This window comes from Arachis hypogaea, chromosome 20, assembly GCF_003086295.3.
Source record: "Arachis hypogaea cultivar Tifrunner chromosome 20, arahy.Tifrunner.gnm2.J5K5, whole genome shotgun sequence".
NCBI classification, from domain to species: Eukaryota; Viridiplantae; Streptophyta; class Magnoliopsida; order Fabales; family Fabaceae; genus Arachis; species Arachis hypogaea.
The window spans coordinates 94,012,040-94,084,128 of record NC_092055.1 but is presented as its reverse complement, the minus strand read 5'-3'; the positions used below and the strand labels follow the sequence as shown (position 1 = coordinate 94,084,128).

The 72,089-nt window shown below is 36.8% G+C and overlaps 2 non-coding genes across 2 annotated transcripts; one reads left to right on the top strand and one right to left on the bottom strand.

Annotated features, from left to right (window-relative positions):
• Positions 1-26,582: 26,582 nt before the first annotated feature.
• Positions 26,583-26,691, bottom strand: LOC112787268 (small nucleolar RNA R71). Its single transcript, XR_003194690.1, has one exon. It is a non-coding gene; the product is annotated as a small nucleolar RNA R71 (small nucleolar RNA).
• Positions 26,692-68,272: 41,581 nt separating this feature from the next.
• Positions 68,273-68,380, top strand: LOC112787686 (small nucleolar RNA R71). Its single transcript, XR_003195085.1, has one exon. It is a non-coding gene; the product is annotated as a small nucleolar RNA R71 (small nucleolar RNA).
• Positions 68,381-72,089: the final 3,709 nt, after the last annotated feature.

Genomic DNA, 72,089 nt, shown 5'->3' with positions numbered 1-72,089 from the left:
TATCTCTTGGGTTTCTAATATAAGATTAGAACCTTCGTGGTATAGGCTAGAATTATTGGCGGCCATTCCTGAGATCCGGAAAGTCTAAACCTTGTCTGTGGTATTCTGAGTAGGATCTGGGAAGGGATGACTGTGACGAGCTTCAAACTCGCGAGTGTTGGGCGTAGTGACAGACGCAAAAGGATCAATGGATCCTATTCCAACATGATCGAGAACCAACAGATGATTAGCCGTGCGGTGACAGCGCATTTGGACCATTTTCACTGAGAGAACGGGAGGTAGCCATTGACAACGGTGAAACCCAACATAAAGCTTGCCATGGAAGGAAGTATGAATGATTGGATGAAGACAATAGGAAAGCAAAAGTTCAGGAGGAACAAAGCATCTTCATACGCTTATCTGAAATTCTCACCAATGAATTACATAAGTATCTCTATCTTATTTTATGTTTTATTCATATTTTAATTATCTTAAACTCCATAACCATTTGAATCCGCCTGACTGAGATTTACAAGATGACCATAGCTTGCTTCAAGCCGACAATCTCCGTGGGATCGACCCTTACTCACGTAAGGTTTATTACTTGGACGACCCAGTGCACTTGCTGGTTAGTTGTGCAGATTATGACAATAAGTTGAGATTATAATTGTGCGTACCAAGTTGTTGGCGCTATTGAAGATCACAATTTCGTGCACCAAGTTTATGGCGCCGTTGCCGGAGATTGTTCGAGTTTGGACAACTAACGGTTTATCTTGTTGCTTAGATTAGGTAACTTTATTTTATTATTCAGAATTTTTAAGAACTAATTCTAAAGTTTCAGATGATGCTTTTATCATCACAAAAGCCGATTGATTCTCATCAATTTGGCTGTTGTATGTAATGTCCTGCTGAAGCTTGGCTAGCCATGTCTAATCTTTTTAGACTGAAGCTTTAAACTAATATTGCATGTTTCCTGGAATTCTTATTAAGAATTTTGAAATCTTTATTTTCTTTTCCAAATAATTTTCGAAAAATTACAAAAAAAAATTTATAAAATCATAAAAACCAAAAATATTTTGTGTTTCTTGTTTAAGTCTAGTGTCTATTTTTAAGTTTGGTGTCAATTGCATGTTCTTCTTTTTCTTGCATTTTTCAAAATTTTATGCATTATGATCTTCAAGTTGTTCTTGATGATTTTCTTTGTTCTGATCTTTGAATTCTCCTGTTTGGTGTCTTTTGTTGTTTTTTATATGCATTTGCAAAATTGTTATTGTCCCTAGTATACAAACTTCTAAGTTTGGTGTCTTGCATGCATAATTTGTTTTGATCTTGATTTTTCATGTTTAGTTCATTCTGTTGTTTTTCTTTCTCATCATTAAAAATTCAAAAAAAAAATCAAAAGTATATCTTTTCAAGTCAATAATACAGAGAATTGAAGATTCAGAACATACAGTAGAGGAATTACAGAGAAAAAACTGGGCGTTCAAAACGCCCAGTAAGGAAGGAAAACTGGCATTTAAACGCCAACCAGGGTACCTGGCTAGGCGTTAAACGCCCAAAAGGGTAGTATTTTGGGCGTTAAACGCCAGAATGAATACCATTCTGGGCGTTTAATGCTAGGATGCACAAGAGGGAAGATTTTGTTTTCAATTCAAATCTTTTTCAAATTTTCATAATTTTGTAAAATCAAATCTTTTTCAAATCATATCTTTTCAATCATATCTTTTCAAAATCAAATCCTTTCTTTTTTTTTTTACTATTTTCGAAAATCCTTGCTAACAATTAGTGATTTGATTCAAAGATTTCTTCCTTGTTAAGAAAGGTTCAATAATTGAATTTTAGAATCATATCTTTTAAATTTCTTGTTAGCCAAGGCATTAATTTTAAAAATCAAATCTTTTTAATTGTTTGTCAATCATATCTTTTTAAAACCATATCTTCTCAATAATATCTTCTCAATCACATTTTTTCAAAATAATTTTCAATCATATCGTTCTTTTATTTCTGATTTCAAAATCTTTTTCAAAATCACTTAACTACTTTCTCAATTTTAATTTTCGAAAATCATCAATCAATTTTTTTCAAATATTTTTTTAATTATTTCAAAATATTTCAAAATTTAATTTCGAAAATTCTTTTCCCCCTTCTCACCTTCTCCTATTTAAGGGACTAGCACTCTTCCTCAATGTGCAATTCGGACTCCCTCTCTTTATAAAGTTCGAATTCTCTCATCTCTACCTCCTCCTTCTATTTGTATTTTCCTCTGACACCTCAAGAAATCTCTATACTGTGACATAGAGGATTCCATACTTTCTTCTCCTCTCTTTCATATGAGCAGGAGCAAGGACAAAGGCATTCTTGTTGAAGCTGATCCTGAACCTAAAAGGACCTTGAAGAGAAAGCTAAGAGAAGCTAAAGCACAACTCTCTGGAGAGGACCTAACAGAAATTTTCAAACAAGAAGAAGCCATGGCAGCCGAAAACAAAAACAATGCCAACAATGCAAGGAAGGTGATTGGTAACTTTACTGCACCTACTCCCGACTTCTATGGGAGAAGCATCTCTATCCCTGCCATTGGAGCAAACAACTTTGAGCTGAAGCCTCAATTAGTTTCTCTAATGCAACAGAATTACAAGTTTCATGGACTTTCATTGGAAAATCCTCATCAGTTCTTAGCTGAATTCTTGCAAATTTGTGACACTGTTAAGACCAATGGGGTTGACCCTGAGGTCTACAGACTTATGCTCTTTCCTTTTGCTGTAAGAGACAGAGCTAGGATATGGTTGGATTCACAACCTAAGGAAAGCCTGAACTCTTGGAAAAAGCTGGTCAGTGCTTTTCTGGCCAAATTCTTTCCACCTCAAAAATTGAGCAAGCTAAGAGTGGAGGTCCAGATCTTCAGACAGAAGCAAGGTGAATCCCTCTATGAAGCTTGGGAAAGATACAAGCAATTGATCAAAAGGTGTCTTTCTGACATGCTTTCTGAATGGAGCATCATAGGTGTCTTCTATGATGGTATGTCTAAACTATCCAAGATATCATTGGACAGCTCTGCTGGAGGATCTCTTCATCTTAAGAAGACGCCTGCAGAAGCTCAGGAACTCATTGAGATGGTTGCAAATAACTAATTCATGTACACGTCTGAAAGGAACCCTGTGAATAATGGGACAAATCAGAAGAAAAGAGTTCTTGAGATTGATACTCTGAATCCCATATTGGCTCAGAATAAAATATTGACTCAGCAAGTCAATATGATTTCTCAGAGTCTGTCTGGCATGCAAGCAGCAACAGGCAGTACCAAAGAAGCTTCATCCGAAGAAGAAGCTTATGATCCTGAGAACCCAGCAATGGAAGAGGTGAATTACATGGGAGAACCCTATGGAAACACCTATAATCCTTCATGGAGAAATCATCCAAATCTCTCATGGAAGGACCAACAGAGGCCCCAACAAGGCTTCAACAATAGTAATGGTGGAAGAAATAGGTTTAGCAATAGCAAGCCTTTTCCATCATCTTCTCAGCAACAGACAGAGAATTCTAAGCAGAGCCAATCTGACTTAGCAAGCACAATCTCTGATCTAACTAAAACCACTCAAAGTTTCATGACTGAAACAAGGTCCTCCATTAGAAATTTAGAGGCACAAGTGGGTCAGCTGAGTAAGAGGATTACTTAACTCCCTCCTAGAACTCTCCCAAGCAATACAGAAGAGAACCCAAAGAGAGAATGCAAGGGCATAAACACGTCCCACATGGCCGAATGCATAGAGGAGGGAAAGGCAGTTATTTCCACTAAGGAATACCTCAATGGACGTCCACTGGCCTCCAAGAAGTTCCCTAATGAAGAACCATGGGAATCTGAGGCTCACACTGAGACCATAGAGATTCTATTGAATTTACTTCTGCCATTCATGAGCTCTGATGAGTATTCTTCCTCTAAAAAGGATGAAGATGTTACTGAAGAGCAAGTTGCTAAGTACCTTGGAGCAATCATGAAGCTAAATGCCAAGTTATTTGGTAATGAGACTTGGGAGGATGAACCCTGATAAACCCATATTTTATTATATATTTTGTGCTTAGTTTGAGTGATTTATTTAATCCTTCACCCACTTATTCATGTTAATTGCATGGTTTTACTTTCCCTTCCTTATTATGTGATGTATGTGAAAAACATGTTTCCTATGCTTTTAAATTAATTATTTTAATCACCTTTAATTCCATTCGATGCCGTGATTAGTGTGTTGAGTAGTTTCAGATCTTCTAAGGCAGGAATGACTCAAAAGATGGAAAAGAAACATACAAAAATGGAAGGAAAGTGCAAAACGGAGTTCTGAAGAAACTGGCATCCACGCGATCGCATGGACGACGCGATCGCGTGCCAAGCACGAATCAACAACGACGCGGCCGCATGACTGACGCGACCGCGCGGCTTAAGCAGAACGCATATGACGCGGTCGCATGACTGACGCGACCGCGTGGCAAGAAAAAGCTCCGAATGACGCGACCACGTGATCCACGCGGACGCGTGACAGAGGCCACACACCAGAAATTGCAGAAAATGCTCATTGCGAATTCTGAAGCCCTTTGTGGCCCAAATCCAAGTCCAGAAGGCATAGACCAGAGGTTATAAAGTGAGGAAATGCATCCATTCAGAGGGAGACTCCACTTTAGTTTAGTTTTCATGATTTAGATTTAGTTTAGAGAGAGATTCTCTCTCTCTCTTTAGGATTAGGATTTAGATTTAGGATTTTTATTCACTTTCAGGATTATCTCTTTTGATCAGGTTCAATATTCCTTTTATTTACTTTTGCAAGCTACTTTATGAATCCTTTCATGTTACAGATTACTCTTTTATTAATGTCAATTGAGGTATTTTAGTTTAATATTGATTTCCTTTATTTATGCTATTGTTGCTTTTACTCTGAAGACATCCTTATTCCAAGTAGATTTACTTTTCTCCTTTTGGTCTTGGTTAAGAAATCAGTAACTCAGGAGTTATCAAACTCAAACGTGATTGATAATTGTTATCTTTGTTAATTGAATTGAACTTCTATAATCCCAATCTTTTCTTAGGAAATAAATAGGATTCGAAGATCAAACCAATTAACCCCTTGACCTTCCTTTATCTTAGTAAAGGTTAACAAAGTGGAATTAAGATTCAACCATCATCATCATTGATAAGGATAGCTAGGATAGGACCTCTAATTTCTCATACCTTGCCAAAAGTTTGCTTTACAGTTATTTATTTATTCTAATTGTCATTTAATTTACTTGTCATCAAATTACTCGTTCCTCATTCTTGAAACCCCAAATTTACAATCTCCATAACCAATAATAAGAACATACTTCCCTGCAGTTTCTTGAGAAGACGACCTGAGTTTAAATACTCGGTTATCAATTTTAAAAGGGGTTTGTTACTTGTGACAACCAAAACGTTTGCACGAAAGGGATTTTTGTTGGTTTAGAGACTATATCTACAACGCGACTGTTTTTATGACATTCTTTACTGGCAAAAATCTCGCTCGTCAAAATGGCGCCGTTGCCGGGGAACTGCTAATGTGTGCCTTATTATTGGTTATTATAAATATTTTTCTTTTGCTTGTTCATTTATTTTTGTTTTTCCTTTTTATTTTTATTTGCTACCATGAATTCTCACCCCTCTCGCTTTGAGTTTGGTTCTAACTTTGTTGAAGGAAATAGAAGTTGCAGCAGGAATATGTATCAAGGTCAGACCAATCAAGGATGGATGGAGCCAAGAGGATCTAATCAACCCTTTAGGCAACAACACCCTCCAAGATATCATGGACAACGACCATTCTACAATGCATACCCAGCTGAAAGATATGGTGGACAACCTTGTGACTACCAACAAGTCCCACCCCGTGCCTATAGACCATCCTCTCAACATAACCTCAAACCACCACACTCACAAGCTTCTTTTCGCCATTCACCACCGTATAATTCTTCCTTACCCTAGTTCCAATCCAATCACCCCCAAGCACCACCACTTTCCTATGTATCATGTCCAAATCCACCACCCTGAGAATCAGAGGTTCGCCTCAAGGCAACAGTAAATAAACTTCAAGCAACTATTCGACAACTGGAGCAAGCAGTAATTCAATTAGTTTCTAGACGTGCGAACATTCAAGGACCAACCACAGCCCCATGTGGACAATCTAATGAAGAGCGTAGCATGAAGGAGACACTAGAGACTCCAGTGGACAAGACAGAGCATGAATTCGTACTAGAACAAGTAGAAGAAGCTGTCATTGTACAAGAAGAAGAGTTGGTTGAAGATCTAGGAGACGCTGAACCTCCATGAGAATTCAGAGAGAACTCCGTCAAGGACGTTATAGTTGATGCTAAGGAGGATATTGCACAATCCCCAAGGCAAGTCGTTTATGAAGAACTAGACGGAATAACCTAGGACACAAATTCCCTTGATGATGATAGTCACAAGTCAAGCTCTCTTAGTAATGAACTTGCATCTGCAAGTGAGTTCTCTGAGATCGACGAATCTTTCCCAAATGAATACGAAGATGATGCAGAGGTAGATTTTTCTCAACCTCCAATCTAAGACTCAAGTGATGAGGAAGACATAGAAGACTTTGACCAGGGTGATGATGCATTTGAAGATCCTTGCAAGGAAGTAGCGGAACTCACAGAAGATTATCAGGGAGTAGAACTTACAGAACCCCTGGAAACACCTATCCCAAGGCCATTACCACCTAATACAAGCTTCAAGTGGGTACAATCCTTAACTTTTAACTTTACTTTTTCACTTGAATATGGTTTGCTTGAAACAGATGGCCAGCTTAAAGCTCTCTGTGGCTTTAAGAATAAGAGGGAAATGGCTCGTGCTCAGAGCTGGTGCACAAGGTTCAATAAGGTTCCACGCTTCAACTCGAAGTGCACGGATTGGCATCAAAATCAATTGGATGGATCTCGGAAAACGTTTGATTACCATGGTGAGAATTTACTTTTTAAACCACCCGGATGGAAACATGGAGATCAAAACAGAGGCAGGTTTAAAAACAAGGCTTGGGATCCTGGAATCTATTCTGACATTCGTCACCCCGGGAGCCTGAAGATCTGTTTGAAGCTGCTCAGAAGCTTTACATGCCTAGTTTGGGACCCCGAAGGCTATTGGCATTCCAAGCACTGGTGGAGATTTCTGGATGAATTTAAACACAAGCCACCATAACAGGAAGCCCTTCCAATGTCCAACTTAAGGACTTTAACTAAAAGTGCTAGGTGGGAGACAACCCACCATGGTATGATCGTTTCTCTTTAATTTTTATTTAGTTTTATTTGTTTTCAAGTTTTGTTTTCTTTTATTGAACCTGGAATTTTGCATATCACTCATATTAGTCATTGCATTCTGCATTTTTCATGTATATATATATAAAAAAAAGGGTGCGCGACACCACCGCATCATCCATGCGATCGCGTCAAATGGCGAACTACACTTCCCACGCGACCGCGTCATCCACGCAGCCGCGTGACCTGGAGATCGGCGTAAAGATCCAACGTCCAGAAAGTTGGGCTGGAATCGTGAGGCCATTGTGCGTCTAGCACAAAATGGCCCACGCGATCGCATGCCCCATGCGATCGCGTCACTTGCACACAATCAATCCCACGCGACCGCGTGAGCGACGCGACCGCGTCGCATGGATTGCACGAACACCCCCTAGGAGACAGAGAGTTGCGCTGGAACGACGCTGGATTCGTGCGTTTAGCACAAATCCCAGTGACGCGATCGCATGCCCCATGCGATCGCGTCATTTACTCTTTTTGCCCTCCGCGCGATCACGTCATCCACGCGATCGCGTCAACCACCCATTTCGCACCAGCCACGCGACCGCGCCCTACGCGGCCGCATGGATTCGAATTATAACCCCCCCTGGTCACGCGAAACCCTATTCTCGCGCCCCCCCTGAACCCACCCCCTTCCTTCTCTCCCCCAACCCTCAACCACCACCACCCAGCCACCACCGCGCCACCACCCAGACGCCGCCGCCACCTACCCAGACGCCGCCGCCACCTACCCACCTCCCTCCTCCCCCCTTCTTTCTTCCTCTTTCTTCTTTTTCCTCCTCCTCCGCCACTGCTCCTCCCCGTCACCACTCACCGCCACCAACCGTCCCAACCGCGCAGCCACCGCCACCACCCGTAACCCCCAACCCTCTCCCCTATTTCCCCCATTACCCTCCCCAAAGCCCCTACCCCCTAACAGCAGCAACTGCCGTGCCCACCGCCGCCAGCCACTGCGTCGGACATCACCGCCATCACCCCAGCCACCTCTGTACCCCAACCTCCTTCTTTCGCCTTCCAGGTTTCGCAACACGCAATCCCTTTTATCCGTTCGTAGTTTATTCTTTTTTTTTTTTCGTTTATGTTCATGTTAGGATAGTCAGATATGCATGTTGTAGTGGATTTTAGGTTGTTAGGTAGCCTAGGATGTGGTTAGTGGATTTAGGTCTGTTTATTTGCACTGTTCTTGTTTCTGTTTTATCAAATTTGCAAATCTGTTGTTGCTGTGATCTTGTTCATATGCTGTATTTCTTGTTTATTGCTGCTCTTTACACTGAATTTTCCTGTTTATATTCATTATATGTAACTGCAGCTTGATTTTTTTAATTCATATGAACTGTTTGATTGCTGTTTATTTTCCGGGAAAATCCATTTTTAGCCGGAATGCTGCCCAAATTTTTATAAATCTTTTTTACTTTCATTCATGTTTTGGTTTTGGAATTTTGAACTCTATTCTCTACTACCTTAACCAAACCATTCCATGAATGCCAGGGCATGCATTCTTATCCTCTTTGATTTCCTAGTTCCTAAACTACAATTTTGATGTTTGATTCCTATTTTTGCTTTCTTTATCTCTATTTGAATCATCATCATACTGTTTTATTTGTTTGAATATGAGTTTCCTATAGCTCCTACCTGTGATTACTTGTTACTTGGACTATTTTCATTATGCCTCTTACCTTAACACATTTTTCACTAACTTACTAATTTTAACTCTAACCAACCTAACCTTTTCAAAACTTCTTTTTCACTTTCTTTTGGCATTCTAACCAAGGCATGATGTTAATTTTTCTATTTAACTTGCATTCAATTACATTTTGGATTGTGATTTCTTCTTATCCAACTTTTCACTCCTATAAAATCCTAAATGCACATTTTACTTCACTCATATTCATTATCCTATTGCTCTTTTGCCACTTTGTGTTTTCTTTGATTATTTGCCTATTTGCTTTTCTATTTTTATTATATCCTGGTTTTCTGTTTTTTAGGATGTCAGATTCCCAGAGTAGGGGCAAAGGCAAGGCCACTACTGCCAAAAGGAAACGAGGCGAAGCCTCCGCATCTATCATCGACCTCATGCATGATGCCTCCTTGCGGGAGAAAGCCTTTACCCCGCAGGAGAAGGCCGACCAGTTACTTCCCACCACTGACCCAGTAAAGTTTGCAAATCGATACTGTGAGCTGAAATATCCGGTGTTTGCAAACTCCAGGAACCTATACCTAGAGCGGACTTTGAAGATCCCAGAAGAACTCCAGCAATACACCGCTGATTAGATCAAACAAAGAGGCTGGTTCTTTCTGGAGAGACCTCTGACTGAGGTTAATGCATCTTGGGTTAGGGAATTCTACTGCAACTACTTCAAAACTTCCCTAGATGCAGTTAACCTCAGAGGGAAGCAGATTCTGGTTACTGAGGAGGCAATAGAAAAGGTTCTGAAACTTCTACAGGCTGATCAGACAGATGGCTATCAGAAAGCTGAGGAGGACATGCGCTATATGCGATTTGACTGGGATGCAGTCAAGGCCCGGATTGCCCTTGACCCGACAGTTCCTTGGATCATGGGTTAGAACACCACCATGCCGAAAGGGATCAAGCGGATCTACCTGAACGATGAGGCTCGACTATGGCATCAGATATTCAGCAACTACATTATGCCGAGTACTCACGAGACTGAGATACCAGCCGCTATGATCACCCTCCTTTGGTGTGTGATGGAGGGCAAGGACCTGTACCTGCCACGCTTTATCCGGCACTACATGGCCAGGGTCCACGTCCGCGGCACTCTTCCCTTTCCCTATCTGGTTACACAGCTGGGCCGTCGAGCTGACGTGCCATGGGAGAATGCTGATGAGAGGCCACCTGCTGCAGAGTGTAAAAAGCTTATCCCGCACAGCAAGAACTTCCTGGCCTTGGACTACAGACCTCCATTCCTGACTTCCACTGCTGCTGATACAGCTACACCATCTGCCAGCCCCTCTTCCTCCATTGCTGCACCATCCACCCCTGCCACCACCACTACACCTCCACCTGCCACAGAGCCTGTCTATCATCTGGTGCACCGCTTGTTTCGACAACTTGACCAGATGGAGCGTCGCAACAAGCGACGCTATGAGCACCTGAAGTTGATGATACGATCCGGCGACATCCCCTCTGAGCCTGACACACCATCCGAGGCATCTGAGGAGGAGGCGGATGCGCCCGAGGCAGAGACCCATCCCCAGGAAGACACCGAGCAGGCGGCCCCACAGACAGAGGTTCCACATCAGATTGAGGCTGCAGACCCTGAGATCCCCATTCAGACAACCCCTCCTCTACAGCAGCCAGACCCCTAGCCAGCCACCACAGAGACACCAGCTACCATCCCTTCCAGTGATGACACCCCTTCACACCCTGCTTGAGTGAGCATCAGGAACGATGTTTCATTTTAAGTGTGGGGAGGTCGCCATCTCTGGCGTATTATTTTGGTGAACCACTACAGACTCTTTTTCTTTTATTTTGGATATTTTTCTGTATTTTTCTCTTTATTTTTATTTTTATTTTCTGAGTATTTATACATTGCTACTGTTTATGTATTTTTACTCTATTTCTGCATTTTGCATTTTTAGTTCATATTTTAGCCACTTAGTTGCAATTCTAACTTATTAGTTATAGAAAATTGTGGATTGATTAGTATAGTTTACCCTTTTTAGCATAAGATAGCTTAGTTAAAATTGAAAAGAAAAAGGAAGTAAACTAGAGACTTTAACAGAATCAAAACAACCCACACCTTGTATATATAGCATTGCATCATGTAGTTAAGTTAACAACATTTCATCAAGGAGAAACACTAAAACTTTAAATCCATTCAATATAAGTTTTACATTGAGAATAATGAGAATTTTTAACTAAACCTGCATGACATACATAAGTGATAAATGATTTTTGAGCTAGAGAACACATAGCCTGTGAGTTTTTGAGCTTAATTGTATGGTTACATTTAAACCATAATTTTTATTCCTGTGTGTTCTGCCCTTCTTTTATATTCTGATGTTCTTTACTTTGTTTTAATCTATATGTCCAATTATAGAATATAGAATATAGAATATAGATACATACCAAAAGAATGATTGAGGCCATTATTTGAATTTAGCTCACTTATCCCAAAATAATCTACCTTTTACATCACCCTTGTTAGCCCCCTTGAGCCTTTAAATTCCCTTTTTATTCTATTAGCCACACTACTAGCCTTAAGTAGAAAAACAAAATAAAATCCCAAGTTGAATCCTTGGTTAGCTTAAGATAGAAAATTATGAACAGTTTAAATGTGGGAAACCTATTAGGAACATGGATGATAAAAACAAAAGGTAGAAAAGTTGAAAAGAATAAAGCAACTCAAAATAAGAAATTTTGGGAAGCATGCTCATGAAAAAAAAATCAAATTTAAATTACCATGTGCATTTCAAAAAAAAAATTATTTATGTGAATAAGGGGATACAAAAGAATTTCCCAAATACAAAAATAAAAGCAATGCACATGGGATAAAAGTAAAAATTGAAACATGAGTATGTAACATCAAAAGTGGAAAAATATGGGAAAATAGGTAGAGTAATTTTGTTTTACTAAGAATGTATGTTAGGTGAGATCTTAGTCTAATTAAAGATTCACTTATTAGCTCACTTAGCCTTATACATATATCCTCACCTTTACCTTGGCCCCATTACAACCTTAATTAAAGACCTCATGATTTTTGGTATGACTGTATTCTATAATTGTTGATTGGTTAGATAAAAACAAAGTTATAGAAAGGAAGAATAAAAAGAGGAATAGAGTGATTAACCCAATAAACACTGAGTGACTAGAGAGTAAACACAAATCCAGTGAGGGTTCAATAGCTCATTAACATTTATCTCTGTTTGAATTATCTAATTGTCTTGCAAGTTCATAAAATGCTTTTTCTCCCATCTCAATTGTAAAAGAGTTTATTGATTAAGGCTTGGCTATATATACATATATGACTCCTTGAGAATGTGAATTAATTTGACTACCTGTAAGCTTTATATATGAGTGAATAAATTAGAATTGCATGATGCATTTAGGTGATTGCATTTAGATTAAATTGCATTGCATGACATTCCATCACTTTAACCTTACTTATTACCTTGGATTTAGCATGAGGACATGCTATTGTTTAAGTGTGGGGAGGTTGATAAACCCATATTTTATGATATATTTTGTGCTTAGTTTGAGTGATTTATTCAATCCTTCACCCACTTATTCATGTTAATTGCATGGTTTTACTTTTCCTTCCTTATTATGTGATGTATGTGAAAAACATGTTTTCTATGCTTTTAAATTAATTATTTTAATCACCTTTAATTCCATTTGATGCCGTGATTAGTGTGTTGAGTAGTTTCAGATCTTCTAAGGTAGGAATGACTCAAAGGATGGAAAGGAAACATACAAAAATGGAAGGAAAGTGCAAAACAGAGTTCTGAAGAAACTGGCATCCACGCGATCGCATGGACGACGCGATCGCATGCCAAGCACGAATCAACAGCGACGCGGCCACATGACTGACGCGGTCGCATGACTGACGCGACCGCATGGCAAGAAAAAGCTCCGAATGACGCGACCGCGTGACCCACGCGGACGTGTGACAGAGGCCACGCACCAGAAATTGTAAAAAACGCTCATTGCGAATTCTGAAGCCCTTTTTGGCCCAAATCCAAGTCCAGAAGGCATAGACCAGAGGTTATGAAGTGAGGGAATGCATCCATTCAGAGGGAGACTCCACTTTAGTTTAGTTTTCATGATTTAGATTTAGTTTAGAGAGAGATTCTCTCTCTCTCTCTTTAGGATTAGGATTTAGATTTAGGATTTTTATTCACTTTTAGGATTATCTCTTTTGATCAGGTTCAATATTCCTTTTATTTACTTTTGCAAGCTACTTTATGAATCATTTCATGTTACAGATTACTCTTTTATTAATGTCAATTGAGGTATTTCAGTTTAATATTGATTTTCTTTATTTATGCTATTGTTGCTTTTACTCTGAAGACATCCTTATTCCAAGTAGATTTACTTTTCTCCTTTTGGTCTTGGTTAAGAAATCAGTAACTCAGGAGTTATCAAACTCAAACGTGATTGATAATTGTTATCTTTGTTAATTGAATTGAACTTCTATAATCCCAATCTTTTCTTAGGAAATAAATAGGATTCGAAGATCAAACCAATTAACCCCTTGACCTTCCTTTATCTTAGTAAAGGTTAACAAAGTGGAATTAAGATTCAACCATCATCATCATTGATAAGGATAGCTAAGATAGGACCTCTAATTTCTCATACCTTGCCAAAAGTTTGCTTTATAGTTATTTATTTATTCTAATTGCCATTTAATTTACTTGTCATCAAATTACTCGTTCCTCATTCTTGAAATCCCAAATTTACAATCTCCATAACCAATAATAAGAACATACTTCCCTACAGTTCCTTGAGAAGACGACCCGAGTTTAAATACTCGGTTATCAATTTTAAAAGGTGTTTGTTACTTGTGACAACCAAAACGTTTACACGAAAGGGATTTTTGTTGGTTTAGAGACTATATCTACAACGCGACTGTTTTTATGATATTCTTTACTGGCAAAAATCTCGCTCGTCAAACCCCCCTTGCTCACCAAAGAACTGGATGACTTGACTAGGCAGAGATTACCTCAAAAGAGACAGGATCCTGGAAAGTTCTCAATACCTTGTACCATAGGCACCATGACCTTTGAGAAGGCTCTGTGTGACCTGGGGTCAAGTATAAACCTCATGCCACTCTCTGTAATGGAGAAGCTAGGGATCCTTGAGGTACAAGCTGCAAGAATCTCACTAGAGATGGCAGACAATTCAAGGAAGCAGGCTTATGGACTTGTAGAGGATGTCTTGTTAAAGGTTGAAGGCCACTACATCCCTGCTGATTTTATAATCCTAGACACTGGGAAGTGTATGGATGAATCCATCATCCTTGGCAGACCCTTCCTAGCCACAGAAAAAGCTGTGATTGATGTTGACAGAGGAGAATTGGTCCTTCAAGTGAATGAGTACTCCCTTGTGTTTAAAGCTCAAGGATCTCCCTCTGTAACTATGGAGAGGAAGCATGAAAAGCTTCTCTCAATGCAGAGTCAAATAGAGCCCCCACATTCAAACTCTAAGTTTGGTGTTGGGAGGCCATCATCATGCTCTGAGTATCTGTGAGGCTCCATGAGAGCCCACTGTCAAGCTATTGACATTAAAGAAGCGCTTGTTGGGAGGCAACCCAATTTTATTATATCTATTTATTTTCTATTGTTATTTTATGTTTTCTGTAGGTTGATGATCATGTAAAATTACAAAAATAACTGAAAAAGCAAAAACAGAATGAAAAATAGTATTAAAAATAGCACACCCTGGAGGAGAAGCTTGCTGGTGTTTAAATGCCAGTAAGGGTAGCAGAATGGGCGTTAAACGCCCAGTCCAAAAAGGGGCACAGAACTGGCGTTTAACGCTAGAAAGGGGCACAGAACTAGTGTTTAATGCCAGAAATGGGCACAGAGCTGGCGTTTAAACGCCAGAAAGGGGAGAAAAGCTGGCGTTAAACGCCAGAAATGGGCAGAAACCTGGCGTTTAACGCCAGGATTGGCAATCAAGGGGGCGTTTACATGCCAACATGATGCAGGAATGAGAAATCCTTGACACCTCAGGATCTGTGGACCGCACAGGATCCCCACCTACCTCATCTCTCTCTCTCTCTTCTTCACACCTTCCCCAAATACCCTTCACCAATCACCTCAATACCTCTTCTCCAAAAACCCCTCACGTATCAAATCCTACCCTCTTCTCCATAATCTCTTCCCCAATCCACATCCATCCATCATAAAACCCCACATACCTCACCATTCAAATTCAAACCACTTTCCCTCCCAAACCCACCCATACATGGCCGAACCCTACCCCTCTCTCTACTCCTATATATACCCATCTTCACTCCTTCATTTTCACACAATGTAAACACTCCTTCTCTCCCTTGGCCGAACCACTAAACCCCCATCCATCTCCTCTATTTCTTTTTTCTTCTACTCTCTTCTTTCTTCTTTTGTTCGAGGACGAGCAAACCTTCTAAGTTTGGTGTGATAAAAGTGTTGCTTTTTGTTTTTCCATAACCATTTATGGCACCAAAAGCCAGAGAAACCTCTAGAAAGAGGAAAGGAAAGGAAAAAGCTTCCACCTCCGAGTCATGGGAGATGGAGAGATTCATCTCAAAGATCCATCAAGACCACTTCTATGAAGTTGTGGCCAAGAAGAAGGTGATCCCCGAGGTCCCTTTCAAACTCAAAAATGGTGAATATCCAGAGATCCGACATGAGATTCGAAGAAGAGGTTGCGAATTTCTCACCAACCCCATTTAACAAGTCGGAATCTTAATGGTTCAAGAGTTTTATGCCAATGCATGGATCACCAAGAACCATGATCAAAGTTTGAACCCGAACCCAAAGTATTGGCTTACAATGGTCCGGGGGAAATGCTTAGATTTTAGTCTGAAAAATGTAAGGTTGGCATTCAACTTGCCCATGATGCAAGGAGATGCACGCCCCTACACTAGAAGGGTCAACTTTGATCAAAGGTTGGACCAAGTTCTCATAGATATTTGTGAAGAAGGAGCTCAATGGAAGAGAGATTCAAGAGGGAAGCCGGTTCAACTAAGAAGGCATGACCTCAAGCCCGTGGCTAGGGGATGGTTGGAGTTCATCCAATGCTCAATCATTCCTACTAGCAACCAGTCTGAAGTTACTATAGACTGGGCTATCATGATCCATAGCATCATGATTAGAGAGGAAGTAGAAGTTATTGAGGTTATATCCCTAGAACTCTACAAGGTGGCGGACAAGTCCTCTACTTTGGCAAGGTTAGCCTTCCCGCATATCATTTGTCACCTCTGTAATTCAGATGGAATTGACATAGAGGAAGACATCCTCATTGATGAGGACAAGCCCATCACTAAGAAAAGGATAGAGCAAACAAGAGAGCCCACTCATAGACAAGAGCATGAGGAAATTTCTCATCATGAAATCCATGAGATGCCTCAAGGGATGCATTTTCCTCCACAAAACTATTGGGAGCAAATCAACACATCCCTAGGAGAATTAAGTTCCAACATGGGACAACTAATGGTGGAGCACCAAGAGCATTCCATCCTCCTCCATGAAATTAGATAAGACCAAAGAGTCATGAGGGAGGAGCAACAAAGGCAAGGAAGAGACATTGAGGAGCTCAAGGACTCCATAAGATCTTCAAGAGGAAGAACAAGCCACCATCACTAAGGTGGACCCGTTCTTTAATTTCCTTGTTCTTATTTTTCTGTTTTTCGAAAATTATGCTTTATGTTTTATTTATGTTTGTGTCTCATTACATGATCACTCGTGTCTAAATGTCTATGCCTTAAAGCTATGAATGTCCTATGAATTCATCACCTTTCTTAAATAAAAAGTGTTTTTAATTGCAAAAAGAAAAAGAAGTACATGAATTTTGAATTTTAAAATAGATTAATTATTTTGATGTGGTGGCAATACTTTTTTTTTATGAATGAATGCTTGAACAGTGCATATTTTTGAATTTGTTGTTCATGAATGTTAAAATTGTTGGCTCTTGAAAGAATGATAAAAAAAGGAGAAATGCTATTGATAATCTGAAAATTCATAAAATTGATTCTTGAAGAAAGAAAAAACAGTGAAAAGCATGTATAAAAAAATATATGCGAAAAAAAGAGGCAAAAAATAAAGAAAAAAAAAAGAGAAAAAAAAAAGAGAATGAAAAAGCAAGCAGAAAAAGCCAATAGACCTTTAAACCAAAAGGCAAGGGTAAAATAAAAAGGATCCAAGGCTTTGAGCATCAGTGGATAGGAGGGCCCACAGGAATAAAATTCTGGCCTAAGCGGCTAAACCAAGCTGTCCCTAACCATGTGCTTGTGGCGTGAAGGTGTCAAGTGAAAAGCTTAAAACTGAGCGGTTAAAGTCGTGGTCCAAAATAATAAGAGTGTGCTTAAGAGCTCTGGACACCTCTAATTCGGGACTCTAACAAAGCTGAGTCACAATCTGAAAAGGTTCACCCAGTTATGTGTCTGTGGCATTTATGTATCCGGTGGTAATACTGGAAAACAAAATGCTTAGGGTCACGGCCAAGACTCATAAAGTAACTGTGTTCAAGAGTCAATATACTGAACTAGGAGAATCAATAATACCATCTAAATTCTGAGTTCCTATAGATGCCAATCATTCTAAACTTCAAAGGATAAAGTGAGATGCCAAAACTGTTCAGAAGCAAAAAGCTAATAGCCCCGCTCATCTGATTAAGACTGATCTTCATAGATATTTTTGGAATTCATTGTATATTCTCTTCTTTTTATCCTATTTGATTTTCAGTTGCTTGGGGACAAGCAACAATTTAAGTTTGGTGTTGTGATGAGCGGATAATTTATACGCTTTTTGGCACTGTTTTTAGGTAGTTTTTAGTATGTTTTAGTTAGTTTTTATTATATTTTTATTATTTTTTAAATAAAAATCATATTTCTATACTTTACTATGAGTTTGTGTATTTTTCTGTGATTTCAGGTATTTTCTGGCTGAAATTGAGGGACCTGAGCAAAAATCTGATTCAGAGGCTGAAAAAGGACTGCAGATGCTGTTGGATTCTGACCTCCCTGCACTCGAAGTGAATTTTCTGGAGCTACAGAAGCCAAATTGGTGCGCTCTTAATTGAGTTGAAAAGTAGACATCCTGGGCTTTCCAGCAATAAATAATAGTCCATACTTTGCCCAAGATTTGATGGCTCAAACCGGCGTTCCAAATCAGCATAAAAATTCTGGCGTCAAAACGGCAGAACTGGCATAAAGCTGGAGTTAAATGCCCAAACTGGCACAAAAGCTGGCGTTTAACTCCAAGAAAAGTCTCTACATGTGAAAGCTTCAATGCTCAGCCCAAGTACACACCAAGTGAGCCCAGAAGAAGATTTCTGCATTAATTACCTATTTCTGTAAACCCTAGGCTACTAGTTTTCTATAAATAGGACCTTTTGCTATTGTATTTTCATCCTTTAATCATCTTTTAATCATTTTTTGATGATTGAACCCTCTTTGAGAGGCTGGCCATTCGGCCATGTTTGGACCTTTTGTTCTTATGTATTTTCAACGGTGGAGTTTCTACACCCCATAGATTAAGGTGTAGAGCTCTGCTGTTCCTCACAAATTAATGCAAAGTACTATTGTTTTTCTATTCAACTCAAGCCTATTTCTTCTCCAAGATATTCATTCGCACTCAAGAACATGATGAATGTGATGATTATGTGACACTCATCACCATTCTCACCTATGAACGCGTGCCTGACAACCACTTCCGTTCTACATGCAAACAAGCTTGTATGTGTATCGCTTGGGTTTCTAATCTAAGATTAGAACCTTCGTGGTATAGGCTAGAATTATTGGCGGCCATTCCTGAGATCTAGAAAGTCTAAACCTTGTCTGTGGTATTCCGATTAGGATCTAGAAAGTGTTGGGCGTAGTGACAGACGCAAAAGGATCAATGGATCTTATTCCAACATGATCGAGAACCGACAGATGATTAGCCGTGTGGTGACAGTGCATTTGGACCATTTTCACTGAGAGGACGGGAGGTAGCCATTGACAACGGTGAAACCCAACATAAAGCTTGCCATGGAAGGGAGTATGAATGATTGGATGAAGACAATAGGAAAGCAGAAGTTCAGGAGGAACAAAGCATCTTCATACGCTTATCTGAAATTCTCACCAATGAATTACATAAGTATCTCTATCTTATTTTATGTTTTATTCATATTTTAATTATCTTAAACTCCATAACCATTTGAATCCGCCTGACTGAGATTTACAAGATGACCATAGCTTGCTTCAAGCCGACAATCTCCATGGATCAACCCTTACTCACGTAAGGTTTATTACTTGGACGACCCAGTGTACTTGCTGGTTAGTTGTGCGGAGTTGTGACAAAGAGTTGAGATTACAATTGTGCGTACCAAGTTGTTGGCGCCATTGAAGATCACAATTTCGTGCACCAGGGTTGATTGAAAATCTCTTGGTCAGAGTAGGAAAATTAATATTTCCAGCAGATTTTGTAATCTTGGACTTAGGTGAAGAGGGGAATGACTCTATTATATTGGGAAGACCTTTCCTGGCCACAGCAAGGGCCATCATTGATGTGGAACAAGGAGAAATGACTTTGAGGGTAAATGATGAGAAGATTACTCTAAATGTCTTTCAGGAAATACAGCATACTGTTGAAGAGAAAAGCTGCATGAGGGTTGAAGAAGAAGACTTGCTTTGGAAAGAAAAATTCCATGAAGCACTCATCAACTCACCTGTGAGGCAAGAGATGGACAGTGGAGAAGAAAAAAAGAGAAAGGAAGATGTAAAGAATGAGAAGAGAAGGCAGGAAGAAAGTGAGGAGTTGATCATAAGGAAGACAGACCCTGATACAAAGCCTGCTGTAAAGACAGAAGAGCCACCAAAGAAACGAAAGAAGAGTAAGAAAAGGATTCCAAAAGGGTGGAGAAACAAAAGAATCCCAACTGAAGGGTTCTCTAAAGGAGACAAAGTGCAACTAATATACCAACAGTTGGAGACAGACCCACAAACTGATGATTATTACACTATTAATAAGATACTCTCGTTGGAGCATATAGAGATTGATCAAAAAGGAACAGGAAGAAGGCTCACAGTGAGAGGGGACAAGCTGAGTGATGAGCAGATAATTTATACCCTTTTTGGCATTGTTTTTACATAGTTTTTAATATGTTTTAATTACTTTTTATTATATTTTTATTATTTTTATGAAAAAATTACATTTTTGGACTTTACTATGAGTTTGTGTACTTTTCTGTAATTTCAGGTATTTTCTGGCTAAAATTGAGGGACCTGAGCAAAAGTCTTATTCAGAGGCTGAGAAAGGACTGCAGATGTTGTTGGATTCTGAACCTCCTACACTCAAAGTGGATTTTACGGAGCTACAAAATCCCAATTAGCGCTCTCTCAATTGCGTTGGAAAGTAGAAATCTTGGGCTTTCCAGCAATATATAATAGTCCATACTTTGCCTGAGATTTGATGGCCCAAACTGGCGTTCAAACGCTAGCTAGAGACCCTTTTCTGGCGTAAAATGCCAGAACTGGCACCAAAACTGGAGTTAAACGCCCAAACTGGCATCCAAGCTGGCGTTTAACTCTAGAAATGGGTTATGCACATGTAAAGCTCAATGCTCAGCCCAAGCACACACCAAGTGGGCCCCAAAAGTGGATTTCTGCACTATCTGCACTTAGTTACTTATTTTCTGTAATCCCTAGTAACTAGTTTAGTATAAATAGCACTTTTTACTATTATATTCGCATATTTTTTAGATCTCTGGATGTTTAGTCCTTAGACTTGGATCATCTTATGTTATATTGGGAGGCTGGCCACACAGCCATGCCTAGACCTTTTTCTCTTATGTATTTTCTACGGTGGAGTTTCTACACCTGATAGATTAAGGTGCGGAGCTCTACTGTTCTTCATGAATTAATGTAAGTACTATTGTTTCTCTTTCAATTCACCCTTACTTTTTCTCCAAGATATACTCTCGTACTTAATTCAGTTAAGTCAGAATGAAGGGGTGACCCGTGACAATCACCCATTATCTTCGTTACTCGCTTAGCCAAGATCCACGTGCCTGACAACCACAAGCGGTCTACATGATGTTCAACGTAGTCATTGGACGACAGCCGGAGTATATTCTCTTGGGTCTCTAATCTACGAACCGAGTCCGTGAGGTTAGAACCTTCGTGGTAGAAGCTATAACCAACTGGCAGCATTCCTGAGATCTGGAAAGTCTAAATCTTGTATGTGGTATTCCGAGTAGGATCTGGGAAGGGATGACAGTGACAAGTTTCAAACTCGCGAATGTTGGGTGCAGTGACAGTGTGCAAAAGGATAGAGAGATCATATTCCGACGCTAGTGAGAACCGACAGATGATTAGTCGTGCGGTAGCTGTACCTGGTATTTTTCATCCGAGACGAGAAATCCGACAATTGATTAGCCATGCAGAAATGGTACCTGGTATTTTTCATCCGAGAGGATCATACAGCTTGCCATGGAAGGGAGCACGCATGGTTGGATGAAGACAATAGGAAAGCAGAGGTTCAGAAGCAACAAAGCATCTCCACACGCTTATCTGAAATTCCCACCAATGAATTATATAAGTACCTTTATTTTAATTTACGTTTTATTTATCTTTTAATTATCAAAACCTCATAACCAATTGAATCCGCCTGACTAAGATTTACAGGATGACCATAGCTTGCTTCAAGCTGACAATCTCCGTGGGATCGACCCTTACTCACGTAAGGTATTACTTGGACGACCCAGTGCACTTGCTGGTTAGTTGTACCGGAGTTGTGAAAAGTGTGATCACAATTTCGTGCACCAAGTTTTTGGCGCTGTTGCCAGAGATTGTTTGAGTTTGGACAACTGACGGTTCATCTTGTTGCTTAGATTAGGTAATTTTATTTTATGTTTAATCTTTTTATTTTTATTTTCAAAAAAAAAAGAAAAAAAATTTCTTTATAGTTTTTGAAAAATTCAAAAATTTTTAAGAATGAATTATAGAGCTTCATGAGATATGTTAAAGCCTGGCTGATTGTTAAGCCATGTCTAATCTTTTGGACTGAGGTTTCTACTTTTCATTGTAGAAAGGACATGTCTGTATTTGTTATGCTAAAGCTTGGCTGGCCATTTGGCCATGCTAATTCTTTTGGACCGAAACTTTAGACTAACATTGCACGAATTCTGGAATTCTTATTAAAAATTTTGAATTTCTTTATTTTCTTTTTCCAAAATAATTCCGAAAAATATACAAAAAAATTAAGAAAATCATAAAACCAAAAAATTTTTGTGTTTCTTGTTTGAGTCTTGTGTCAAATTTTAAGTTTGGTGTCAATTGCATGTTTTTAATTTTTTCTTAAAACTTTCGAAAATTCATGCATTGTGTTCTTCTTTGATCTTCAAGTTGTTCTTGATGATTTTCCTTGTTTGATCTTTAACTTTTATTGTTTTGTGTCTTTTCTTGTTTTTCATATGCATTTTCGAATTATTAGTGTCTAAACATTAAAAAGTAGGGGTGTTCATGGTTTGGTTAATCCAAAAAACCAAACCAGTTTTTTGGTTAACTAAAAATATAGTATTGGTTAATTAACCAAATTGGTTTTATATAATGAAACCAGTTATTAACCGGTTAGTGAATTTCAAAACCGGTTTTTAACCGGTTATTAAAATAAAAACCGATTTTTAAAAAAATAACCAGTTTTTATATAAAAAACCAGTTTTTGTATCAAAAAACCGGTTTGTCTTATACTAAAAAATTGGTTTTTATACCATAAAATTGGTTTTTACATGTAAAAATAAATTTTTACACAAAAATTAATATTTTTACATACAAAAACCCAAAATTTTAAACCTTTTTTTAATTGAATTATTTTAATCTAATTTTTTTCTTTCTAAATGATACGAGTAACATTTGTAAATAATGAAGTCCCTTCCATTGCTTTCGTTCCTTTTTCTTTCTTATCTCTTTTCAATATTTTCTATAAATAATTTTTTCTCTTTCTCTCTCTCTCTCTCTCCTCTTCTCTTTCTTTTCTCTCTCTCTCTCCCATTTTCTCTCTCCTTCTCTCTTTCTCTTTTATCTCTCCCCCTCCTCTCTATCTATCTCTCTCTCCCCTTCCCCCTCTTTCTCCCCCTCCCCTTTCGTTCTCTCTATCCTTCTCTCCCTTTCTCTCCCCATGCTCTCTCTCTCCCCCTCCCTCTTTTTCTCTCCCCTCCTCTCCCTCTCTCCTTCTCTCTCCCCTCTTCTCTTTTCTCTCTCTCCTTCTCTTTTTCTGTCTCTCTCACCTTCTCTCTCCTCATCCTCTCTCTCTCTCCCCTCTCTCTTTCTCTCTCTTTGTCCTCTTTCTCTCTCTGCTTCTCTCTCTCTTATCCTTCTTCTCTCTTCTTATCTCTCTCCTTTTTTTCTTTCTCTTCCTCTATCTTCGCCTCTTCTCTCTCTTCTCTCTCGCTTTAGAGAGAAGAGGAGAAAAGAGATAGAAGAGGGATAGAGATTGAGAGAAGGTTGAGAGAGAAAGAGAAAAGGGAGAGTAAGAAAAGAAAGAAGAGAATGAGAGAAAATGAAGAGAGGAAGAGGAGGAGAGAGAGAAAGAAGAAAAGGAAAGAAAGATGAGTGAGAGAGAGAAAAAGAGAAAAGAAAAAAGAGAGAGAGAGAAAGAGAAGGGAAGTAAAGGAGAGAGAGAGGAAGGAGAGGGGAGAGAGAGAGAGAGAGAAAGAGAGAGATAAGGGAAAAGAGAGGAGAAAGTAGAGAGATATGGGAGAGAGAGAAAGAGAGAGAGGAGGGGAGAGAAAGGAGGAGGAGAGATAGAAAAAGGGAAGAGATGATTAGAGAGAGAAAGGGAAGGAGAGAGGAAGAGAGAGAACGGAGGGGGAGAAAGAGGGGAAGGAAAGAGAGAGAGGGAGAGAGAGAGAGAGGAAGTGAGAGAGCGGAGAGAAGGAGCGAAAGATAGAAAGAGAAGGAGAGAAAGAGAGAGGGAGAGAGAGAAAGAGGGAAGGGGAGAGAGGGGGAGAGAAGGATAGAGAGACAAGGGAGAGAGAAAGAAAGACGAGGTGGAGAGAGAGAGAAAGAGAGAGAGAGAGAGAGAGAGAGAGAGAGGTGGGAGAGAGGGGAGAGAGAGGAGGAAGAGGGCAGAGAGAGAGAAAGAGAGGAAGATAGGGAAAGAGAGAGATAGGGGAGAGAGAGGAGGAGAGAAAGAGGGAAAAAGGAAGAGAAAGAGAGAGAGAAAGAGAGAGAGAAAGAGAGAAAAGCGAAGAGAGAAGGAAAGGAGAGAGGAGATAAAGAGAAAATGAGTTAGAGAGAGAAGGGAGAGATAGGGGGAGGAAAGGGGAGAGAGGGAAAAGGGAGAGAAATAGGGGGAAAAGAAGAGAGAGAAGGGGATAGAGAATAGAGAGAGAAAGAGAGAGAGAGATGATAGGGAGAGAGAAAAGAAGAAGAGGAGAAAGAGGAAAATGAGAGAGAGAGAGAGAGAGAGAGAGAGAGAGAGAGAGGAGGGAGAGTAGGGAAAAAGAGAGATAGGAGGAGAGAGAAAAGGGAGAGAAAGAGGAGAGAAAGAGAGAAAGAGAGAGAAAGAAGGGAGGGAGAGAGAGAGAGAGAGAGAGAGAGAAAGAGAGAGTAAAGGGGAGAGGGAGGGAGAGAGAAAGGGAGAGGAAGGGGGAGAGAGAGAGAGAGAGAGAGAGAGAGAGAGAGAGAGAAAGAGTATGTAATTTGGTTTTGAAATTAGGTTTTGATTTTAATTTGGTTTTGGTTTTGGTTAACCGGTTAAAAACCGGTTTTTTTTAATTTAGTTTTGGTTAACCAATTCTAAAAAATATGGATATGGTTTTTAAATTGTTTCATTAAACTGGTTAACCAAAATGTGGTTATAGTTTTTTAACCGGTTAACCACATTTTGGTTTTTTTATGAACACCCCTATTAAAAAGTTCTAAGTTTGGTGTCTTGCATGTGTTTCTTTTCTAAAAAAAATTTTCAAAAATATGTTCTTCATGTTCATCATGATCTTCAAAGTGTTCTTGGTGTTCATCTTGACATTCAAAGTGTTCTTGCATGCATTAGTTATTTTGATCTTAAATTCTTATGTCTTGTGTCATTTTGTTGTTTTTCTCTTTTTTCATTAATTCAAAAATCAAAAATAATATCTTTCTCTTATTTTACTCATAAATTTCGAAATTTAGGATTGACTTAGTCAAAAGTTTTTAAAATTTAGTTGTTTCTTGTTGGTCACGTCAAAATTTCAATTTAAAAACTTTATCTTTTCAAATCTTTTTTAAAAATAAAATCTTTTTCATTTTTCTTCTTAATATTTTCGAATTTCTTAAATAAATTTTCAAAATCTTTTTCTTAATTTTGTTTCATATTTTCGAAAACTTTACTAACAATTAATGTTTTGATTCAAAAAACTTCAAGTTTGTTACTTTCCTCTTAAGAAAAGTTCAATCTTTAAATTCTAGAATCATATTTTTTAGTTTCTTGTTAGTCAAGTCATCAACTTTAATTTTCAAAATCAAATCTTTTTAAATTTCTTTTTCAAATCTTTTTCAAAATAAATTTCAATCATATCTTTTTCAAAACTTAATTTCAAAATCTTTTTCTAACTTCTTATCTTTTCAAAATTTATTTTCAAATCTTTTTCAATTAACCACTTGACTTGTTTGTTTTAATTTTAAAAAGTTTACTATTTCTTATCTTTTTCAAAACCACCTAATTACTTTTCCACTTCTAATTTTCGAAAAAAACTAACCACTTTTTCAAAATTCTTTTTAATTAACTAATTATTTTAAATTCTAATTTTATTTTATTTCTTTTCTTAAATTTCGAATTCTTACTTAATTAATTAAATAAAAATAAAAAAAATATTTTTCTTCTCCCTCTTTTTAAAATTCGAATACTCTCTCTCTCATCTCTTTCTATTTATTTAATTATTTACTAACACTTCTCTTCTACTCATAATTTGAAGCCCCTCCCTTTATCTGTGTTCGAATTCCTCTTATTCTCTCTCTACCTCATTCTTCTATTCTTCTATTCTTATACTCACATAAAAGAATCTCTATACTGTGACATAGAAGATTCCTCTTTTTTTCTATTCTCTTCTTTTTCATATGAGTAGGAACAGGGATAAAGATATTCTTGTTGAAGCTGATCCTGAACCTGAAAGGACTCTGACGAGGAAGCTCAGAGAAGCTAAAGCACAACACTCCGGAGAGGACCTTACAGAAATTTTCGAAAAAGAAGCAGACATGGCAGCCGAACCCAACAACAATGGTGGAGATGCAAGGAAGATGCTTGGTGACTTTACTACACCAACTTCCGACTTCTATGGAAGAAGCATCTCAATTCCTGCAATTGGAGCAAACAACTTTGAGCTTAAGCCTCAATTAGTTTCTCTAATGCAGCAAAATTGCAAGTTTCATGGACTTTCATTGGAAGATCCTCATCAGTTCTTAGCTGAATTCTTACATATCTGTGATACTGTTAAGACCAATAGGGTTAATCCTGAGGTCTACAGACTTATGCTTTTCCCCTTTGCTGTAAGAGACAGAGCTAGGATATGGTTGGACTCACAACCTAAGGAAAGCCTAAACTCTTAGGAAAAGTTGGTCAATGCCTTCTTGGCTAAATTCTTTCCACCTCAAAAGATGAGCAAACTTAGAGTGGAAGTCCAAACTTTCAGACAGAAGGAAGGTGAATCCCTCTATGAAGCTTGGGAAAGATACAAGAAATTAATCAGAAGGTGTCCTTCTGACATGCCTTCAGAATGAAGCATCTTATGTATATTCTATGATGGTCTGTCTGAATTGTCTAAGATGTCATTGGACCACTCTGCTGGTAGATCTCTTCATCTGAAGAAAACCCCTGCAGAAGCCCAGGAACTCATTGAAATGGTTGCAAATAACCAATTCATGTATAATTCTGAAACAAATCCTGTGAATAATGGGATGACTCAGAATAAAGGAATTCTTGAGATTGATACTCTGAATGCCATATTGGCTCAAAACAAAATATTGACTCAGCAAGTCAATATGATTTCTCAGAATCTGACTGGAATGCAAGCTGCATCTAGCAGTGCTAAAGAAGCCTCCTCTGAAGGAGAAGCTTATGACCCTGAGAATCCTGCAATGGAAGAGGTGAATTACATGGGAGAATCCTATGGAAACACTTACAATCCTTCATAGAGGAATCATCCTAATTTCTCATGGAAGGATCAATAGAAGCCTCAACAAGGCTTCAATAATAATAATTGTGGGAGAAATAAGTTTGGCAATAGCAAGCCTTTTCCATCATCTTCTCAGCAACAGACAGAGAATTCTAAGCAGAGCCTCTCTGACTTAGCAACCATAGTCTCTGATCTATCTAAGACCTCTCTCAATTTCATGACTGAAACAAGGTCCTCCATCAGAAATTTGGAGGCACAAGTGGGTCAGCTGAGTAAAAGAGTTACTGAAATCCCTCCTAGTACTCTCCCAAGCAATACAGAAGAGAATCCAAAGAGAGAGTGCAAGGCCATCAATATACCCAAAGTGGCCAAACCTGGAGAGAGTAAAAAGGCAGTGATTTCCAGTGAGGAAGACCTCAATGGACGTCTACTGACCACTAAGGAGTTCCCTAATGAGGAACCAAAGAAATCTGAGGCTCATACAGAGACCATAGTGATTCTTCTAAACTTAATGTTGCCATTCATGAGCTCTGATGAGTATTCTTCCTCTGAAGAGGATGAAGATATTGTTGAAGAGCAAGTTGCTCGGTATCTAGGAGCAATCATGAAGCTGAATGCCAAGTTATTTGGTAATGAGACTTGGGAGGATGAACCTCCAATGCTCATCAATGAATCGAATGCCTTGGTTCAACAGAAATTACCTCAGAAGAAACTGGATCCCAGAAAGTTCTTAATATCTTGTACCATAGGCACCATGACCTTTGAGAAGGCTCTGTGTGACCTGGGGTCAGGTATAAACCTAATGCCACTCTCTGTATTGAGAAACTAGGGATCTTTGAGGTATAAGCTGCAAGAATCTCACTAGAGATGGCAGACAAATCAATGAAACAGGCTAATAGACTTGTAGAGGATGTCTTAGTGAAGGTTGAAGGCTTTTACATCCCTGCTGACTTCATAATCCTAGACACTGGGAAGGATGAGGATGAATCCATCATCCTTGGAAGACCCTTCCTAGCCACAGCAAGGGCTGTGATTGATGTGGACGGAGGAGAGTTAGTCCTTCAATTGAATAAGGACTACCTTGTGTTTAAGGCTCAAGGATCTTCCTCTGTAACCATGGAGAAGAAGCATGAAAAGCTTCTCTCAATACAGAGTCAAACAGAGCCCCCACACTCAACTTCTAAGTTTGGTGTTGGGAGGCCACCATTAAGCTCTGAGTCTCTGTGAAGCTCTCTAAGAGCTCACTGTCAAGCTATTGACATTAAAGAAACGCTTATTGAGAGGCAACCCAATGTTATTTAATTATATTTATTATAGACTTTTTTTTCATTGTTATTTTATGTTTTCTTTAGGTTGATGATCATATGGAGTCACAAAAACAGCTGCAGAATTAAAGCAGAATCAAAAACAGAATAAAAAATAGCACACCCTGGAGGACAAGCTTACTGGTGTTTAAACGCCAGTAAGGATAGCAGAATGGGCGTTTAACACCCAATCTGGCAGCATTCTAGGCGTTAAATACCAGAATTGGCAGACAGACTGGCGTTTAATGCCAGAAAAGGGTGTCTGGCTGTCTGGCTGCCATTAAACGCCAGAATTGGCAGACAGACTGGCGTTTAACACTAGAAAAGGGTGTCTGGCTGGCATTAAACGCCAGAAAGGGGCATTAGCTTGGCATTTAACGCCAGAAAAGGTAGCAGAGATGGCGTTAAACGCCAAAAATGGCACACAGAAGGCATTTGAGCGCCAGAAAGGTGCAGAGAGCAGAATTTCTTGACACCTCAGGATCTGTGGACCCCACAGGATCCCCACCTACCCCAACTCACTCTCTCTCCTCTTCACACCTCTCCATAACACTCTTTTCCAAATACCTTTGACCAATCACATTAATACCTATTCCCCAAATACCCTTCACCTATCAAGTCCTACCCTCTTCCCCATATTCTCTTCACCACTCACATCTATCCACTCTTCCCCAAAAACCCATCATCAAACCTCACCTACCTCACCATTCAAATTCAAAACGTTTCCCTCCTAAACCCAATCCCCCTTGGCCGAATTCAAAACACCCCTCCATCTCCTCTATTTCTTCTTCTTCTCCTCCTTTCTTTCTTCTTTTGCTCGAGGACGAGCAAACCTTTTAATTTTGGTGTGGGAAAAAGCTCTACTTTTTTATTTTTCCATAACCATTAATGGCACTTAAGGCCAGAGAAACCTCTAGAAAGAGGAAAGGGAAGGCTGTTGCTTCCACCTCCGAGTCATGAGAGATGGAGAGATTCATCTCAAAAGTCCATCAAGACCACTTCTATGAAGTTATGGCCAAGAAAAGGGCGATCCCCGAAGTCCACTTCATGCTCAAAAAGAGTGAATATCCGGAGATCCGACGTGAGGTTCGGAGAAGAGGTTGGGAAGCTCTCACCAACCCCATCCAACAAGTCGGAATCTTAATGGTTCAAGAGTTCTATACTAATGCATGGATCACTAAGAACCATGATCAAAGTATGAACCCGAACCCAAAGAATTGGCTTACAATAGTTCGGGTACTTGGATTTCAGTCCAGAAACCGTAAGGTTGGCATTCAACTTGCCAATGATGCAAAGGGATCCTCATCCTTTCACTAGAAGGGTCAACTTTGATCAAAGGTTAGACCAAGTCCTCATGGACATCTGTGTGGAAGGAGCTCAATGGAAGAGAGACTCCAAAGGCAAGCCGGTTCAACTAAGAAGGCTTGACCTCAAGCCTATGGCTAGAGGATGGTTAGAGTTCATCCAACGCTCTATCATTCCTACTAGCAACCGGTCTGAAGTTACAGTGGACCGGGCTATCATGATCCATAGTATCGTGAATGGAGAAGAAGTAGAAGTTCATGAGATCATACCTCTAGAACTATACAAGGTGGCGGACAAGCCCTCCACTTTGGCAAGGTTAGCCTTTCCTCATCTCATTTGTAACCTATGCAATTCAGCCAGAATTGTCATAGAGGAAGACATCCTCACTGAAGAGGACAAGCCCATTACTAAAAAGAGGATGGAGCAAATAGGAGAGGCCACTCATGGATCTCAATAAGAGCATGAGGAGATTCCTCATCAAAGAATCCATGAGATGCCTCAAGGGATGCATTTTCCTCCACACAACTATTGGGAGCAACTCAACACCTCTTTAAGATATTTGAGTTCCAACATGGAGCAACTAAGGATGGAGCACCAAGAGCACTCCATTATCCTCCATAAAATCAAAGAGGACCAAAGAGCCATGAGGGAGGAGCAACAAAGGCAAGGAAGAGATATTGAGGAGCTCAAGCACTCCATAGGATCTTCAAGAGGAAGAACTAGCCGCCGTCACTAAGGTGGACCCGTTCTTTAATTTCCTTGTTCTTATTTTTCTGTTTTTCATTTTTATGCTTTATGCTTTGACTATGTTTGTGTCTTCAATACATGATCATTAGTGTTTAGTGTCTATGTCTTAAAGCTATGAATGTTCTACGAATCCTTCACCTTTCTTAAATGAAAAATGTTTTCTGAAAAAGAAAAAGAAGCACATGAATTTCGAATTCTATCTTGAAAATAGTTTAATTATTTTGATGTGGTGGCAATACTTTTTGTTTTCTGAATGAATGCCTGAACAGTGCATATTTTTTATAATGAAGTTTATGAATGTTAAAATTATTGGCTCTTGAAAGAATAATGAAAAAGGAGAAATGTTATTGATAATCTGAAAAATCATAAAATTGATTCTTGAAGCAAGAAAAAGCAGTGAAAAACACAAAGCTTGAGAAAAAAATGCAAAAAATAAAGAAAAAAAGAAAGAAAAAGAAAAAGCAAGCAGAAAAAAGCCAGTAACCCTTTAAACTAAAAGGCAAGGGTAAAAAGGATCCAAGGCTTTGAGCATTAATAGATAGGAGGGCCCAAAGGAATAAAAATTCTGGTCTAAGCGGCTAAATCAAGCTGTCCCTAACCATGTGCTTGTGGCGTAAAGGTGTCAAGTGAAAAAGCTTGAGACTGAGCGGTTAAAGTCGTGGTCCAAAGCAAAAAGAGTGTGCTTAAGAACCCTGGGCACCTCTAACTAGGGACTCTAGCAAAGCTGAGTCACAATCTGAAAGGTTCACCCAATTATGTGTCTGTGGCATTTATGTATCCGATGGTAATACTGGAAAACAAAATGCTTAGAGTCACGGCCAAGACTCATAAAGTAGCTGTGTTCAAGAATCAACATACTGAACTAGGAGAATCAATAACACTATCTAAATTCTGAGTTCCTATGGATGCCAATCATTCTGAACTTCAAAGGATAAAGTGAGATGCCAAAACTGTTCAGAAGCAAAAAGCTACTAGCCCCGCTCATCTAATTAAAACTAATCTTCATTGATAATTTTGGAATTTATTGTATTTTCTCTTCCTTTTTATTCTATTTTGTTTTTAGTTGCTTGGGGACAAGCAACAATTTAAGTTTGGTGTTGTGATGAGCGGATAATTTATACCCTTTTTGGCATTGTTTTTACATAGTTTTTAATATGTTTTAATTATTTTTTATTATATTTTTATTAGTTTTTATGCAAAAATTACATTTCTAGACTTTACTATGAGTTTGTGTGCTTTTCTATAATTTCAGGTATTTTCTGGCTGAAATTGAGGGACCTGAGCAAAAGTCTTATTCAGAGGCTGAGAAAGGACTGCAGATGTTGTTGGATTCTGACCCTCCTACACTCGAAGTAGATTTTATGGAGCTACAGAATCTTAATTGGCGCGCTCTCAATTGCGTTGGAAAGTAGACATCTTGGGCTTTCCAGCAATATATAATAGTCCATACTTTGTCCGAGATTTGATGGCCCAAACTGGCGTTCAAACGCCAGCCAGAGACCCTTTTTCTGGCGTAAAACGCCAGAACTGGCACCAAAACTGGAGTCAAACGCCCAAACTGGCATCCAAGCTGGCGTTTAACTCTAGAAATGGCCTATGCACGTGTAAAGCTCAATGCTCAGCCCAAGCACATACCAAGTGGGCCCCGAAAGTGGATTTCTGCACTATCTGCACTTAGTTACTTATTTTCTGTAATTCCTAGTAACTAGTTTAGTATAAATAGCACTTTTTACTATTGTATTCGCATCTTTTTCAGATCTCTGGACGTTTAGTCCTTAGACTTAGATCATCTTATGTTACATTGGGAGGCTGGCCATACGGCCATGCCTAGACCTTTTTCTCTTATGTATTTTCTACGGTGGAGTTTCTACACCTCATAGATTAAGGTGCGGAGCTCTATTGTTCTTCATGAATTAATGCAAGTACTATTGTTTCTCTTTTAATTCACGCTTACTTCTTCTCCAAGATATACTCTCATACTTAATTCAGTTAAGTCAGAATGAAGGGGTGACCCGTGACAATCACCCACTATCTTCATTACTCGCTTAGCCAAGATCCGCGTGCCTGACAACCACAAGCGATCTATATGATGTTCAACGTAGTCATTGGACGACAGTCAGAGTATATTCTCTTGGGTCTCTAATCTACGGACCGAGTCCGTGAGGTTAGAACCTTCGTGGTAGAGGCTAGAACCAATTGGCAGCATTCCTGAGATCCGAAAAGTCTAAACCTTGTCGGTAGTATTCCGAGTAGGATCTGGGAAGGGATGACTGTGATGAGCTTCAAACTCGCGAATGTTGGGTGCAATGACAGTGTGCAAAAGGATAGAGAGATCATATTCCGACGCTAGTGAGAACCGACAGATGATTAGCCGTGCGGTAGCTGTACCTGGTATTTTTCATCCGAGATGAGAAATCCGACAGTTGATTATCCGTGCAGAAATCGTACCTGGTATTTTTCATCCGAGAGGATCATACAGCTTGCCATGGAAGGGAGCACGCATGGTTGGATGAAGACAGTAGGAAAGTAGAGGTTCAGAAGCAACAAAGCATCTCCACACGCTTATCTGAAATTCCCAGCAATGAATTACATAAGTACCTTTATTTTAATTTACGTTTTATTTATCTTTTAATTATCAAAACCTCATAACCAATTGAATCCGCCTGACTAAGATTTACAGGATGACCATAGCTTGCTTCAAGCCGACAATCTCTGTGGGATCGACCTTTACTCACGTTAGGTATTTGATAAACCCCGTTTTTAGGGTTCATCATGTATATATTTTAAGGGTTTTATCAATGACCTTCCACACTTATTCATGTAAAACTGCATGATTTTGTGTTCCTTTCCCAACTTTGCTTCATAGATGAAAACATGCTTCTTTTGCATCAAAATTGATATATTGTAATCCTTCTCTATTACCATTCTATGCCGTGATCCGTTTGTTAAGTGGTTTCAGAAGTTATAGGGCAAAAATGGCTAAGAGGAGTGAAGGAAGCATGCATGAATGGAAGGATCATGAAATAAAGTAGAATCTTGAAATTTGGGCATGGGCGCGCACGCGCACCGTACGCGTACGCGCGGATGTGTATCCCCAGAACCAGCTAGATGGAGCCGAGACGAAAAGCCAGCGCGTCTGCATGGCTGGGCCATAATTCCTTTGACGCGCGCGTGCACTGCACGCCTGTGCGTAGGTCGCGAAAAACCCCAGGTGCGCGTGCGCGTACGCACCGATGTGCGCACGTGATTTTTTTAAGAAGAAAATGTGACCAGCAATTTCAAGGAGTCCCAGGCCCTGTTTTGGGGTAGAATTTTGGAGGGAAAAGCATAAGAAGACCAAGGATTAGGGGGGTTAGGACAATTAGTGATAATTCTAGATATTTTGGGTAGTTAGTTACATTTTTCTTAGAGAGAGAGAAACTCCAACTTCTCTCTAGGATTTCACTTTCTCTATTGTAATTCTCCTTTGATTTCTTGGTGAGATCCATTGCTAATTCACTTTTACTTTGATACAAGTTGTAGATCTACTCTTCTTCCACTTTCAATTAGTGTTCTTTTGATTCAATCTCTTGGATCTAGATTTGTGATTTTGTTACTTTGAATTTTGATTAGTGCATTGAGGAATTTCATTCAATTGTTTGATTGTTGATGATTGCTTGGATTAGGTAGCTTTAATTCAATTCTCTTCTCTCAATTTCATCATGTCTTCTACAATTGCCTACCAATTGTTTGTGAAACTGACAACCCTAGCTATGGAGTAGATTTCCCTTACTTGGCTTAGGGGTTGAGTTATTGGAGACACTTGAGTAGTGGATATCAATTGTTGATTAGGAATTGAAAATTGCTAATTGACTTGGAGTGCGCCAAAGCTAGACTTCCCTAGGGTGAGACTAGGACTTGTGACTCAAGTTAATTACTCTCACTTGACTTTCCTCCATTATTAGGGGGTTAACTAAGTGAAGCAATAATCAACTCTTATCACAATTGAAGGAAACTATAATGATGAAACTTCCAATACTTACCCTTAGCCATGGCTTTTATCTCAATTAATTGTTGTTTACTTTCGTTAGCTGAAATTCTTGCACCAACTCTTAAAACCACAAAGACTTCCTAATCAATGATGAGCATTCTAAGGCAAGTCCTAGGGAGAACAACCCGGGATTGATACTCTCGGTCATAGATTTTAGAATTATTTGATGCGATATTTGCGTGTTGATTAGACTATACTCACGATTGAATTCATTGCTAATTTCTAACCAACATAAGAATATTCCGTTCATCAGTATTACTTGGACGACCCAGTGCACTTGCTGGTTAGTTGTACCGGAGTTGTGAAAAGTGTGATCACAATTCCGTGCACCACTGAGGCACCATAATCATCAGCCACCCTAACAAGGACCCAATGTCAAGCTAGTGACATTAAAAGAGCGCTTGTTGGGAGGCAACCCAACCAGAGGTAGTTTTCTTTTCCTAAACTATTTCAATAAAATGGTTAAGTAGACTTATCTGTATTACAAGGAGCTAAGTTTGGTGTTGCACACCAAAAATAATTTAAGGGTGAATGAAGGATGCTAAGTTTGGTGTTCCACCAAAAATCTCATTTAAAAACACATTTCAACCCTCTGCATAAATGGTTACTAGCTCCAAGCAATCAGGAAAACCACTAAACCATTGTCTGTTTTCTAGCTTTTAGTTTGATTACTTTTAGCAAAAGCACAAGGTTTCATGTAACTGATGCATCATAGATAGTAGCAAGGGACTAAGTTTGGTGTTCCTCCACCAAAGTAAGTTCAAGAACCTACAATAATTCATGCATGCTAACCATCTGCTTAAGTGCTTGGAAAAATAAGCAACTTCCAATAATTGTGCAGAAAAGACACTCAGCCTCTTAAAAGAGTCATCACCAAGGGAAATGCAAAAATAAAAGATGATGATGACAAAAGAAAAGCTGTAAGACACTCTTGAGAGGTTGTATTGTCACAAAATTCACTCTGCTTTAAAATGTTCTGAATGAGAAGCTGCTGTTTACCTTGATGTTTAGTTCAAATAGTGCAAATTTTGATGTCTGCACTAGTTTAAATACTTGTCTTCATCTTCATCTGCATTAAATTCTGTCTTGTTTCCCTTTTGCATCAATAAGAGAAAAAGTTTGAAATAGAAAGTAATTGTCCAATGTGGTAGGAATTAGAATGAAATTCAGTGGTAGTAATTGCTTGATTGGATGATAAGCTTAATAATAAAAGCTGTAGGATAGAATATCTCTTGTAGTGTGAACTTAAGTGGCTGTTATAAAACCTCAAATTAATGAACATCCCTAGAAAATGAGGAAAAGTAAAAAAGAAAAAGAAAAGAAAAGCCAAGGATTGGCAACAAGAATGAAAGAAACAAATAATAAGGCTAGACACCAATAGCTTGGACCTTAGGACATATGCCTGTGGTGCTTCTTGTACTAGGATATGCTTGGACAATCAGGTTCTGAGGAGTCTTTTAAAACTTGGTAACTTGGATTAACTAATCCGGGATTACCAACCGAAAGTCCATTATCAAGAGCAACCTAGTTACAAAGCATTTAGTAACCCAAAGAGGTGCTGGGCATCAGTGTTCCTAAGAAGAATTGTGAGCCAAGTGTCTGTAGTGAAGAGGTGTTGAGAAAAATTGAGCCAAAAGGCTGCTGCAACACTTGACACTGAGCTATCATTGAGAAATAAATTTCTAGGCAAAAGAAAGAAGGAAAAAGCTAACAGGGATCAATCAAAGAACAAGGGATTGTAGTAGCAACTCTAGTGAATCCTCAAAGAGACATTTCATATCTATCAGCAAAGAATAATTGAGCTGCACCTTGTCTGCATAAAACCCCATAGCCCAAATTCAATTACCTGCTAAATAAGGACATAAATGCTTCTCTGTTTTATCTCATTTCTTCTCATGTTTAGTGCTTGCTTGGGGACAAGCAAGGTTTAAGTTTGGTGTTATGATGACAAGTCATCTTATGCTAGTTTTACAAGCATTTTTCACTTGTTTCATTAGGTTTTATGCACTTTCTTGCACAATAAGTAAGTGATTGGAATAGATTTTCATGATTATTTTGAATCAATCAAACATCATTTATTTTACACAAAATCATAAGGTTTATGCTAGAATTAATTGATTTTATAAATGATGCAAAGACCTTATAATTTTGGTGAGACTTTGATTGCTTGTTTGGTTGCTTGTAGGTGAAGAAATGAAGAGAACAGGGAAGCAAACAGTAAAGCGTTGCGTTAAGAAGAAGAACGCCACGCTCACTAGCAAACATGGCTAGCGTTCACTTCTAGAGTGAGCGTGGTGCTCACTTTTCCACCTTTTTCGTGGCTTTTCTAGTTTGGGAGGAAGCTCGTGCCATCCATACTAAGGGTAGCACTCAAATAGCGAGTGTAACGCTCATAAAGATAGCGCTCACTAATGCAGCACTCAAACAAGTAAGCATAGCGCTCAAGGAAGGCATGCACCAAGGGAGAGCGCTCAAAGGACGAGCGCAGTGCTCAAAAAGAGAGCGCTAGTAGAAGGAATGTGCGCACCAAAGCGCACGTGAGGGGAGCATCAAGGGAAGGAAAGTAGCGCTCATTTAGTGAACTGAGCGCTCCACTCGGAGCTTCACCAAACACCATCCGGATCCACTTTCATTCAAGGCCAAACCAAAAAGCCCACTTCAAGTGTTAAATGATGGAAATAGAAAGTGTATAAATAAGAGCAAGTTTGATTTGAAGAGCACCCCTTTTTTATATTTTTTTTAGCTTTCTCTCTTTTGATTTTCCATTTTAGAATTTGGGGAATTGGGGATTAGATCTAAGTTTTCTTTCTGTTTGTTCTTTCTTCAGCAACTTCTATTTTCTGTTTTGGGTTTTGAATTCAGATTGAAGAACTCCACAGAAATTCTTCATCTAAGAATCATCTTTTACTTTTCCTTTTTATAGTTCTAAGAATTAGAAATTGGATCTCAATCTTCTTTTCTGTTTTCATTTTATTTCTTCTGCAATTTCTTCTTTACTTTTTGGTCAAAAGAATAATTGAGATCTAGATCTGCTTGCTGTTCTTGTTACTCTCCTACAATTGTCAAATTTTCTTTTAGGATTTCATAATTGAGCTAAGCTTTCTTGCTGTTTTGATTCTTCTGCAAATTTTTCATTTCTGCTTTAGTTCTTCTGCAATTTCTCTTCATCTCATACTTCTTTAATTCACTGCACTTCTATTTTCTAGTTCAACTTGAATCCTAATACCCAAATCCCTTTATTCTTGATGCAATTTAAGTTTCCTGTCAATTTAGATTCAGCAATTTAAATTTCTTGCACTTTAAGTTTCAGTCATTTACCTTTCTTTCATTTTAAGTTTTAGCTTGTTTACTTTCCTGCACTTTAAGTTTCTGCAATTTACATCTTTTGCCCTTTACGATTCAGCAAATTTTCATTCTGCACTCTAGTTTACTCGCAATTTATCTTCTGTTAATCAAGTTTCACTCAAATCATCAAATATTCGCTTAATTAAATTCATCCCTAACTAAAGTTGCTCAATCTATCAATCCCTGTGGGATCGACCTCACTCTTGTGAGTTATTACTACTTGATGCGACCCGATACACTTGCCGGTGAGTTTGTGTGGAATCTAATTTTCACCTCATCAAGTGCTTAAGTGTGAGTTCATGTGCTAGAATCCATCCAAATTAAGCCAAAATACATCGGAAAATATGGACTCATCAATTCTCCCACACTTAAATAATAGTATGTCCTCATACTAAACTGACAAGGAGAATGATCAAAGGGGTAATCAACTTATTAAATGCAACTACCTATATGCATGCAAGTATATTATATACTATCTATATCTATATATCTATCTATAGAATCTATATGAAATTGGTAAAAACAAACAATCAAGTTCCCAAGCAAGTATAGACAAAGAGGGCTAAGCAAGGGGATAATCCAATGCATCCAAAATCTAAAGAATTGATTCAACTCATCAAAGTGAAGCAACTTGCAAGAATACATGATAAGAAGCATGAAAACACAGAGTTGAGTAATTGAACCCTCACTAGGTGTGTATACACTCTAGTCACTCAGTGTTTAGGGGTTTAATCACTCAAGTCTCTTCCAATCATGCTTTCAAGGAATTACTTTTCATCTAACAATCAACAACAAGTGATGCATGAATGCAATTATCATGAGGACTTCATATGGTTGTAATGGGGTTAAGGTAAAGGTGGGATAGATATGACTAAGTGGACTAAAATGGTTGAATCCTTGATTAGTTTAAGTCATCTACATCAACCTATATCAACCAAATCAAAACAAAATGCAATCCTAACCTTCCACCAATTCTTTTTTTTTTCTAGCACTCATGTATCCTTTTCTCACAAAAACATCGCATATACAATTCTTTATCCGTTCGATTACCCTTTTGGGTAATTTCGTGCCCTTTTTATGATGAAGGGTTTTTTTTTAATTTAGAATTGCATATGGTTAAGTAGCTCATACATGAATGCACCCATTTTCCAAAATTCTCAATGAATACCCAAAAGCAAACAATTTTATTCACTACCAATGTTTCCCAAAATTTTCCCATACTTAAATGAAACACACACCTCAACCTAAGCTAATCAAGGATACAATCCAAGGTAAATCACAGTTTTTCATTTAAGGTTGTGATGTGCTAATATCAAGAACAATAGGGTAAATAAAGCTCAAAAGGGGTTAACAATGGTAGATGCAAGGGTAAGGCTATATGGGTAAAGTAAGATTTTATCAAAGATGGCCTCAATCATGCTCAATGCAAATCAAAACATCAATCATGGGAAATAGAGAATTAAGCAAAACCAAGATTACAATCATAGAAGAGATATATCACACAATGAACAAAATTAGTGGTTAAAGTGTGTAACCACTCAATATAGCCCAAAAACTCACAAGGTAATTATTCTTTACTCTTCTATGTTCCAGAAAGAAATTATTCAAGCAAGTTTGAAAACAGTTTTCTCAATCAATTCAATAGAATGCCCTTGACAAATTTCTTGGAAATCCTTGTTGTTTTTCACCAAAATTATTTCCTATATGTATGTATGATGTGATGGATGCAAAATTTTTCAAAATTTCCTAGTTCTTTTCCTAATTTTCAACAAGCAAAAAGTAACATGAACAATTAGGGTCAAGATAAACTAGGCACAAGCTATTCACATCATCCAATCACAATCCATAACTTTACTATATACCAGCAATATAAGGATACAATATGTATATATATACCAAAATGGAAGTGCAATACTAAAGATAACTAGAAGCAACTAATATATATACCAAAAGTACTAAACAGTAGCAAAAAGTAAAGTGCTGTCGATATCTACAAAAGCATAATAAAACTGGAAATAACTAAATAAGAGTGTTCAGAAGAGAATGTTTACACCTAAAAATAGAAGATCCTCCCCCACACTTAAGTCATGCACTGTCCTCAGAGCCAAAGAAATCAATCGGGGGGAATCAACCATGTGAAGCTCCACCGCCTGGCGGTGGTGGGTGGTGATGATGCTGGTAGACAATGATAGCGCTAGATGGCTGTGTGGTGGTCTCAGCTCGATGCTCCTCAAGTGTGTGGCCAGCTGGCTCTGATGCTGTCTCAACTCTCGGCTCGGCTACAGCTGCCGGCTCCTCAACTCATGGCTCATCGGCTCTATGCTCCTCAGCTCTCTCAACTACTACCTCCTCAGCTGTGGGCTCCTTCGGTCTCTACTCAGGGTACTCGACTGCCTGGCCAGCTTCAGCTGCTAGCTCCTCAGATGCAGGCTCCTCAGCCTCAGGCTCTGGTGTATCAAGAGGAGGTGGCCCTGGGTCTCTACCCTCAAACTTCACGACTATCCACTGGAAGCAACGAGTGTTGCGACGCTCGGATCGGTGGACGGCCTGAAGGATCTCCCGGTACAACTCGTATGGTGTCTGAGGTCGGGGTGTGGGTGCGGGAGCTGTAGGAGGTGCTGAAGGCTCTGCTGCTGCTGAGGTAGGCTCAGTGGTCTTCCTCTTCTTTTGAGGTGGCCCGTCATAATCGTCGTATGGTAGAAATGGCTGCTTACTGATATAGACAGACGTCCGGTCGGATGGACGTCTCTCTACACCAGATAGAGCCGCTAATCTGGTGATCAATGATGGAAAGGGAATGTTGAATTTCAGCTGTTGGTTCACCTTCACATGGGCGTTTTATGCCAACAACTCAGTAGCGCTAGGGAGCTTTCTGCCTACTATGGCACTAAACGCCAAGCTGGCATTTAGCACTAACAAGCCAGAGACGAATGGAAGCTTTCAGCTCACAAGGGCACTAAACGCTGGATCTGGCATTTAGCGCCAATGATCCGGATCACATTCTCACTAATGAAGCATCTTTAGTTGGATTTAGCTTTTAATTACTATATTTTATTTTATTTTAGTTATTTTTAATTACAAACAAAATCTTTTAGGTTTAGAATTTATTATTTTATTTTAGTTTCAAATCAAATTAGGTTAGATATAAAAGGAAAAAGATTCTACCATGAGGGGGATCTTCTTACTTCTGCACTTTCACATTTTTCTAAATCCTAGTTTTCTCTCTGAGTCATGAGCCACTAAACCTCCTTGATTAAAGTTAGGAGCTCTATTTATTTTTATAGATTAAGACTATTATTGTTCTATTTTAATTAATGTATTGATTCAGTTTCAAGGATTACTTTTGTTCTTCATCTTATGAATCTGGGTAGATCAGAAGAATAACCCTTATTATATATGTGTTCTTATGATTCTTGGAAGAGTTATCTCACTTGAACACTAGCTTAAAAATAAATTCCTCCTAAATTGCTAATTACTTGGACTTAACAGGATACGTGATATATAATCCTCTTATATCTCGGTAATTAGGGATTTTGTGGTCAATAAACTAGAATTGAACCTAACCCTCTAATTGAAATTAAGTGACCAAGATATTAGCGGTTGATTAGGTTAGAGGAGACTAAATCACTGAGGAATTAGGGTTTAGTCAATCACAGTTTGCCATGAAATGAATCTTGCATGATTAAAATAGTTCGTAAGAAAACTTAATCCAGGCGAATAAATAACTACGAAACCTTAACTGCCTTCTCACATATATTTCACACAAATCTCACTATTTGTATTCTCTACTTTCTAAATTACTGTTTAATACTTTTGAAGCCCAAAACATCACTTTCTGCTTGCCTGACTAAGTGAGTCATTCAACCATTGTTGCTCAGTCCATCAATCCTCGTGGGATCGACCTTCACTCACCTGAGGTATTACTTGGTATGACCCGGTGTACTTTCCAATTCAGTTGTGGACATTCTAATTCTACCACCAATAATAAATTAGTCTCTTTTATAATTCGAATATATTTTCTCTAATTGCTTGATGGAGAATTTATATAGGCTTGATTTGAATTCCTATAATAATGAAATATTGCAAACAGGTACAAAACAAAAACTAAATGAGAATTCAGCATCATTATGGTATAAATTCTTATGTCATAACGGAGAATTCAGAGGCTTGCATCGGATATGATTCTTAAACCCCTAAATTTGGCAAACTTTGAAGTTTGCATTAAGTGCATAAAAAAAAGAACAAACGAAAAGAAATTAGGTGTCGATAGAGTTAAAGATGTCTTAGAGTTGATACATACTAGTATACGTGGTCCATTTTCTACTGTCTCTTAGAATAGACAACGGTATTTTATTACATACATAGATGATTTACTCTTGTTATGGGTATCTATATTTAATTCATAAAAAGTACAAAGCCTTGGATGTTTTCAAGTCTTTCAAAGTTAAAGTTGAACTTCAACTTGGAAAAAAATTAAAGTCATCAAATCCAGTAGTCATGGTGAATACTACAGAAGATATGGTTCATGCGAGCAATATCTAGGATCTTTTGTACTTTTTCTAGAGGAGTCTCAGTATTGTTCCGCAATACACCATGGCAGACAAAACTAGCATGAATGGTATTGTAGAGTAAAGGAATCGAACTCTAAGGACATGGTAAGAAGTATGATTAGTCATTATTCCTTGTTTGAATCACTCTCAGGAGAAGCTTTAAATACCACAGTGTACATCTTTAATAGGGTGCCAAGCAAAGCAATTAGCAAAATCCCTTATAAAATTTGGACTGAAAAAAAGCCAGTATAAAGCATTTACACATTTGGGATGTTCAGTTGAAGCGTGACCATATAGGTCGCATAAAAAAACTGGACTCAAGAACAATTAGCTGCTACTTTGTTGGTTACGCTGAGCGTTCACGGGGGTACAAGTTTTACAATCTTGCATCAAGGTCTATTTTTAAAAAGAAAAATGCGAGATTTCTTGGGGATGTTGAGTTGGGGGAAAGGAAATATTAGAAATGTTGCTTTTGATGAGAATTTTGTAACTGACAATGATCAAGTACTCATACCTATTTTTGTTCAAGATATCGTTACAATACAAGAGCACAATAAGAATCCTACTGTAGATATTGTTATAGTACAAAAGAATAATGAAAATCTTCCTCAATCCCAACTCATACAGCAAGCCCAATAGCCTCAAGAATGCCATTAAAGAGATCCAACAAAGAAAGAAGAAGTATAATTTTGAATGAATATGTAGTCTATCTCCAAGAACATGAAGATGAAATTGATTTGATAAAAAATAACTCGAATCAATTTTTGCCAAGTTATACAAAGTTCTAACTCTCAAAAGTGGATTGATGCCATGAAACAAGAGATAAAGTCTATAAAAGACAATAATGATTGAGATCTTGTAGAATTACCCGAAATGTGAAATCAATTAGTTGTAAATGAATATTTAAAACAAAAAGGAATTATAAGGGTAATATCGAGAGATATAAAGTTTGTCTAGTGGCTAAAGGCTTTCCTCAAAAGGAAGGCATAAACTATTAAGAGATTTTTTCTTTAGTATCATTGAAAGACTCTTTTAGAACCATAATGGCAGTAGTAGCTCATTTTGACTTAGAGCTACATCAGACGGATGTAAAGACATCGTTTTTTAATGGTGACATTGTAAAATGATGTATATGGTACAACCAGAAAATTTTGTATTAAGCGATTCAAAATCTATAGTTTCTAAATTAAAGAAATCCATATATGGTCTCAAACAAGTTTTTCATCAATGGTATCACAAGTTTCATTAAGTCATTATCTCATATGGTTTTGAGATAAATATTATAGATGAATGTGTATACCATAAGTTTAATGGGAATAAATACATATTTTTAGTCTTATATGTGGATGACATTCTACTTGCCAGTAACGACATAGCTTATTGCCTAAAAATAAGAAATTTCTATCAAACAAATTCAATATGAAAGATCTTGGTGATGCCTCTTTTGTATTAGAAATCGAGATACTAAGAGATCACTCTCAAGGTATTCTTGGATTATCACAAAGAATGGTCTTGAAAGGATAGCAATGCATGATAAACTTTATGCATCAGTACTTGAGAGTTTAATATATGCTCAAGTCTGCACACATCCTGATTTATCATTCATAGTGGGAGTATTGAATACATACTTGATCAATCCTGGTATGGATCATTGAACAGCTGTTAAACGTGTAATGTGTTATCTGAAGAGATCAAAGGATTACATCCTTACTTATCAAAAATCAGAAAATTTGGAGATAATTGGGTTCTCTACTTCCAATTTTGCTGGACGCCAAGATAGTAGATGCTCAACTTCAAGCTGTATCTTCATATTGGTTGGAGGAGCCATTGCATAGAAGTCTAACAAATAGACTTTTGTAGCTTATTCAACAATGGAGATAGAGTATGTTGCTTGCTTTGAGGCATCCAAACATGACATATGATTGTAAAATTTTGTCATTAATTTTCGTATAGTAGATAATATTAAAAGGCCATTGAAAATATTTTGTGACAATAAGTCAGCAGTACTTTAGTCCAACATCAATAAGAGCTCAACGAAATCAAGGCATATAGACATCAAGTTCTTAGTTAGCAAGAAGAAAGTTCAAGAAAAACAAATTTTCATAGAACATATAGAAATAGAGCATATGCTAGCATACCCGTTAAATGAGCACACTCTTCATATATATATATATATATATATATATATATATATATATATATATGTATATGTATATGTGTGTGATGTCATAATTTAGTGGGAGTTTATGTTATGTTATATGTCCTATGACAGATATTGAATTATCTTTCTGCAAAAATTAAGTTGATGTTTATTTCATATTATCTGTAACGTTTATTTTATAATATCCGTTTTGTATTTGATCTCAATAAAATTCTAAAGTTAAACTAGTTAAAAATAGACACATGCATGAGATTACTTGGCATATAATTTTCATATTACTCATCCATATTTGATCTATGTTGTTAAGTATATTAGTATAGTGATCATCATGGTTTACTCGTGACATTAATGTGATCAAAGTTGAGGTAATTACATAATTGATATATGAAATGGACCAGATTATTAAAGTAATTAGGAAAATAATATTCAAACACGTACATAAAATTTATATGATGTGATTATCTCAAAAAATATATATACATATAGTCCAATTGGGAGATTGTTAGAACATTATTAATTTTTTAATCTATTTGTAGACAATACATATATCAATTATAACAACAAAATAAATTATTTCACATTAAATGACTTATATAACAGCAAACTCATTTATTGTCATAAATGGTTAATTGAATAAGTTAATATTACTTTTGATTTGGAATTAAATAAAAATAAAATCAGAAATATTATTTTATATTTTATTTGAGATTTAAGGTTTAATGGATGCGACACCTAAATATAAATAGTGACTCCAAAGTTTCGGTTCCCAATACATCAAAGTTACCCCGATAACTCTTTTTCTATCAGATGAGTTGTAATTCAGCCTTATCATAGATATAAAAAGTTTTAGTCGAAGAAGATTGAAATAACTTTTCAATCACTTTTATAAATACAAATACGCTTTTACATTATGATATATATTTTTGATGATTTGATATAGATGTTCTGGATTATAAAATTATGAGTAAAGTATCGTTTTTGTCCCCAACGTTTGGGGTAAGTCCTATTTGTGTCCCTAATGTTTAAATCGTCCTATTTGTATCTCTAACGTTTATAAAAGTGATTCAATATTATCCTACTATCAATTATACTAACAAATCAGATTATATTTTTCAATTATTCTCACTTGGATGTATTTATTCTCAATTAGGTCTCACTTGGATATGTTCGATTTTAATATTATTCCCACTATTTGTATTTAAATTCAATTATGTCCCTAAAAAAGTGAATTATGTAAATGTTGTAGGAATTAGTTTCAGCATTTGATGAGCTATTTTTTGGAGTAGATCATCGATTCTATCCCAGACATTTGTATTCTAATTTCAAGAAGAGATTTTTAAAACTCAAACTAAAGCGCTCATGATGTATAATTGACGGCAGGATAACATTGAATCACTTTTACAAATGTTAGGGATATAAATAGGACGATTTAAACGTTAGGGATACAAATAGGATTTACCCTAAACGTTGGGGACAAAAATAATACTTTACTCTAAAATTATTTATTCTAACAGTTTGAACCTTCTCTTTGAAGTCTCATATTCCAACTTTTCTAATCAAATCAGTGAATCTTAAGAAGCAAGATTTAGAATTTTTTTTTTTCTAAAACTCGTGAATTGGAACACTTGCACTCACTTTATAGTGAAGATTTAGTATAGTGCCAAACACTCAACAAATTTTGTAGTATGAGTTTAGAGGAAGAGAACAAAAGAGACGAAGAAGAGAGTGGTCGAGAATGAAGAGGAAGAAGAATTGAACAGAAAACATGGAGATTTGCAAAAATGTGCAAAGCTTGATTCAATACTTTTCTGAATTTGGTTCGATTTGTACTTGATTGCTCTCCACATTTACGGTACCATACAAAAAAACATTATCAGAGCAAGTCACAAAGAGTGAGGAATGGAACCGGTTAATGAAGAAGAGAGTAAACGGAAGGAAGTGGACTCTCTTATTGCACAAGCAAATGGTGAAATTCTGGCATTGGCTTTATGAGGTTGCTGCTTATGTTACACATAGTTTAGCTATGAGGAGTACTAGGGGCCACTAGAATTTGTGATGTTTAGCCATCAATTAGCCATTATCAATATTTTTAATGGTGTGAGATGATATCTAATGATGTAGGATTAATTATTTTCCTTTTGATGATTAAGTGCTGTCCAAATTTCAACAAAGTGTTACCTCCTAAACTTTCTCGTTTAACTACTGTCCACTACACAATTAATTAACAAACTTCTAACTAATTACTTTCATCTGACATGGCAAGTGCTGAAAATATTAACTAATAATTACAATTATGCCTATTACTACTCTACTGTTTTATGCAGAAACTATACTTTGCTGCATTAATCATAAATTACTTTCTTTTTATCATTTAATAATAAACAAACTAACGTAGAGATAGATTTAAACATATGAAAAAATAAGCTAAGGTCTAACAGGTTTTTTTTCTTTTTAGTTTTTTTTTTTTTAATTTAAAAGTTAACAGAATTTATTAATTAAAAATTGAATATCCAACCTTACACATATATTAATTTATTATTATAATTAAAGTAACACTTTAAAGTTTAAACTAAACTAATTATTATAGACAATAAAATGAAAATGTATGTGGTTAGGTTTGTAGTAGAGCAAATACTTCTTTCTATCATGGTTGGGCTGTGCATTTGGAATGTGACTCCATCACACAACCTAGCTTTCTTTAATGGAGAGAATTGTAGAACATGCAACAGCACCTTCTCTGTCCCGTCCTTGTCTGTTAGCTACGAATTCTAGTTTGTTTTTATCTTTATTCTCTACTATGCCATGGATTATTAATGTTGTCGGTTGCTCACTCTAATTAGCAAAATGCTTGTTCTTATCTTTTCGTAGGTCGAAGGATATATATAGATATAGTTGCTTCAATTAAATATGGTAATTAATGAAGGACATCACTAGGTGTTATTTTTAATTGATCCAATGATTATTTGTTATTCACAATTAGTAACTGTAATACACACACAACGACATCAAATAGAATCAAGGGAACACGGATAATTCCAATTCTCTTAAGTTTAAGTGCGGTAGTGAAGCAATCCCAACATCCCAACATACGTAATATAATTGAGGTTTAATTATTCTGTTTCTCTTTAAAGATTTGTGAAATTTTTAGTTAGATTTTTATATTTTATTTTTAATTAGGTTTTTGTATTAATTTTTTTTAATTAAGTCCCTCTTAATAGTAATTGGCTTAATTTTAAAGGGATCCAACTAAAAAAAATTGGTATAGAAACCTAAATAAAAGAAAAAAAAGTGTAAAGACTAAATTAAAAAAAAATTTAGTGCAAATTAAAGACTCAATTAAAAGAAAAAAAAGTATAGGAACCTAATTGAAAATTTTAGGAAACTATAGGAACCAGTAGAATAATTAAACCTTAAGAATACTATGTATATATATTTGATTAATAAAAAGAAATTACTGTTGATTCAGCAAATAATAATAAATCAACAAGTTTAATTAAGGAGCAACGGTGATAATTGTGCTGCCTATTTAATCACATGCTCGTCAAGAAGAAAGTATACTATTTAGTTATAATCATGCATGAATTTTTGTTGATTGCTAACAAGTCTAATGTTTGCCCAGTGCGACTTAAAAATTGCTTACAGAGAATTTATATATATACATGGTCTTTATTTATTTTAAAAGAATTTTGTGTAGTCACCAAAAAAAAAAAGAATTTTGTGAGTTCTTAATTTATAGTCAAAGTTCTTGGTCGGTAGCCGTTTTTTAATTGAAAAGCTTTCAATAAAACCACCACATGCAATTCATAGCAACTATAAAATACATAAGAATGATCACATTCAAATAATTAACTATTGATACGAGAGGTTAAGTATTAATACTTTTCAAAAATAATTTTGAAAGTGCAGCAATCTTTACAAAATAACATACTATATATTAAAGTAAAAAAGAGAGTCTAAAATTTTATAGTTTTTTTTTTTTTTTAACATTAGACTCTTTAAATTAAGCAATAGTATTTGATTATGAAATAATGATGGAAATGGCAAGCTACAATAATGTTTATATATCTAGCACAATATTTAGTAGTCTATACAAGGTTTGATTTAGTAAACTTTTTTAATGAGTAGATACTTGTACTTTTTAAAAATATAAATTTTTTATTTTGTATTCGATAAATTAAAAAGACTATGTACTTATATTTGTAACTTTTAAAAAATAAAAGTATTTTTAAAAATATTTAAAGTGAAAGTTTTTAAAGATAGATTGTATTTATCAAAATTAAAAAATCTAGTATAATTTTGTATAATAATTAATTTTCAATTTTAATTTACACTTATAATAATATTTTTTAATTTTAAAAATTTATTTTACTAAAACAAAATTATTATTTCTTGTGTTTATTCAAAATTATTTTTAAGTTGATTTATCAAAAGTTTTATAAATTTTGAAAAATTATTTTTCAGAAATTAATTTTTGTAAACTACTTTTTGAAAATTAAAAATTTTATCAATCGAATGACTAAGAATTATTTGCAACTTTTGTCGTATGAGCTCCCTGCTCCCACTGTTCCACATATATATGTTGCGGCTAGCATATGTTCACTTGATCGATATTTGAAAATTTGATCATCAATAATGTAGGAATAAAAAACATGGTGTAACTATTTTGATATACTTTTTCTCCGTCCTCATCATGCAAATTATATTTGGGTGTTTGGTGATAAATTAACATGTCTCCTTTCAAGAAATTATATTTGACTAAAAACCAAAATACGTGTCTCCTCTGCTATCAAGAAAGAGAAAACAATTCAATAATTTCAAAGGCGTGTTAGGTGACTTTTCACTCGCAAGTTCAAGTATTATACCATGTTTATACTTTACAAAGTGTTACATATATATATATATATATATATATATATATATATATATATATATATAGCAGCTAGTTACACCATACACATGATACATTCAAACCTCACGCTTCACATGCCGTCAAATAGTGTTATTTTGTATCAAACGCAGCCTATATATACCTCCCTTAAGAAAATAATACTCTCTTAAAATCTAAAAGTTAATATTTTTAGGACATTGAATTAAATTTCAAAATACGTTGCAAGAATTTATATTTTAAAATAAGAGTTTAATTAATATGTCAAGGTTATTATTAAATTTTTTAAAATATTTTACTTTAATAAATATATTGAAATTTAAATTTTGTATCTTCTCTATAATTTTGTTTTAATCAATAACATGAATATAAAGAATATATATTAACTAAACCCTTAAAATAAATGTTACACTAATTTAAAAATGATAGATGACCTTGAAATTAAATAGACAATATACGAGATATAAAAGTTTAGATACTACCAAAAAATAAAAAATAACAATTATATATAATATGCATGTACTAAAAATTAATAAAGATATACACACAATAACTAATTTAATGTCTAATTTTTTATTTAAATATACATTTTTTTATAAACAAAAAATCTTCCTATTCTTTATGTCCACTCAACTCTCCACTTTGGTCGTCGCTTCAAAGTTCAAATCAAACCCTTTTTAAATGAGCCAATTATGTTAATCAAATGCACGAGTTGTTAATCATTTAATTAGCTTTGCCTCCTATTTAGAAAGCATTGTTTAGACTTCAGAGTTTAGACCGGACGCTAGCTACAATTTAATTTGATAATTTAATATCAACAACGTGAATACGATAGCTAAACGCAAGATTACTCCCTTCTATTTGATTTTGATCCACCATAGACGCGTATTTGAATATCAATTGCTAGTAGGAGCAAAGATCATAGAGAATAATGATATTCATTTTTTTTTTTTTGGCGAATAAATATTTGATTTTACTCGTTCATACGTTACATTTTTTATTTTCATAATACCGTAAAATATCATAACCGAAATCCTTACTCATTAGTTGGGATGTGTGGTAGCTATATATAGAACAAGCTGTTAGAACTTTGAACATTGACATTAACCTTACGTATGTGAGATTTTCAAAGTCAAACTAATAGATAATATATCCATGTGCAATAACAAATCTATAAAGTATGATTTCTGTTAATTTTTTTTAAATTTATTTGTTAGATTAATATTTTTTAGTCAAATAATTAACCTTAAATAGAAGAATAATTAAATTAGTTGAACAATTATTTTTGTTTGAGTAGTTGAATCTGTGGTAAATATTGGGTGCGAATAAAGGTTTTTTTGTCCTAATTTGTTGAGAAGGTAATAAAAAGGAAGAAATGAATTGTATGTATAGAGGATTATTTTTTCTTTGTATTTTTTCTTTAATTTAGTGAATAAAATTGTTCTACATAATAACATAAGAATGTATTTGTAAGGAGACATATTGGAACGATTATTTTTTATAGCATGGACTTTTTTCTTCTAAATTAACTATTCAACTTATGATGATTACTAACCATAGAGAATTTTTTCTTAAGGATGGTCATCACTACCTATTATTTTTCTTCATCCGCTAAAGTGGACTTAGACTATTACTAATAATCTAATCTATTGATCTCTCTCTATTTAGTATAACTACTAATTCAATATTCCCTAGTTTTCTTTGTCGTACTTTTCTAACCGGAAATTAAAGTCAAACACTAAAACTTCCTCAACTTAAGCTCGGAAATTATTATTTTGAATTTTTATTTTAGGGTAATTCACCTTAATAAAATTTAAAATTATAGACATATTCTAAATTAGAATAGATTACACACTCTATTCTAAGTGCATCTATATAAATCAAATAAGAATAACTCGCTTTTACCTATTTACATGTAAACCGAATAGGCAAATTCGAATTAGCATGAAAGATAATATAAGAGAGAAACGAAACAAAAATAGTACAATACTAAATCAAACCAAATTTTTTCGAATTACACTGAAATGCATGTTCAAGAATAAATCGAAACGAACTGCATCGATTTACTACGGATAGGGTATATGCATGTATATCTCATAAGGCCATAAGCAAAGAATTCTACTCGTAGTAAATCAAAGCAGTTCGTTTCGATTTATTTTTAAAAATGCATTTTAGTGTAATTCGACGAAGCTTAGTTTAATTTAGTATTATCCTATTTTTGTCTCGTTTCTTCCTTAGTAATTGAATTAACTCCATTCGATTTGTTATCTTTCATGATGTTGGTATCAAAAATAGATTTTTCTCAACAAGAGGGCATTTCGACTGCCAATAATTTCGATTACACAAGTAATGTTTCGACTACAGAAATGGAGAAGTCGAAGAAAGATAGTACAAAGAAAGTCGAAGTCGAAAGGTAGTTATTACCTTTCCTTAAGCATCAAAACTTGCTACTTGACCTTCAAGATGAGTGGAAAACATATGTGCGAAATTTAAAGAGCAAGCTGAAGAAAATGTGGGACTTGAAGACCAAGAAAAATGTTGGTATCAAAATTTGGGGGACAAGATTTTTCATGGTCAAGGCAAGGCCATGGCTGAGAAAAAGGAGAAAGTAAGATAGTGGACAACATACTCCATGGCAAGTCCATCTCCATGGTCTATAAATAGTAGAAACTTAAAAGAGATCTAGGACTTTTTCAAAAATACTAGATCATCACAGATAAGTCTCCGCTAAAATTTTCAGTACCAGCGACGCAACAGAAAACTATGGAGCACAAGTGCATGTGAGTGTTGGAAGTCCATTTTTATTTGCTTTTCTTTGATCTTCTTTTTTCCGTTTTCTTTTCATTGTTTGCTTTAAGCATTTTATTTTTTACTTCTATTCTTCAAGTATTTTGCTTTCTTTCAATGGCAATTTTAAAGCTACATTTGTTTTATTGCAATTTTTTATTATTTGCTACAATTCAAGCATTTCATACATTTTGACACAAACGCTAAGTAATTCTTGGGTCGAGCCTACTCTTTTTCAGAGGAGTCGTATCTGCTCCCCGATACTTGAGATCTTGATACAAGTTTGATTCGACACCCTGTCGAAAAACCCTGTCGAGGTTACCAAAAATCAAGTGAAACAAATTGGCATGCCCAGTGGGACCTTGGGTTAACTAACGTGTCAAATTTTGCATGCGATTACGCATTGGCAAGTTAATAATGACTGATAGAGCCTCTACTTTGACGGATACGTCAAATAATGCACTCGTGAAAACACAAGAGGCCAAGAGACAGAGGCTAGCCCATCAAGTCGAACGATGAACCCTGTTATAATAGAAGGAGTTCCTTCGACTGTTCCCTGTACATGGCCTCCATATGGAGTATAGCCTTCATATGGAGTATAGCCTCCATATGGATTGCCTCCAAATTACTCTCCACCATTGAATAATCCCAACATGGAATATATAGCAAGTACAACCATGACAAGGAACAATCCCTTGTATAATCCTACATCTCCTATAGGATATCCTCCAGTGGGTATGTCAGCCAATCATAATCTTAATATGGCAAATTATAATGTTTATCAATATTTGATGAATAATCTCCCATATTTAGGGTTGATACCTATGTCCTTGCAACCTAATATAGTAGTGCCAAATATCATTTTGACACAAGGTACAGGTGGTTGCCAGTTAATGGAGAACGTGCCTTCATATTTCCAAAGATGTTGAGACAAGTTTCCATTAGAACAAAGTCTCCTAATACGGTCGAATCTTTGGTTATATTTAGACAACAAATTGAGGATAGTCAGCATGATTTGGTCAATATTCTTACACAGTAGATAACTACAATTTTAAATCCTATAATGAAAAATAATAAGGCAAGGATAGAGCAAATAGTTCGATGTGTTGATGATATTGCAGGAGCAGTCAATCGACCATTTATACCACCAATAGGTGGAATGCATGCAAACAATCCTCAAGTAATTTTTAATAGAGGAGATGATCCAAATAAAATTTTGAATGAGGCAAGAGAAAACAATGCTACTCAATCTTATGGTCAGAATATAACTCAAGCTGTCGAATAGATTTTGAATCGAGCAGGGTTAAATATTGGGGTGACAAATCAACCCTATTTCATTTCTCTCTTTTTAGATTATGTCTTGCAAGCTGAACTTCCTAGGGGAGTCAAAACTCCTAAATCCCTCACAAAGTTTGTAAGTAAGAGTGGAGAACCGACGATCGAGCATATAGCTCGCTATATAGTCGAAATCGGTGAATTAGCTGGTAATAAATATTTGAAAATGAGATATTTTTTCTTCTCTTTGACAAAGAATGCATTCACATAGTTTTCAAATTTGCAACCTAACTCAATCCATAGCTGGGTTCAATTAGAAAAAAAATTTATGATCAATTATTTAGAGGTGAGATGAAAGTAACTTTGTCTGATTTATTCACTGTGAGAAGGAAAAAATCCGAGTCGATTGATGACTATTTGATTCGATTCAAGAATATGAGAAACAAATGTTTCACTCCTATTCCTGAACCTGAAAATAGTCAAAATGGTCATCAATGATCTCAACTTCAAAATTTGAAAGAAATTAGTGAACCAGCAATTCCTCGACTTGGCTCAGTTCGCTGATAAAGTTCAACAAATTAAAAAGTTGAATAAAAAAAAGAACATGAATTGAGCAAAAAAAAATATTTCTTTAATAAAAAGGTAAATTATGTCAACTGTATTAGTGAAGAAGAGTCGAACAATGAGTCTGCCTTTGCTCCACAATTAAAAGATGGACCCCATATGTGTGTCGATCTCTTAATCCAGCAAAAGACGAACCTCCTTTAATAGGAGGAAGAAGTTACTCTTTCAACTTGACAAAAACTGAACAAATTTTTGACATGTTATTGAAAGATAAATAGCTTGTACTTCCTGAAAGAAAAAGAATGCCATCTATTTCTGAAATTAGAAATTAAAAGTTTTATAAATTTCATCAAGTCTCTGGAAATTATACTAATAATTGTATCCATTTTAGGGTACTGATACAGAAGGTAATTGATAATGGTATACAGATCCTATGCTTATATCTCCATAACCCATTGTTTACTCGAATCTGATGGTAACCAGATCAAAAATCGATCTTCGAGAATACCACTGTGCCTTTCAATTGATCCATCAAATCATTTATCCGAGGAAGTAGATAGTTATTCTTGATGGTAACCTTGTTCAACTGCCTATAGTCTATGCACAACCTTAGTCCTCCATCTTTCTTCTTTACCAATAGCACTGGAGCTCCCATGGTGATACATTAGGACAAATAAATTTCTTTCCAAGTAATTCATCCAACTGCTCTTGAGTTCTGCCAGTTCCAATGGTGCCATATGATATGATGTTATCAAAATTGGTCCAACTCCAGGTATCAAATCAATGCTAAACTCTATCTCTCGCTGAGGAGGAAACTCTGGAATGTCTTCAGGAAAAAGGTTAGGAAATTCCTTCACTACTCAGATCTGTTCCAAATTTTGCTCACTGCCACTTGAGCTAGCCGATAACAGAACGTACTCCATTATAAGTAATTCTCATAGAATTTAAGTAAAAAAAAAAGGGATAACACAAGTCCAGTATGCACATTATCAGACAAAATAATAGCAGTTTTCTCAAAATAGTCAAGAAAAACATAATTTTGAATAGCCAATCTAATCCCAAAATAACATCTAAACCATGCAAAGGTAAACAAATCAAGTCATGTGTAAAGGTTCTACTGTCTATATCAAACTCTACTTGTCGGCACAGTAGGCTAGTCAGAATCCTTTGGGATGTAGGTGTATGAATAAGCAAATCAAAATTCAACTTGGAGAAATCTAATCCCAACTCTCGCGAAACAGTTAAAGAAATAAAAAATGCGATGCACCAAAATCGTAAAGTACAGATAGAAAACGAGTCTTGACATAACACTGACCTTGGATCATTGAGTCTGAATACACAACATCTTCAGCAATTATTGTAAATACTCTTCCTTGCTGTTGCGGCCTAGCCACTCCTTGTACTGGCTTCTTCAGACAATTACTCCCTATATGTCCCAGTTCACCGCAATTGTAGCAGACTTTTGTTCCAAAATAACAAGGCCTACCAGTGTGATCTTTTCCACACTGCTTACACATAAGGCCTATCTGGATCTGCTGAGGTTGCTTACCTGCATTCTGTCTTGGCCTGTTTTCATTTCCAACAGTAGAACGTGTAGGAAACCTCATAACTTGCTTATTTTCTCGCATAGGTACTCCAGGTGCCTTAAAATCAACCTTTCATTGTACCGCTTGTCTAAGGAAATTATTAAAGTTTATTGGTGGTAAACTCAGACAACTCATCCTTGATGCTGTCATCTTCTTTTCACAGTCCTCTATCTACTGGCTCTTATTGACAAGCTCCGTAAAAGTTCATATCTCTAGTGGTACTAACGAATGCATCAGCTCATCACGAAGTCCTCCTTCGTACTTCAAACACTTCCATTCTTCAAAATCATCTGAGTTTTTCTGATAGATCTTAGAGAAACGGCACAGATCCTCAAATTTCTGGGTATATTCTGCCACCAACATATTTTCTTGTTTCAAATGAATTAATTCCATCTCTTTAGCATCACGAACGGATCTTGGAAAATACCTTTTGTAAAATTTCTCCTTAAAAGTATCCCAAACAATCTCTCTTTCCTCCTGTCGTAGCAACTATTGCACTCCAGCCACCAATGCTCAACTTCTCCTTCCATCATATAGGTTGCAAACTCTACATGTTGTCCCTCTGGTACATGTTGCGCTTTCAATGACCTTTCGATACCTCGGAACCAGTTGTCAAATTCAGTCGCAACAAGCATCCCCTTAAACTTAGGAGGATTCACCTTCAAAAAAACTGCCAGCGTCATAGGTTTATCATGATTCCCGTTGTTCTCTTCTTCGTTATGTTCATCATTACGACCCCCGGGGCGCCTACCATTACCTTCCCCTAAACAGTCAATTGCTCGAGTCGTAGCAGTTGCCGTTTCATGCACAACATCAGCCATGGTATTTATCGTAGCTATAAAAGCATTCACGTCTCTCATCGGATCATCTACAGGGTTCTCAATGCACCTACAATGTCCTCATTCTCGTGCAACCATCAAGATCCTGTTCAGAAAAGGATGAATAGTCTCTAAAATAGATACACAATGATAATTAGGCAATCCATATCACAAGGATATCCTATATGTATGAAACACAACTTAGAGTATGCAATGAAGCATGATTTAGTCCATTTCACCAGGCTTTAATAGGAACAAACTACTCTGATACCAAATTGTAACGACTCAAATTCCAGTATGTCATGATCGTACTGAAAATTGAGTGTCACCAACTTGTCACCCAAGAACTTAACTAATATTTATTATTAAGCCTGTAAACGTGTTAGTACGAAATCGTGTTTTAGAAAAACTTTTTCTTTTTAACACAAAAAAGGTCGCAAGAAAACCAATTACGATTAGACAAAACGGTGATGTAAAATTAAATACGAAAAACAATAACATGAATGTCAAGGATAAGAATAATATACATCATGTACACTTTATATATATATACTGCCATACAAAATATTAGTTAGCATATAACTCTTCACAACTTATTACTATAGACACAACCAACACTCCGGGTCCTGATCCATATAAGAAGTTCATAAGCTGGTGCCTGAAACTAACCTAGTCAAACTATTCACAGCTTACTCTCTCAGTGAGTCTAATCAAAAGTGAGAGACTAAATACAAAATCTAGGCTAACATAAGAAAATCTCAAAATCACGCCGTCAAATCTAATTATAAACTGTCATCATCAAAGGAAGAAATCTCGATCACATCAAGACACTCCTCAGGATCTTCGTCATCGTCGTCAGAGATCTCAATAATCTCAGAGAAAATCATGGCACTAGTATCACTACTCTGATCCATGCACACAGTCCCACTGATAGAAGTCGTATGCTAATCCTCTGCCAAAAATCTAGATAAGGATGACAAAATCAGCTCTAAAGGAAGATCCCACCCATGTACAGGCTCGGGTATATACTCCTCCACAGGATCAGGCTCAAGAACAACATGATCCTCAGGCTGAACAGGGTGATGATGAAGTCCAGGTCCATCGTGGAATGGATGATGAGGAATGTCTGGGTGAAGCCATGCTAGAGAAAACTCGTATGGCATATCAAGGTTAAAGAGCAGAGTGTTAATCGGATGTCGAAAGCAATGATCACGCAACACATACATACATACCCTATGCTCAGAGGCTACTATATAAAAACTATGCTGTACAGGGTCCTCATATATACGTAGATGCTCCAGATCATAGAACAAAACTCTTGTCTCCATCTGAAGGGGGGAGGGGGAAAGGAAGTGGTAAGAATTGGAAAATTCTTAGTAGGGTTGAGGGTAAATAATTAAATTCGTATTATCACAGATTCAGTCAATCGCAGCCAAACATAGGGAACCAGAACAATAACGAGTCACAGAAATTCAGATTAACAATTAATGAAAACCACAAACACACTCAAGAAATCACAAATAATTCACAACACCAAACCAAATGCAAAATGTGTAAACAAGGATGATGCATGACTATTCTTATCGCAGGTAATGAGCTTATTTGCCGGTTTCGACCCGCACCCGACACAATCTAACTCGCAAGTTGGATAAGGCATTCCAACGATACAACCTCTGTAAGTTCCTACTTCTTGCAGGCACTGATTCTCTAGTTGAAATATGTCGAACATGACATCTACAAATACTTGCAGGCGCTAATTCTCCAGCTGAAGTATGTGACCCCTTCTCTTGGAAACCATTCCTTATTTATAGGCGTCCCCGCATAATCATTCACATACAAAGCCCACGATTTATTATCATTTATCCTTTGGCACTATAATATCGCTACCCTCTCATGACCTTCCCATAATCACACGTGCTGAACTATCTTTTCTCTTTCTTTAGTTTTTTACTTATTTATCTTTAAGGCTACGTTTGTTTCTAAGAACAGAACAAGACAAGACACTGAGAACAAGACATAAAGGACATAGACACAAAATTTTGTATTCTTGTATCCTATTTGGTGATAAACTAGAACAAATTATGAAAATATAATTTATTCTCATTTTTTTTCATTCAAAAAATTTGAGACGAAAAATATAATAATAAAAAATATAATTATAAAAAATTAACAAGAATAATGAAAGAAAAAATGAAAAATAAGTTGTGTCCCTTGTTAGTGTCTCCGTGTCCTTCCTGTCAGGATGGACACAAAATACACTAATTCAGTGTCCCTAGACACATTGTCTCTATCTATGTCTCCTCTGTCAAACACAATTTTGTGTCTCAGTATTCCTGTCTCAGTGTCCTGTCTATGTAAACAAACGCAACCTAATAGCTCAAACTATCTTCACATTATTCTCTCGTCTTCCACTAATAATTTTATGGAAAGAGAATCATAAGATTTTTAAATTAACTTTGTGTCTCTAAATCTTTTAAAAGGGTACTTCTTTTTATTCTGTTCTGTCTTACCATTAATAATATCGATAATAATAATATCTTTACTAAATAATATTCTTAATATATTAATCATAATAATAATAATTTTTTAATACAAATAAAATAATTTAAGTAATAAATAAATAGTATTTACAACTTCCTTGAAGACTTAACTCTTTTAAACTTTTATCAATTATGTTTTAAACCTCAAATTTTTAAATAATTTACTTTTAACCCAATATTTCATAAAATTATATTTGAAACGTCACTTATTTAAATATTCGTAAAGTAACCCTAAACTTTTATAAAATACCCATTTTACTCTTATACTTTATTTATTGCCCAAAATACTTGAAAACTTATATAATTACAAATTTTACCTTGATCTTTTTATGAAAATACAATTTTATCCTTCAAATTAAAACTCAAACACTGATCTCTCCCCTTTCCCAAAACCGAAACCCTTATTCCTTTTTCTCCAAAAATATTTACTTGAAAATTAATCTGTTTTCAAGTTTTACGGTTATCGATTTTTCACAACTTTTAATTTAATCTCTCAGCCCTTTAACCACACAAATTTTACTCGATTTCTAACATAATCCCATATTCTTCAAAATATTTTGGTTCTTGATTGCACTAACACTGACCGAACTATCATCATCAAATAATGAATATATCATAAAAATTCAACATAAAATCAATCAAACTCAATCAATAATCAATCACAACATCAATTCACTTATCCAATACAGATTTAATCGATGAAAAATTACCAAAACCCTACTTTCGTATGAAACCAAAATAACAGAAACTCCAAAGAAGCTTTCTAACCGAACAACTGAAGAAGAAAATGTCAAAAATTGACTACTCCGCCTAGTTGCACCTTCGGCTAAACCACAAGGGAGGGAGAGCAACTTCACCGTCAACTTCTCCCAAACAAAAATGATGTCAACATGTAGAAGAGGAAGACATAAACACTTTAATCGAAATAGATTTTTTATTGGAGTTACGGATCACAAAAAATCGAAGTTAGAAGCTGTACAGTCATCAAGTGTTACAATAATAAAGGGGGCATGTGTCACAATTATAAGTTGTTGAGTCAGCAATTCAAGTTATAAATATCTTAAATTGATAATTATGAAAATTGGATATATTAAAACACAAGTAATAATAAATATGAGGGTAAATATATGTGAGTTACTAATATAAATGACATTAGTAACTTAAGGATGAAAGATATTTGATAAAGTATTAACAACTCTAAACTCATCAAGAAATACCGATAATTACTTATATCGGCGAATATCAGACTTGATAATAATAATATTATTATTATTATCTAGGCTCTATTATAATTAAAGCAAGTAAAATAAATAAATAACATAATAATACAATTATATTACCATTTATTTTACTTTGGTGTTCGAAGTCAACTTGTCAAAATGAAACTAATTGTTTTAAAATATTATTTGGAAAAAAATCTCACGTTAGTGTAAAAAGTAGGGTTGTTACATCATATTTTTTCAGCTGAATATCACAGTCGGCTAAAGTCTCAAGTAACTTGTTCAGTTCTTGGCCAGCATTGTGAATTTCAGAAAGGTGGGAGGAGACGTCCTCAATAAATGAGCTAAGAGCTAAATGCATGTCAGAAGAAATACGTTGATTGAGAAAAGCAAGCGCATCAGTAAGTCGACCCTTTGGGACAATATCGTCGTTGATATCCTCAATGGAATGTTTTAAGCAATCAAGAATAATGTTGATTCTGTCAAGCTTGAGGATCTAGACCCATGGGCACAGGGGAATCAATTTCTTCTATAATCTCTTCTTTTTTGGTCGACGCTGCCTGAGTTGACTTCTCAGCTTGAACGATAACAATGCTCAACTTTAGACCAGAAGACAATACCATAGTTCCTTCAGAGGAATAAACTTGTCAAGTTTCAGATAGGATATTTTCCAAGTCAAAGTCGATGTCATCAGAATTCAAATCTCTAGCTTCTAGAGAAGGAACATTAAAAGGTGGCTCCTTGTCTTGATCGACGAATTTCTATATCGACAGTGCGAGTATAGTGTCTTCGTCGACGAATTTCTATGTCGACAATTTAAAAATTTCTGTGTCAAACATCCAGGAACAATAGTGGTAGCTACAACGATTGACCCTGATTCATATGCAGGCCCAGATTCTTGGTGAGATCCCGCATCACTAGGAAGTGGCATATAGTGAATCTGAAAAGGGCAAAAATATAAGGATAAAGTGACAGTTGAAAGGAACTTAATTGAAAATCTAAACAAAAGAAGTACCAGTGGAGAAGAGGTTGTAATATGAGATGTTGTTAATAATGGATTCTGAGTCAAAGTCAAAATAGGAGTAGACGGACTAACAGTCTAAGTAGTTTAAATAGGCTGAAGGAATTCTGTTTCAGCATGAACTGGCTGATCCACTTCTTGATAAGAAAGATCGTTGATATTAGCAACTTGAGAGGAAGTCCCTTTCTGGGATTGCTTCGACTGAAATATATTCGAAAAATAAAAAAAATTCAAATACAAGGTGGAAACAGTTGAGACAAACATCATTAAGTATATACCTTTGAGGTTGCAGGTCGGACCTTTTAAAGCTTTGATAGTCCAGCTCTCATCAAAATATCAATAGGACCACGCTTCTTTGAGGTGAGGGTTGTACCACACAACCTTCCTTTACTTTGACCTTTCCCTTGTTTAGTCTTTGTCTTAGGGGTTGTGCCTTTGTTAGTATCTGGTATGCGAAATTGTTACTCAGGTTGTGAATTGTTGTTCGAAATTGATTCCCTGGCAATGGCACCAAAAACGGATGCACAGAACCATGGTCTAAACATATCTTCACAACTTCGCATAACTAACCAGCAAGTGCACTGGGTCGTCCAAGTAATACCTTACGTGAGTAAGGGTCGAATCCCACGGAGATTGTTGGTATGAAGCAAGCTATGGTCACCTTGTAAATCTCAGTCAGGCGGATATAAAATAGTTAAGTAGTTTTCGAAAATAAATAATAAACTAAGGATAGAAATACTTATGTAAATTATTGATGAGAATTTCAGATAGGCGTAGAGAGATGCATTCGTTCATCTGAACCTCCGTTTTCCTGCTGTCTTCATCCAATCAGTGTTACTCCTTTCTATGGCTGGCTTTATGCAAGGGCATCACCGTTGTCAGTGGCTACATCCCCTCCTCTTGTGAAAATGGTCCAAGATGCCCTGTCACGGCACGGCTAATCATCTGAGGTTCCCGATCATGCTGGAATAGGATTTACTATCCTTTTGCGTCTGTCACTACGCTCAGCACTCGCGAGTTTGAAGCTCGTTACAGTCATTCAATCATTGAATCCTACTCGGAATACCACAGACAAGGTTTAGACTTTCCGGATTCTCTTGAATGCCGCCATCATTCTAGCTTACACCACGAAGATTCCGATTAAGAGATCTAAGAGACACTCATTCAATCTAAGGTAGAACGAAGGTGGTTGTCAGGCACGCGTTCATAAGGAATGATGATGATTGTCACGTTCATCACATTCAGGTTGAAGTGCGAATGAATATCTTAGAAGCGAAATAAGATGAATTGAATAGAAAACAGTAGTACTTTGCATTAATCTTTGAGGAACAGCAGAGCTCCACACCTTAATCTATGGAGTGTAGAAACTCTACCGTTGAAAATATATAAGTGATAATGGAGTTCATTGGTCTCGGCCCCAGAGGGGAACCGGAGTAACCAAGACTGCGAATACAATGATAAAAAGTTCTATTTATAATAAACTAGTCACTAGGGTTTACAGAAGTAAGTAATTGATGCATAAATCCACTTCCGGGGCCCACTTGGTGTGTGCTTGGGCTGAGCTTGAATGTTACACGTGCAGAGGCTCTTTCTGGAGTTGAACGCCAGGTTGTAACGTATTTCTGGCGTTCAACTCTGGTTTGTGACTTGTTTCTGGCGTTTAACTCCAGACAACAGCGTAGAACTGGCGTTCAACGCCCTTTTACGTCATCTAAACTCGGCCAAAGTATAGACTATTATACATTTCTGGAAAGCCCTGGATGTCTAATTTCCAACGCAATTGGAAGCGCGCCTTTTTGAGTTCTGTAGCTCCAGAAACTCCACTTTTAGTGCAGGGAGGTCAGAATCCAACAGCATCAGCAGTCCTTCTTCAACCTCTGAATCTGATTTTTGCTCAAGTCCTTCAATTTCAGCCAGAAAATACCTGAAATCACAGAAAAACACACAAACTCATAGTAAAGTCCAGAAATGTAAATTTAACATAAAAACTAATGAAAACATCCCTAAAAGTAACTAGATCCTACTAAAAACATACTAAAAACAATGCCAAAAAGCGTATAAATTATCCGCTCATCACAACACCAAACTTAAATTGTTGCTTGTCTCCAAGCAACTGAAAATAAAATAGGATAAAAAGAAGGGAATATACTATAAATTTCAAACTATCAATGAAACATAGCTTCAATCATATGAGCGGGACTTATAGCTTTTTGGCTCTTGAATAGTTTTGGCATCTCACTTTATCCATTGAGGTTCAGAATGATTGGCATCTATAGGAACTCAGAGTTCAGATAGTGTTATTGACTCTCCTAGTTCAGTATGATGATTCTTGAACACAACTTGTTTATGAGTCTTGGCCGTGGCCCTAAGCACTTTGTTTTCCAGTATTACCACCGGATACATAAATGCCACAGACACATAACTGGGTGAACCTTTTCAGATTGTGGCTCAGCTTTGCTAAAGTCCCCAATTAGAGGTGTCCATAGTTCTTAAGCACACTCTTTTTTTGCTTTGGACCTTGACTTTAACCGCTCAGTCTCAAGTTTTCACTTGACACCTACACGCCACAAGCACATGGTTAGGGACAGCTTGGTTTAGCCGCTTAGGCCAGGATTTTATTCCTTTAGGCCCTCCTATCCACTGATGCTCAAAGCCTTGGGATCCTTTTTATTTGCCCTTGCCTTTTGGTTTTAAGGGTTATTGGCTTTTTGCTCTTGCCTCTTGGTTTTAAGAGCTTTTGGCTTTTTCTGCTTGCTTTTTCTTTCTAATTTTTTTCGCCTATTTTTTTTCTGCAAGCTTTGTTCTTTGCTACTTTTTCTTGCTTCAAGAATCATTTTTATGATTTTTCAGATTATCAAATAACATGTCTCCTAGTCATCATTCTTTCAAGAGCCAACATATTTAACATTCTTAAACAACAACTTCAAAAGATATATGCACTGTTCAAGCATTCATTCAGAAAACAAGAAGCATTGTCACCACATCAATATAATTAAACTAAGTTCAAGGATAAATTCAAAACTCATGTACTTCTTGTTCTTTTGAATTAAAACATTTTTCATTTAAGAGAGGTGATGGATTCATAGGACATTCATAACTTTAAGACAAAGTTACTAACTACTAGTGATCATGTAATGATGACACAAATATAGATAAGCACTTAACACAGAGAAAACGAAAAACAGAGAAAGTAAGAACAAGGAATGAGTCCACCTTAGTGATGGTGGCGTTTCCTTCTTGAGGAACCAATGATGTCCTTGAGCTCTTCTATGTCTCTTCCTTGTCTTTGTTGCTCCTCCTTCATTGCTTTTTGATCTTCTCTAATTTCATGAAGGATGATGGAGTGCTCTTGATGTTCCACCCTTAATTGTCCCATGTTGGAACTTAGTTCTCCTAGGGAGGTGTTGATTTGCTCCCAATAGTTTTGTGGAGGAAAATGCATTTGAGGCATCTCCGGGATCTCATGGTGATGAGCTTCATGCGCCTCTTGAGCTCCATGAATGGGCTCTCTTGCTTGCTCCATCTTTTTCTTAGTGATGGGCTTGTCCTCTTTAATGAGGATATCTCCCTCTATGTCAATCCCAGCCGAATTGTATAGGTGGCAAATGAGGTGAGGAAAGGCTAACCTTGCCATAGTGGAGGACTTGTCAGCCACCTTGTAGAGTTCTTGAGGTATAATCTCATGAACTTCCACCTCTTCTCCAATCATGATGCTATGGATCATGATGGCCCGGTCTATAGTAACTTCAGACCGGTTGCTAGTGGGAATGATTGAGCATTGAATGAACTCCAACCATCCTCTAGCTACAGGCTTAAGGTCCAGTCTTCTTAGTTGAACCGGTTTGCCTTTTGAGTCAATCTTCCATTGAGCTCCTTCTATACATATGTCCATGAGGACTTGGTCCAACCTTTGATCAAAGTTGACTCTCCTTGTGTAGGGGCGTGCGTTCTCTTCCATGTTTGGCAAGTTGAACGCCAACCTCACATTTTCCGGACTAAAATCTAAGTATTTCCCCCGAACCATGGTGAGATAATTCTTTGGGTTCGGGTTCTTACTTTGATCATGGTTCCTAGTGATCCATGTATTAGCATAGAACTCTTGAACCATTAGGATGCCGACTTGTTGGATGGGGTTTGTTAGAACTTCCCAACCTCTTCTTTGAATTTCATGTCGGATCTCCGGATACTCATTTCTTTTGAGTTTGAAAGGGAACTCGGGGATCACCTTCTTCTTGGCCACAACATCATAGAAGTGGTCTTGATGGGCTTTGGAGATGAACCTTTCCATCTCCCATGACTCGGAGGTGGAAGCTTTTGTCTTCCCTTTCCCTTTTCTAGAGGATTCTCCGGTCTTAGGTGCCATCAATGGTAATAGAAAAACAAAAAGCTTATGTTTTTACCACACCAAACTTAGAATTTTGCTCGCCCTCGAGCAAGAGAGGAAAGAAAAGATGAAGAAGAAGAAGAAAAAAATATGGAGAGGAGGGGGAAGGTGTGTTTCGGCCAAGAAGAGAAAAGAGGGTTGTGTTGTGTGAAAATGAGAAAGAATGGAGGGTTATATATAGGGAAGGGAGGGGGGTAAGTTCGGCCATTTAGGGTGGGTTTGGGTGGGAAATTGGTTTTGAATTTTGAAGGTAGGTGGAGTTTATGAGGTAGGTTTATAGGGAAGAGTGGATGGATGTGAGTGGTGAAGAGGTGATGGGGAAGAGAGATTGAGGTGATTGGTGAAGGGTTTTGGGGAAGAGTGTTTATGGGATTGTGTGAAAGAGGGGTGAGAAGAAGTGAGTGGAGGTAGGTGGGGATCCTGTGGGGTCCACAGATCCTGAGGTGATCCTGTGGGTCCACAGATCCTGAGGTGTTCAAGGATTTACAACCTTGCACCAAATTGGGCATGCCAAATGCCCTTGCACACAACTCTGGGCATTCAGCGCCAGATTGGTGCTTGTTCTGGGCATTGAACGCCCATTTGTAGCCTATTTCTGGTGTTGAACGCCAGAACCATGCTTGTTCTGGGCGTTCAGCGCCAGCTCTCCTCCAGGGTGCATTTCTGGTGTTCAAACGCCCAGATGCTGCCCATTTCTGACGTTCAGCGCCAGAACCAGAACCATGCTCTGTTCTGGTGTTGAACGCCCAAAACATGCTTCTTACTGGCGTTTAAACGCCAGTAAGGTCTATTTTTCTTCTGCTGTTTTTGATTCCATTTTCAATTTTTATATTTATTTTGTGACTCCACATGATCATGAACCTAATAAAACATGAAAAACAGAAATAAAATTAGATAATTAAACATTGGGTTGCCTCCCAACAAGCGCTTCTTTAATGTCAATAGCTTGACAGTGGGCTCTCATGGAGCCTCACAGATGTGCAGAGCTTTGTTGAAACCTCCCAACACCAAACTTAGAGTTTGGATATGGGGGTTTGTCACCAAACTTAGAGTTTGGTTGTGGCCTCCCAACACCAAACTTAGAGTTTGACTGTGGGGGCTTTGGTTGACTCTGCTTTGAGAGAAGCTTTTTCTGCTTCCTCTCCATGGATGCAGAGAGAGATCCTTGAGTTGTAAACACAAGGTTGTCCTTATTTAATTGAAGGATCAATTCTCCTCTGTCCACATCAATCACAGCTCTTGCTGTGCCTAGGAAAGGTCTTCCTAGGATGATGGATTCATCCTCTTCCTTTCCAGTATCCAGGACTATGAAATCAGCAGGGATGTAAAGGCCTTCAACCTTTACTAACACGTCCTCTACTTGTCCATAAGCCTGTTTTCTTGAATTGTATGCCATCTCTAATGAGATTTTAGCAGCTTGCACCCCATAGATTCCCAGTTTCTCTATTACAGAGAGGGGCATGAGGTTTATCCCTGAACCAAGGTCACACAGAGCCTTGAAGATCATGGTGCCTATGGTACAAGGTATTATGAACTTTCCAGGATCCTGTCTCTTCAGAGGCAATGTCAGTTGATCCAGATCACTTAGTTCATTGGTGAACAAGGGAGGTTCATCTTCCCAGGTCTCAATACCAAATAATTTGGCATTTAGCTTCATGATTGCACCAAGGAACTTGGCAGCTTGCTCTTCAGTAACATCTTCATTCTCTTCAGAAGAGAAATACTCATCAAAGCTCATGAATGGCATAAGGAGGTTCAATGGAATCTCTATGGTCTCTAGATGAGCCTCAGAGTCCTTTGGTTCCTCAGAGGGAAGCTCCTTATTGATCACTGGACGTCCCAGGAGGTCTTCCTCCTTGGGATTCACGTCCTCTCCTTCCCTTATAGGTTCGGCCATGGTGCTTATGTCAATGGCCTTGCACTCTCCTTTTGGATTCTCTTATGTGTTGCTTGGGAGAGTACTAGGAGGGATTTCAGTGATCCTTTTATTCAGCTGGCCCACTTGTGCTTCCAAATTTCTAATGGAAGACCTTGTTTCATTCATGAAACTTGCAGTGGCCTTGGATAGATCAGAGACTAAGTTTGCTAAATTAGAGGTACTTTATTCAGAGTTCTCTGTCTGTTGCTGAGTGGATGATGGAAAAGGCTTGCTATTACTAAACCTGTTTCTTCCACCATTATTAAAGCCTTGTTGAGGCCTTTGATCCTTCCATGAGAGATTTGGATGATTTCTCCATGATGGATTATAGGTGTTTCCATATGGTTCACCCATGTAATTTACCTCTGCTATTGCAGGGTTCTCAGGATCATAAGCTTCTTCTTCATAAGAAGCCTCTTGAGTACTGTTGGATGCAGCTTGCATTCCATTCAGACTCTGAGAAATCACATTGACTTGCTGAGTCAATATTTTGTTCTGAGCCAATATGGCATTCAGAGTATCAACTTCAAGAACTCCCTTCTTCATAGGCGTCCCATTACTCACATGGTTCCTCTCAGAAGTGTACATGAACTGGTTATTAGCAACCATGTCAATGAGTTCTTGAGCTTCTGCAGGCGTTTTCTTTAGGTGAATGGATCCACCTACAGAAGTATCCAATGACATCTTTGATAGCTCAGATAAACCATCATAGAATATATCCAGGATGGTCCATTCTGAAAGCATGTCAGAAGGACACTTTTTGGTCAGCTGCTTGTATCTTTCCCAAGCTTCATAGAGGGATTCACCTTCTTTCTGTCTGAAGGTTTGAACATCAGCTCTAAGCTTGCTCAGCTTTTGAGGAGGAAAGAACTTGGCTAAGAAAGTCGTGACCAGCTTATCCCAAGAGTTCAGGCTGTCTTTGGGTTGAGAGTCCAACCATATTCTAGCTCTGTCTCTTACAGCAAAAGGGAAAAGCATGAGCCTGTAGACTTCAGGATCTACTCCATTAGTCTTAACAGTATCACAGATCTACAAGAATTCAGTTAAGAACTGAAAAGGATCTTCAGATGGAAGTCCATGAAACTTGCAGTTCTGCTGCATCAGAGAAACTAGCTGAGGTTTCAGCTCAAAATTGTTTGCTCCAATGGCAGGAATGGAGATGCTTCTTCCATGTAAATTGGAATTTGGTGCAGTAAAGTCACCAAGCATCCTCCTTGCATTATTATTATTTTCGGCTGCCATCTCCTCTTCTTGTTCGAAAATTTCTGAAAGGTTATCTCTGGATTGTTGTAATTTAGCTTCTCTTAGTTTCCTCTTCAGAGTCCTTTCAGGTTCTGGATCTGCTTCAACAAGAATATTCTTGTCCTTGCTCCTGCTCATATGACAAAGAAGAGAGCACATAAAAAATAATAATAATAATAATAATAGGGATCCTTTATACCACAGTATAGAGGTCCTTGTGTGAGTAGAAGAAAAGAAAAAAAGAAAAACTGAACTCAGAGAGAGAGAGAGGGTTCGGATTTTTGGGGAGTGAGGGAGAGATGTTAGTAGATGAATAAATAAAATAGAAGGAGATGAGAGAGAAGGAGAATTTTCGAAAATTATTTTTGAAAAAGAGTTAGTGATTTTCGAAATTAGTTTTTGAAAAAGGTTAGTAATTTCTGAAAATTCAAAAATAAAATAAAATAAAATAATTAGTTAATTAAAAAGAAATTTTTGAAAAAGAAGGAAGATACTTTCGAAAATTAGAGAGAGGGAGTTAGTTAGGTAGTTTTGAAAAAGATAAGAAACAAACAAAAAGTTAGTTGAAACAAATTTTGAAAAGATAAGAAGTTAGGAAGTTAGAAAAGATATTTTGAAATCAAATTTTTTGAAAAAGATAAGATAAGAAGATATTTTTGAAAAGATATGATTGAAATTAGTTTTTGAAAAAGGTTTGATTTTTAAAATCACAATTAATGACTTGATTCACAAGAAATCACAAGATATGATTCTAGAACTCAAAGTTTGAATCTTTCTTAACAAGCAAGTAACAAACTTGAAATTTTTGAATCAAAACATTAATTGTTATTGTTATTTCGAAAATTATGATGTAAAATTAAGAAAAATATTTTTGAAAAATATTTTTGGAATTTTCGAAAATAACTAAGAAATTTGAAAAAGATTTGATTTTTGAAAAAGATTTTGAAAAAGATAAGATTTTTTTTAAAATTGAAAATTTGATTTGACTCATAAAAACAACTAGATTTTAAAAATTTTTGAAAAAGTCAAATCTAATTTTCGAAATTTTAAGAGAGAAAAAGGGAAAGATATTTTTTGATTTTTTGAATTTTTATGATGAGAGAGAAAAACAAGAAAAATGATGCAATGCATGAAAGTTATGGATCAAAACAATGAATGCATGCAAGAATGCTATGAATGTCAAGATGAACACCAAGAACACTATGAAGATCATGATGAACATCAAGAACACATTTTTGAAAAAAAAAATTTTAATGCAAGGAAAATATGCAAGACACCAAACTTAGAAATCTTTATTGCTTAGACACTAAGATTTCAAGAATGCATATGAAAAATAAGAAAAGACACAAAACATGCAAATGCAAAGATCAAACAAGAAGACTTACCAAGAACAACTTGAAGATCATGAAGAACACTATGAATGCATGAATTTTCGAAAAAATGCAAGATGCACATGCAATTGACACCAAACTTATAACATGACTCAAGACTCAAACAAGAAACATGAAAATATTTTTTATTTTTATGATTTTCTAATTTTTTTGGATTTTTATTTTATATTTTTCGAAAATTATTTAGAAAAGAGAAAAATAAGGATTCCAAAATTTTTAATATGAATTCCAGGAATCTTATACTTTTTAGTCTAAAGCTCCAATCAAAAGGGTCAGGCATGGCTTAATAGCCAGCCAAGCTTTAGTATGTAACTCAGACATGACACGCCTGACATACCCTATCCAGAAGAATTGGGCATGGCTCTATTGAGGTGATTAGTTGAAGACCAATCCCAAAGCAGTTTGGGTATGGCTTTACAGCCAGATAGGATTCAACATGTTTCATGAAACACTAGAATTCATTCTTAAAAATTTTGAAGAAAAATATATTTTTGAAAACATTTTTATTTTATTTTATTTTATTTTATTTTTTTGAAAAAGAGATGAAAAATTTTTTGAAAGATTTTTGAAAAATTTTTGAAAATTAAAATAAGAAGAAAATTACCTAATCTGAGCAACAAGATGAACCGTCAGTTGTCCAAACTCGAACAATCCCCGGCAACGGCGCCAAAAACTTGGTATGCAAAATTGTTACTCAGGTTGTGAATTGTTGTTCGAAATTGATTCCCTGGCAATGGCACCAAAAACGGATGCACAGAACCATGGTCTAAACATATCTTCACAACTTCGCATAACTAACCAGCAAGTGCACTGGGTCGTCCAAGTAATACCTTACGTGAGTAAGGGTCGAATCCCACGGAGATTGTTGGTATGAAGCAAGCTATGGTCACCTTGTAAATCTCAGTCAGGCGGATATAAAATAGTTAAGTAGTTTTCGAAAATAAATAATAAACTAAGGATAGAAATACTTATGTAAATCATTGATGAGAATTTCAGATAGGCGTAGAGAGATGCATTCGTTCATCTGAACCTCCGTTTTCCTGCTGTCTTCATCCAATCAGTGTTACTCCTTTATATGGCTGGCTTTATGCAAGGGCATCACCGTTGTCAGTGGCTACATCCCCTCCTCTTGTGAAAATGGTCCAAGATGCCCTGTCACGGCACGGCTAATCATCTGAGGTTCCCGATCATGCTGGAATAGGATTTACTATCCTTTTGCGTCTGTCACTACGCTCAGCACTCGCGAGTTTGAAGCTCGTTACAGTCATTCAATCATTGAATCCTACTCGGAATACCACAGACAAGGTTTAGACTTTCCGGATTCTCTTGAATGCCGCCATCATTCTAGCTTACACCACGAAGATTCCGATTAAGAGATCTAAGAGACACTCATTCAATCTAAGGTAGAACGAAGGTGGTTGTCAGGCACGCGTTCATAAGGAATGATGATGATTGTCACGTTCATCACATTCAGGTTGAAGTGCGAATGAATATCTTAGAAGCGAAATAAGATGAATTGAATAGAAAACAGTAGTACTTTGCATTAATCTTTGAGGAACAGCAGAGCTCCACACCTTAATCTATGGAGTGTAGAAACTCTACCGTTGAAAATACATAAGTGATAATGGAGTTCATTGGTCTCGGCCCCAGAGGGGAACCGGAGTAACCAAGACTGCGAATACAATGATAAAAAGTTCTATTTATAATAAACTAGTCACTAGGGTTTACAGAAGTAAGTAATTGATGCATAAATCCACTTCCGGGGCCCACTTGGTGTGTGCTTGGGCTGAGCTTGAATGTTACACGTGCAGAGGCTCTTTCTGGAGTTGAACGCCAGGTTGTAACGTATTTCTGGCGTTCAACTCTGGTTTGTGACTTGTTTCTGGCGTTTAACTCCAGACAGCAGCGTAGAACTGGCGTTC